At 39.0% G+C, this 66,383-nt stretch overlaps 1 pseudogene; it reads right to left on the bottom strand.

Annotated features, from left to right (window-relative positions):
• Window positions 1-32,966: 32,966 nt before the first annotated feature.
• Window positions 32,967-50,384, bottom strand: LOC102417199 (annotated as a pseudogene).
• Between the last annotated feature and the right edge of the window lie 15,999 nt (window positions 50,385-66,383).

The following is a 66,383-nucleotide window of genomic DNA, read 5'->3' as shown; positions in this document are numbered from 1 at the left end:
TTGAGCATGTTTTCATATGTCTCTTGGCTTTCTGAATGTCCTCTTTTGAAAGGTTTCTATTTAGATCCTTTGCCCATTTTTTGATTGGATTGTTTATCTTCTTTTGGTTAAGTTGTATGAGTTCCCTATAAATTTTGGAGATTAGGCCCTTATCAGATATGACGTTGGCAAATATGTTTTCCCACGCAGTGGGTTTTCTTGTTGTTTTGTTGATGGTTTCTTTTGCTGTGCAAAAGCTTTTTATTTTGATGTAGTCCCATTTGTTCATTTTCTCTTTAGTTTCAAGTGCCCTAGGAGCTGTATCAGTGAAGAAATTGCTTTGGCATATGTCTGAGATTTTGTGGCCTTTGGATTCTTCTAGAATTTTTATGGTTTCCTGTCGTACATTTAAGTCCTTTATCCATTTTGAGTTTATTCTTGTGTATGGTGTAAGTTGGTGGTCTAGTTTCATTTTCTTGCATATATCTGTCCAATTTTCCCAACACCATTTATTGAAGAGACTATCTTGGCTCCATTGTATGTTCTTGCCTCCTTTGTCAAATATTAATTGAGCATATTGGGTTGGGCTAATTTCTGGACTCTCTATTCTATTCCACTGATCTATATGTCTGTTCTTGTGCCAGTACCAGGCAGTTTTGAGAACAGTGGCTTTGTAATACAGCTTGATATCTGGCATTGAGATCCCACCTACTTTGTTCTTTCTCAGGATCGCCGCAGCTATTCGGGGTCTTTTTTTATTCCAGATGAATTTTAGGAGAGTTCGTTCTATATCTTTGAAGTAGGCCATTGGTATTTTAATGGGAAGTGCGTTGAATTTATAGATTACTTTGGGTAGTATGGACATTTTGATGATGTTGATTCTACCAATCCAAGAACATGGTATGTTCTTCCATCTCTTTATGTCTTCCTCTATCTCTTTTTTCAACGTCCTGTAGTTTTCTGAGTAGAGGTCTTTTACCTCTTTAGTTAAGTTTATTCCTAGGTATCTTAATTTTTTTGGTGCGATGGTAAATGGGATTGTTTTTATAATCTCTCTTTCTGAAAGTTCACTATTGGTGTATAGAAATGCCTCAGATTTCTTGGGGTTAATTTTGTATCCTGCTACATTGCCAAATTCATGTATTAAGTCTAGTAGTTTTTTGATGGAGTCTCTAGGGTTTCAATATGAAAACTGGGAACACTTTAGTATTTGTTGATATTTAATATCATTTGTCTGAAACATTCCTCAAGTACTTTTATTTCTATGAGTCTCAAAACCCAGCTTCAAAGATTCACCTTAGTGTGATATATTTCTCTGTATTGATCAAGTCCAAAGAATTACCCCATTTTTGAATAGGTACTCAAATTTAATTAATTTGGTGAGGCCTTGTGGTTTCTAATCTTATGTATGAATACAATTTCAGCAAGCAATGTATGAAGGACTAATGTTGACCTGATGTTTAGAAAAGGATATTAGATTTAAAAAATCATAGAATATCAACCTAATATTTCAATAAAAATTCATAATATTTCAATAAAAATAGTTTTCCAAAATAACAAAAAGTAAATTCTGGTTTTAAATTAAATTTTGTTTTTAAATTACAGTCAGAGAAACACAAATACCATATGATTTCACTCATATGTGGAATCTAAAGGACAAAATAAATGAACAAACAAAATATAATCAGATTCATAAACACAGATTATAGACTGATAGTTGCTATAGGGGAGCAAATACTCATTTAGATGAGACAGAAGGTTCTGCTCTCTCAATTGAAAGGGAACTTGCCTCAGAGCTTCTGCTTCCAAAGCAGGCATGGCCAGTGTTTGTGAGAAGAGCACGCTGAGAAGGACCAGGAGCAGGAGGAGCTGGGAATTCTTTTTGGTTTCCATCTTTGCACCTTGAAAGGGGGAGTCACATCAGTTTTTCCAACCACAGACCTCACCAGCCAGGCCATTCTTCTTCTTTTTTTAATGGGGTTACATTGGTTAATAAGATTATATATGTTTCAGGTGTACAATTTATAATACATTATCTGTGTACTAGGGCCCCAATGCATGAAATTTGCACTTGGGGTGGGTGTTCTTAGGCCCAGCCTGCACCCTCTCAAATTTCGGAAGCCTAAACAGTCAGTTGGACATCCTTAACACTGCTGAGGAGGTGGGATAGGCTCCTGCCACCGTTGCTGCACTCATAAGCCATGAGCCTGGCCTCGGGCTGAGCGGTGCTCCCCCAGTGGAAGCGCACTTACCATCAGGGTGCTGTTCCTGCATTGTGCGTCTGCCCCTGGTGGTCAGTGTGCATCATAGTGAGCGGTCGTTTGGTCAATTTGTATGTTAGCCTTTTATTACATAGGTTTGCATTGTTTGCTAGGCACTCAAAGACTAGTGTCCTTCCATCACCATATTTTTAACCCCTTTTACCCTCTTCATCTTCCCTCCAACTCAATTTGCCCTCTGGCAACCACCATCCTATTGTCTGTCTCTATGAGTTTTTGTTTTGTTTTCTTGGTTCATTTGTTGCTCTGCTTTATATGCCACACATAGGGTGTCCCAAACGATGTATACGCACACTTTAAAAAATTATGAAGTCAGTGTTCATTAAAATTCATTTCCTTTTCAAAATTGAGCTCTCAGCTGTTAAAGTGTGTATACATTTTGGGGACAGCCTGTATGAGTGAACTTATGTGGCTCTAGACTTCTGTCTGACATTTACCTTAGCCTTTTACTGTCAGGCTCTATCTATGTTGTCCAAAATGGCAATATTTCATCATTTATATGGCTGAGTAGTATTCCATTGTACATAAGTACCACTTGTTTATCCAACCATCCATCAAAAGTCATAAAAGCCCCAGGAAGTTTGGCTCAGTGGTTAGAGTATTGGCCCATAAACTGAAGGGTCCCTGGTTTGATTCTGGTCAAGCTCATGTACCTTGGTTGTAGACTTCTCTTTGGCATGGGCCCTGGTCGGGGTGCATACAGAGGCAATCAATCCATGTGTTTCTCTCACACTGATATTTCTCTCTGTCTTTCCCTCTCTCTTCCATACTCTCTAAAATCCATGGGAAAATATCCTTCAGTGAGGATTAAATTGTAAATAAATAAAAAGACATCTAGATTATTTCCATGTCTTAATCACAGTGAATAATACTTCAATAAAAAAGGGGGTAAACATATCTTTACAAATAAGTGTTTTCTTAATTTTCAGAAAGATTTCAGCATTGCTGAGTGTGTAGCAGATGTTTCTCATTGTTCTTGCAGAGTTTGGAAAGTAATTTTTATCTTATAAGAAACATTTAACAGCAGTATGATGCCTTTATAATTCAAGAGGATTTCTCTCAGTGACAAGTGTTTGAATTAGAAACCCTTTCAATTGCTGCCCACCTCTCAAAAGGCTCATAGTTGGTGCAATTATATTTTGAACATCATACACTACGGTCCTGGAAGTGACATGGGGTCCATCTGCTGATAACTGAATTGTGACATCCAGGTTTAGTATCTTTTCTAATAGTTAAAAAAACCTGATTGTTTATTCTACGTTTAGTTTTGGCATCTAATATAAAACTGGGGTAATATCTATTTAATAATATCTGCATACATGTGTATACCAAGCATATCTATCTATCTATCTATCTATCTATCTATCTATCTATCTAAATTCCTTTTGTATGTACATTTTTGGGCTTTAAATTTTAGATATTATTGAGACCTTATTTCTTTACGCCTGGATTTGAACAACCTAACTTGATTAAGAGTAAAAATTAATATCTGAAATAAAATCATTAAATCACATATCTTCAGAGAAATAATTTTGCCATAAAATGAGAAATATATTAAAAAATAAAGCTTGTGATTTTTACATCTATTCCACATATACATTGTATTTCTAAGTAGTTTTTAGATAGAAACTTAGGAGTATTTGGTGTGTTTCTTTTTCTGCCTATAAAAATTAAGGCATTTACATTTAAAATAAAGAGGAAAACACGTACTTCCTAGATTCATATAACCCACATGTAACAGAAAAATTATCACTAAAAAGCAAATTTAAAAACCTCAAAAAACAAATGTACCCACTGAACCCTTCAGTCAAAAATTTATATACAAGCAAATAACAAAAAAGAACACCACTTGAATGTATAATTTTAAAGTATTGAGTCAAAGAGCAAGCAGGGAAAGCACCTTCCAACCAAAAGATTTTGGAAACTTTATTCACATGTGAAGAGCTGAGGCATTTCTATGCTTACCAGGTGACTGGGAGTCTTTTCTTTGGCTCCACCAGTTCTCGCCCTTAGAGTTGAACTAGAACTTGGTTCTGGCTAAGTATGGGGTATTGTCTCCAGCAACTGCTTTCACTCTACCTTGACCAGCAGTCCAAATGCCCATGATTTTGTAGAGCTTATATATAGGGCTGAGCCATTACAATACTCTGAAAGAATTCGCAGCAGCTCTCCCACGGGGTGAATAGGACTGGGAGTTCTTCCTTAATTAGTATTATATCTGATTTGTGTACATTTATATTGAGTGAGTTCATGATGTAAATGATAAAGAGAAAATGTCCTGAAAATCACAGACACTCCAGAAAACTGGGATCTTAAGCCAGCCAAAGGAATGACATTTCAATTTTTCAGTTTTATTTTATTATTATTTTGTTAGCTTTTTTTCTTTTTTCTTTGTTTTCCCTTTTTTTTCTTTGTTGCTTTTTTTCTTTCTTCTTTCTTTGTTCTCCTTTTTTTTGTTTGTTCCTTTATTTCCTACTTCTGTTCACATTATTTTTTCAACCACATGAGCAACAGACACGTGAGCGGTGCGCTCTTGTCCAGGGAGCATCAGCCCCGAGAGCAGCCTGCCTCGAGCCTAAGAGCAGCAGCCTCATGTGGCCTGCCCCTGTCCAAGGAGCAGCAGCTGTGTGAGCACGAGCAGTCCGACCTGTCCGAGCAGCAACCACACGAGCAGTCCGACCTGTCCGAGGAGCAGCAGCCACATGACCAGTCTCGAGCAGTCTGACCTGTCCGAGGAGCAGCAGCCACATGACCAGTCTTCCTTCGTGTGAGGAGAGCAAGCCAGCAACTTGCACTAGTCCGAGGAGCAGCAGCTGCACAAGCACCTTGTCCTCGCCCAAGCAGCAGCAGCTGCACAAGCAGCCTGCCCAATCCGAGGAGCAGCAGCTGTGTGAGCAGCCCGCCCCCATCTGAGGAGCAGCAGTTCTGTGAGTGGCCCAGCCCCATTTGAGGAGTAGAGGCAGCCCACCAGGGTCCGAGGAACAGCAACCACAGGAGCAGACCGCCCACATCCGAGGAGCGGCAGCTCTACGCAGCACGCACTGGTCCGAGGAGCAGAGCCACAACAGCCTGCACCTGTCCAAAAAGCAGCAGCCAGTCCTAGGAGCAGTAGCCCCACAAGCAGCCCACCACATCCGAGGAACAACAGCAGAGTGCAGCCAGCCCCCATTCAAGGATCAGCAGCCACGTGAGCAGTCAGCCCCAGTTCAAGGAGTAGCAGCTGCATGTGTATCCCACCACATCCAAGGAACACCAGCCTCATGATCAGCACATCCTCTTTCTGAGTAACAGCAGCTGTGTGTGAAGCCTCCCCCCACCAGCCAAAGGAGCCACTACTGCGGTGAACAGCACCCACCACAGGAGCTCCTGCCAACTGAGAAGCAGCTGCTACAACAACTGCCAGAGGAGCAATCACAGCCTGAGGAGCCACTGTCACCCAAGGAGCAGCCCCTGAACGACTCAACATCTAGATATGTTGGTGAGATCAAACATGGGTAGACAAAGAAACACCCAAAGGAAAGAAAACGAGGGCTTGCCAGAAAAGCAGCTAAGTGAAACCAAGGCATGCAGCATGACAGAAAAGAATTCAGATTAAGGGTCCTAGATTGCATAAACCAGATGGAGGAAAAAAATCAACAACTTATGCAAGAAGCAAGAAGAAACAGATGCAAAAATCAATAAATTATGTAAGAACCAAGAAGAAATGAAGAGTAATAAAGCTGCAATAAAAAACACCATGGAAAGTTTCAACAGTAGACTAGGAGAAGCAGAGGACCAAATTAGCGAATTAGAAGACAGGGAAACAAAACACACCCAAACTGAACTGCAATTGGAGAAAAAAATTAAAATACAGGAGGAGAGCCTAAAGGAGCTATGGGACAACATGAAATGAAACAACATATGAATAATAGGGGTGCCAGGAAAACAGAAAGAGGAACAAGACTGAGAAAACCTGTTTGAAAACATAATATTAGAAAACTTCCCTGAGGTGGGGAAGAAAAAACTCACAGAAGCACAGAGAGTCCCAAACAAGGTGAGCCCGAAAAGACCCACACCAAGCACATCATAATTACCATGGCAAATGTTCAGGACAAAGAGAGAATTTTAAAGGCTGCAAGAGAGAGACGGAAAGTTACATACAAGGGATCTCAAATTAGATTATCAAATGATTTCTCCAAGGAAACACATCAGGCCAGGAAAGAATGGATGGAAATTTACAAAGTGATGCAAAGCAAAGGACTGAATCCAAGAATACTCTATCCAGCAAGGCTATCATTCAAAATTGAAGGGGAAATAAGAAGCTTCACAGACAAAAAAAGGCTAAGGGAGTTTATCACCACCAAGCCAGCAATGCAAGAAATACTAAAGGGACTGGTGTAAAAAAGAAGAAATAAAAAGCTCAGAAAGAAAACAGCCACAAAAAATAGAAATGGCTACAAACAAGTACCTTTCAATAATAACTTTAAATGTAAATGGACTAAATGCTCCAATCAAAAGACATCGAGTGGATGAATGGATAAAAAAAAACATGACCCATATATTTGCTGTCTACAAGAGACCCAACTCAGAATAAGGGGCTCACAAAGACTGAAACTGAAGGGATGGAAAATATCTTTCATGCAAGTGGAAATGAAAAAAAAGCTGGGGTAGCAATACTTATATCAGACAAAATAGACCTCAAAGTAAAGGCCAGATAAGGAAGGCCACTTCATAATACTAAAGGGATCAATACAACAAGAAGATATAACCCTGGTAAACATATATGCACCCAATGCAGGAGCACCCAAATACATAAAAAGAACTCCTGGAAGATGCCAAGGGAGAGAGTGACAACAATACAATCATAGTAGGGGACTTTAATACACCACTGACATCACTGGATAAATCCTCTAGGTAAAAAATCATCAAAGAAATAGCAATCCTAAATGACTCACTAGATCAGATGGACTTAATTGACATCTTCAGAACATTTCACCCCAAAGCCATGGAATATACATTTTTCTCAAGTGCTCATGGGACATTTTCAAAAATAGACCACATATTTGGTCACGAGCAAGTCTCCCCAAATTCAAGAAGATTGAAATCATACCAAACATCTTCTCAGATCACAATGGCATAATATTAGAAATAAACTACAATAAAAACAACCCAAAATACTGAAAACTGAATAGCATGTTACTAAATATTGGTTGGGTTACCAATTACATCAAAGAAGAAACTAAAAACATCCTGGAAACTAATGACAATGAAAACACAACAATCCAAAACCTATGGGACACAATGAAAGCAGTCCTGAGAGGGAAGTTTATAGCCCTACAGGCCTACCTCAAAAAACAAGAAAAAAAATGGTAGTAAATTATCTAAATCTACATCTCAAAGAATTAGAAAGAGAGCAACAAGGAAAGCCCAGAGTGAACAGAAGGAAGGAGATAATAAAGATCAGAGCAGAAATAAATGACATAGACAACAACAACAACAAAAAATTCATGAAATCAATGAAACCAAGAGCTGGTTCTTTGAAAGGATAAACAAGATTGATGAACCTCTAGCCAGGCTCATCAAGAAGGAGAGAGAGGACCCAAATAAACCAAATCAGAAATGATAGAGGAAAAATAACAACAGACCCCAAAGAAATACAAAAGATTTTTAAAAAATACTATGGACAACTCTTCTCCAACAAACTAGACCACCTGGAGGAAATGGACAAATTCCTAGAAAAATACAACATTCCAAAACTCAATCAGGAAGAATCTAAAAATCTCAACAGGCCAATAACTATGGAAGAAATTGAAGCAGTCATCAAAAAGCTTCCAGCAAACAAAAGCCCAGGACCAGACGGCTTCACAGGGGAGTTTTACCAAACATTTAAGGAAGAACTAAAACCTATCCTCCTCAGACTACCACAAAAAATTCAAGAGGAAGGAACACTTCCAAGTTCATTCTATGAAGCCAGCATCACCCTAATACCAAAACCAGGTAAAGACAACACAAGGAAAGAGAATTACAGGCCAATATCCCTCATGAACATAGATGCCAAAATCCTCAACAAAATCTTAGCAAATCGGATCCAGCAGTACATCAGAAAGATCATACACCAGAACCAAGTAGGATTTATCCCAGGGATGCAAGGATGGTACAATATCTGCAAATCAATAAACGTGATACATCACATGAACAAATTGAAAGAAAAAAACCACATAGTCATATCAATTGATGCAGAAAAAGCGTTTTACAAACTTCAATACCCATTTTTGATAAAAACTCTCAGCAAGGTGGGAATAGAAGGATCATACCTCAACATAATAAAAGCCATATATGACAAACCCACAGCCAACATCATACTCAATGGACAAAAACTAACACCATTTTCCCTAAGAATAGGAACAAGACAGGGATGCCCACTCTCACCACTCCTGTTTGACATAGTACTGGAAGTATTAGCCATTGCAATTAGACAAGAAGAAGAAATAAAAGGCATCCAAATTGGAAAAGAGGAAGTAAAACTGTCCTCATTTGCAGATGACATGATATTATACATAAAACATCCTAAAGACTCCATCAAAAAACTATTAGACTTGATAAATGAATTCGGCAATGTATCAAGATACAAAATTAACTCCAAGAAATCTATAGCATTTCCATACACCAATAGTGAACTTACAGAGAGACTAACAAAACAATCCCATTTACCATCACACCAAAAAAATTAAAATACCTAGGAATAAACTTAACTAAAGAGGTAAAAGACCTCTACTCAGAAAACTACAGGACGTTGAAAAAAGAGATAGAGGAAGACATAAAAAGATGGAAGAACATACCGTGTTGATGGATTGGTAGAATCAACATCATTAAAATGTCCATACTACCCAAAGCAATCTATAAATTCAACGCACTTCCCATTAAAATACCAATGGTATATTTCACAGATCCAGAACGAAAATTCATCTGGAATAATAAAAAGACCCCGAACAGCTGCAGCAATCCTGAGAAAGAAGAACAAAGTAGGTGGGATCTAATACCAGATATCAAGCAGTATTACAAAGCCAGTGTTCTCAAAACTGCCTGGTACTGGCACAAGAACAGACATATAGATCAGTGGAATAGAATAGAGAGTCCAGAAATTGACCCGAACCAATATGCTAAATTAATATTTGACAAAGGAGGCAAGAACATACAATGGAGTCAAGACAGTCTCTTCAGTAAATGGTGTTGGGAAAATTAGACAGATACATGCAAGAAAATGAAACTAGACCACCAACTTACACCATACACAAAAATAAACTCAAAATGGATAAAGGACTTAAATGTAAGATGGGAAACCATGAAAATAATAGAGGAATCCAAAGGCAACAAAATCTCAGACATATGCCGAAGCAATTTCTTCACTGATATAGCTCCTAGGGCTTTGGAAACTAAAGAGAAAATGAACAAATGGGACTACATCAAAATAAAAAGCTTCTGCACAGCAAAAGAAACCATCAACAAAACAACAAGAGAGCCCACTGCATGGATGAACATATTTGCCAATGTTATCACCAATAAGGGTTTAATCTCCAACATTTATAGGGAACTCATACAACTTAACAAAAGGAAGATAAACAATCCAATCAAAAAATGGGCAAAGGACCTAAATAGACACTTTTCAAAAGAGGACATTCAGAAAGCCAAGAGACATATGAAAACATGCTCAAAGTCACTAATCATCTGAGAAATGCAAATCAAAACAACAATGAGGTACCATCTCACACCTGTCAGAATGGCTATCATCAACAAATCAACAAACGACAAGTGCTGGAGAGGATGTAGAGAAAAAAGAACACTTGTGCACTGCTGGTGGGAATGCAGACTGGTGCAGCCACTATGGAAGACAGTATGGAGTTTCCTCAAAAAAACTAAAAATGGAACTCCCATTTGACCCTGTGATCCCACTTCTAGGAATATATCCCAAGAAACCAGAAACACCAATCAGAAAGGATATGTGCATCCCTATGTTCATAGCAGCACAATTCACCATAGCTAAGATCTGGAAACAGCCTAAGTGCCCACAGCAGATGGATGGATTAGAAAACTGTGGTACATCTACATGATGGAATACTATGCTGCTGTGAAAAAGAAGGAATTCTTACCATTTGCGACAGCATGGATGGAACTGTAGAGCATTATGCTAAGTGAAATAAGCCAGTCATTGAAAGAAAAATACCACATGATCTCACTCACTGATGGATAATTAAGACCTTTATAAAGTGATGAATAAAAATAGATACAGAGGCAGAGCAACATCAATCAGACTGTCAAACTACAGCGGGAAGGCTGGGGAGGGTTTGGGGATGGGAGGGGAGGGTAAGAGATCAACCATAGCACTTGTATGCATGCATACGAGCATAACCAATGGACACAAGACACTGGGGGGCATGGGAAGCTAAGGGAGGGTCAAGGGGAGAAAAAAGGGGGACATATATAACACTCTTTGTAATACTTTAAGCAATAAAACAATTAAAAAAATAATAAAACAAAAAAGTAAAGAGAAATAATTCCATTTTATTATCTCTGGATAAATAAAACAAAAACTACATAATGAAATCTTGTTTTCCTTAAACTAAAAAAAAACTTAAACTAAAACTGAATTTTAGAAAGGTATCATAGCACCATCTGCAGATTCAGTCTTTACTCACACATTAGTTTTCATACAATTGTTTCTTCATTCTTTCAAGAAAATGGATGCAAATAGACATTCTTTAACCAATTAAATAGGATGCTTCAAGAAAAAGAACCATAATAATACAGTTTCATATATCCTGAATACTTTAGTATTAAACTCAAGAAATAAAAATGTGAATTTTCTTTTTACTTATTTATTTTTATGTTTTTATAATATTGTGCTTTTATTAATTTGTACATTTTAGTGATTACATAACTGTTTGAAGGTGGCATGGCCTTAAGTCACTAAGGACCCTTCTTATTGTTAGTTAATTCTCTTCAGAAACTTTACAAAGGCTTCCCTCTAGGTTACTGTGAATTGACTTTCCCAGTCCCCAGTGATTCCTTTTCCCATAAAATATACTTTGCTTGTGTCTATATAGGTATCAGTTGTTAGAGAGGAATTGCTCATTGTATTATCTCTCCTGGCCGGGAAGGTATTTTCTTGAGGACTGAGGTCAGCTCTGAGCTTAGCTTCATGCCCAAGCATTGGCTGCTTCTCTCCACACTGGCTCTCATGTCCTGTTGCAGCCCCTCATACAATATCCATAGGAAATTCTCTTTCTTGCATCAGCAGACAGCCATGAACCTATCAAACTATGAACCCAGTGGCACATTACCTTGTAGGAATCATTAAAAATATTCTAAAAGTGAGTTTGGATTTCTGGTCATTTTATTTCTTTCCAGAAATGATAACTAGAAATAACAACTTCTGTGGGATTTCTCATGATGGAAATAATTCTCTAGGTCCATCCATGCTGTTGTAAATGGTAAGATTTCTTTGATTTTTATGGCTAAACTAGAGGCCCGGTACACAAAAATTTGTATACTCGGGGGTCTCCTCAGCCTGGCCTGTGCCCTCTCATAGTCTGGGACCCCTTGGGGGATGACCACCTGCTGGTTTAGGCCTGCTCCCTGGGGAATTGGGCCTAAGCTAGCAGTCAGACATCACTCTGGCAGCCAGGGAGCCCTCAGGGGATGTCCACTTGCCAGTGGGGAGCAGGCCTAAGCTGTAGTCAGACATCCTTAGCACTGCTGAGAAGGCGGGAGAGGCTCCCACCACCACCGCTGTACTGGCAGCCCTCAGCCTGGCTTGTTACTGAGCAGAGCTCCCCCTGTAGGAGTGCACTGACCACCAGGGGGCAGCTCCTGCATTGAGTGTCTGTCTTCTGGTGGTCAGTGTGTATCATAGTGACCAGTCATTCCCAGTCGTTCTTCTGTTAGGGTCAGTTTGCATATTACCCTTTTATTATATAGGATAGAGGCTGGGTGCACAGGTGGGGGCCGGCTGGTTTGCCCTGAAGGGTGTCTCAGATCAGGGTGGAGGTCCTGCTGGGGTGCCTGGCCAGCCTGGGTGAGGGGCTGATGGCTGTTTAAAATCTAGTCACACCCCCTTCAGGTTGGGGGTCCCTACTGGGGTACCTAGACAGTCTGGGTGAGGGGCTGAGGGCCGTTTTCAGGCTAGCCAAGCCCATCGGCAACGGAAGCTCCCAGCCTCTCCTTTATTTCTTTTTATTATTATTATTATTCTGGGATATATTTGCCTTCTATATTTGAAGCTTTGTTGCCTTCAGTGGAGCTCAGAGCCATCTCAGGGCCGGCTGGAAATCGTCTTCCTCCACCACTGGAGCAACCATGCCTTTGGCTCGTTTCAGCTCCTTGGCTGCCAGCTGCCATTTTGGTTGGGTTAATTTGCATATATTCACTCTGATTGGCTGATGGGCATGGCTTAAGGTGTAGCGAAGATACAGTCAATTTGCATGTTTGTTTTTTATTAGATTAGATAATGTTCCATTGTGTAGATCTACCACAGGATTTTTATCTACTCCTCTACTTATGGACACTTGGCTCCTTCATGGCTCCCCTCTCCCTGCCTCTGAGCCATCATTTCTTAGCTGCAGGGTTGCATCTGCTTGCAGTCTGTGCTTTCCTCACTTCGCATTGTCCAGGTTATTCCCGGGGGCCAACTTTAGATGTTCCAATATGTGGGTCTCAGGCATGCATTAGTGTTGACACGGGTTTTTTTTTGTTGAATTATAGTTGGTTAACTTGTTGAAATTTCAGGGAGAGTGGACAAAGAACGCTCTTCCACTGCCACCCCTCTGATGTCCTTGGATGATGTTAATGGCCTAAATACCATCTTTTTTTTCAGGTTCCTTCTCACATGACACCAACTGCTACATGATTACTAGGTAGTGGTTCTTAAAGATCAATCATGCACCCTCCAAATTCCCTATATGGGCATGTTGTATTCAGAGAATGTTATGGAATCTCAAGATATATTCTGGGAATATTTCTGAAAAAGCCCTTTTGCTTTCATTAAATTTTCAAAAAAAAATTTATAGAATATGTAAAGTGAGCCAGATTGCCAAATCATCTTACTCATAACTGAATTCTTCTTATCATTAAAATATTTTTCCTAGTTCATTTATTTTCCATGTCATCTTTTCAACTATTTGTTTCTTAAAAACTTTTCCCATATCTCCAATACTCCTTAATTTTCCTTACTCTTACCTATTTCTCTGTGAAAATGGATGCCATCAAAAGAGGAATTCCGTATATCCTTTCTGATTGGTGTTTCTAGTTTCTTGAGATATATTCCTAGAAGTGGGATCACTGGGGCAAATGGGAGTGACATTTTTAGTTTTTTGAGTAAACTCCATACTGTTCTCCACTGTGGCTGCACCAGTCTGCATTCCCACCTGTAGTCCATGAGGGTACCTTTTTCTCCACATCCTCGCCAGCACTTGTTATTTGTTGATGAGAACCATTCTGACAGGTATGAGATGGTACAGCATTGTTGTTTTGATTTTCATCTCTGGAGGATTAGTAAATTTGAGCAAGTTTGGAGAGCATTATGCTAAGCGAAATAAGCCAGTCAGAGAAAGATAAATATCATATGATCTCACTCATCTGTGCAATATAATGAACAATATCAACTGATGAACAAAAACAGATGCAGAGACATAGAAGCATTAATCAGACCATCGAACCTCAGAAGGAAGGCGGTGGGGGGGGGGTAGATTAAGGGGGTGAGATCAATCAAAGGACTTGTATGCATTCATATAAGCCTAACCAATGGACACAGACATCAGAGTGGATGAAGACATGAGTAGAGGGTGCAGGGGCAATGAGGGGATAAGAACACATATGTAATACTTTAATCAATAAAGAAAAAATAAAATTAAATTAAAATAACATAAAAAGAGGAATTCCATCAGCTTCTACCCATTCCTAAGTCCATCCAAACCTTTGGCCCAGACACTCTACCTCTTACTTTGGTTGAAGAGTCCTTGCGCCATGCAAATGTCAACCCATATCCCTGGTTATCCTTCATTTCCTCTTATTTGTCAATGATATCACTAAAGCAAATCTTTATTAACAGCATCAACTCTCTCCCTTCCTCTCTGTAAAAAATCAATAAAATATATTTAAAAAAAATAAAAAAAATAAAAACAAACTACTGTACATCTCATTTCCCCACCTGATACCCACTTTCGTTCTTTGCTTTCCAAGGTAGGAAAATACTTAAAGGGATTTGTTCATATCATAGTGTAGATTGCTCTTCCCCATTCTCTTAGAGATAGAAACATCAAAGATGAGAATCATTCATTGGCTGCCTCATGCTAAGGGCACACTGAGAATCTAGTCCGCAACCTGGGCATGTGCCCTGAAGAAAAAGAAATATAACCGTGATCTCCTGGTTCATTTGTCAAAGCTCAGGCATTTATGCATGCCATCCGAGCCCTTGTAATTTATTCATTCTCTCCACTTCAGTCAAATTGGCCTCTGCTTTGTGCCTCAAACTATGAGGTAAGCCCTAACCTAGGGGCTTTCCATTTGGAAATTCTTCAGTCTAGAATAATCTTTTCATAGACTTTCTCAGCAAATTGCCTCTTATGAGGTCTTTACTAGGAACTCATCTAAAGTTTCAAATATTTTTTTTAGCAGGTAATATCCTCTTTCCCTGCATTAATGTGTCTTCTTAGCACTTATCACTTTCTGACACACTGTGTACTTTCCTTAACTAATTTGTTTATTATATGCTTCCCTCAATAGAATTTAAGCTCCAAACGGGCAGGCAGTTGTGTATTTGTTTCACAGTTATATCATCAGATGGTAGGACTGTGATGAGCACATAGAAGGTTCTTCACTAACACTCATTTCAGAAATCAATTCGTGAATATTATTTTACACAGCAGCGATATATAAACCTGTAATGATGCCATCTTTTCTGAGAAACTTTCCTTATTTTGTGTGTGTGTGTTTTTCAGAACTTTTCACTTTCCTGTTTTTTCTCCTATTTATTAGCTTCTTCTTTGATCAATTTTACATTTTCTCATCAACATGCCACATTATTAATGTTGGATGTCTCAGTGCTGTGAGTTGAATTGTGTCAGCACCCCAGCCCTAGTTTATATGCGGTAGTCCTAACCCCATTACTTCAGATAGTAACCTTATTTGGAGATGTGGTTAGAGCCATAACCAAGTTAAAGTGAGGTCATTAGTATGAGCACTAATCCAATATGTTTCATGTCCTTTTACAAAAGGAAAGTTTGGAGACACACACACACAGAGACAAACACACACATACAAACAGGGACAACACTGTGCTAAGCTGAAGAAGAAATTGAGGTTATGCTTTTACAAGCCCCAGAGTTGCCAGCAAAGTGTCAGAGTCAGTGGGAGGCATTGATCCATCTCTCCCTCCCAGTCCTCAGAAGGAAGCAACCCTGCAGACCCCCTGAGCTCAGACTTCTGCCTCTAGATCTGTGAGACAATATATTTCTGTTGTTTTACCTCTGAGACTGCAGTATATTGTTATGGCCGCCCAAGTAAATGAGCACACCCAGGGAGCAGGTGTTGAGATTCTACTTTAGCTACATTTCATCCTTTAGTGATCCCATGACTTTGCCGTTAAGTCTCATTTATATACTGAAGTCTACCAACTGCTTACCTCCAGCCAGCATCACCTCAGAAATTCCCACATATATCTCCAACTCCATTCAGCCTCAGCTTTAAAATGTCCAAATCTGAGCTAACTGTGCTCTGGAACCTCCTTCCTCCCTTCTTTTCCCTCTCACTTATCTGCAATGGCTCCCTTCAAGTTTTTCAGCTGATCTACCATGGAAACCTGCTGGACTTTTTTCGTTCATATCCTTAATCTATCAGCAAAATCGTAGACATATTCATGTTCCCCTTCTCATCATGTACAATCTGTGCCCCGGTAGCCACCACCATCTTTCACCTGGTTTATAGCAGGAGCCTTCTTCTTTGTTTTCCTGCTTCCCCTTTAGACCAGTGGTTCTTAACCTTCCTAATGCGCGGCCCTTTAATACAGTTCCTCATGTTGTGGTGACGCCCAACCATAAAATTTTTGTTGTTGCTACTTCATAACTATAATTTTGCTACTGTTATGAATCGTAAGGTAAATATCTGATATGCAGGATGTATTTTCATTGTTACAAATTGAAAATAATTAAAGTATAGTTATTAATCACAAAAACAATATGTAATTATATATGTGTTTTCCAATGGCCTTAGGCAACCCCTGTGAAAGGGTGGTTCGACCCCCAAAGGGGTCGCAATGCACAGATTGAGAACTGCTGCTTTAGACCTTCATTCTATGTGCAATATAGCAGCCAGAATGATCCTATCCCAATCTAGTTTAGATATTATAACACCATTGTCCCAAACTCTGCATCATCTTTTCATCTTAGTCCTCAAGTCCTCCTGGGGGTCTGTGAGACCCCTCAGGGTCCAGAACATGGTAACATCTCTGAGCTCATCCTCAGCTCTGCCCTCATCCAGTGCACACTGCTGGGGCCACACTGGCTTCCTTGCTGTCCAGATGCACCAGGGCTGTTCCCTTGCTGGAACTAGCTGTGCCTTCTGCCCAAACACTCAACTCTCTGGTTTCTACACTGCACATCAGAGTCATTCAATAAATATTTCTTGAAAGAATAGAGAATAAATTGAAAAGATATCTTAATAAAATAAAATTAATATTCTCTAGATTCACTTCAAATTGCACTATTATCCTGCTGCCATTTGATCTAGAAGCTTCTTTTGTGTACATAACATGAGGAGTTCTTTCTGATTTCATAGCAGTGCTTTGCATAGAAAAGTCATTCATAAAATATTTATTAATTTGTGATATCAGATATGAACAAAAGATGAAATCAGTCAAATTCACTTCAACTTGTACTTCTAGACTGGTGATTATTGGTGATTACTAGTGATTACTAGAAATTACTGGTCAATCTAGATTAGTCTCTTCTTACTAGGTGTACCAGTTAATAATGGTGGATTTTGTAATCAAAGAAAACACGATAATTTCAAGAGAAACATCAAAAGTGCTTTATTCAAAGTAGTGTCCATAGCTAGCTATACATTTCCCCATCTTTCAGGTAATTTGTGGATACCGTCCCAATAGAACTTTTCTTGTTTTGAGGCAAACCATTCAGAAACCCAATTTTCCACTTCATCATATGTTTTGAAGTACTGCTCAGAAAGTGCATGTGCCATTGATTGAAACAAGTGGTAATCTGAAGGAGCAAGGCCTGGTGAATACAGCGGGTGGGTTAATATTTCCCAGGCTAGATCTTTTAATGTGTCTTTAACTGGTTTTGAAGTGTGTGATGGTGCATCATCATGAAGCAAATTTACTTTGCTGTGTTTTCTGGTACATTCTGGTCCTTCCGTGATATGTGTGGTTCAAGTTGGTTATTTGTTGTCAGTAGCGATCAGTATTAATGATTTCACCTGATTGTAGAAGGTCGTAATACATTACACCTTCCTGATCCCACCAAACACAGAGCATTGTCTTCTTTCCAAAGTGATTTGGCCTTGCAGTCGATGTTGATGGTTGACCTGGATCAACCCATGATTTTGTGCGTTTGGGATTCTCAAAATAAATCCACTTTTCAGCACCAGTCACAATTCGATGCACAAAAGACTCTTGTGACCTGGAAGCAACATTATACTGATGACTTTTTGGTTTTCCCTTTGTCTTTTGTTCAGTTGATGTGGCACCCATTTTCCTTCCTTTAAAATCTTCCCCATTGCTTGTAAATGATCGGAAATTGTTTGCTGAGCAATGTTCAATCTTTCTGCAAGTTGTTTTTGAGTTTGACATGCATCTTCCTCCAATAATGCTTGTAATAGTTGGTCTTCATACTTTTTCAGTTGACCTGCGCATTCTTTGTCTTTCACATTGAAATCATCACATTTAAAGCATTTAAACCCGAGTTCACAAGTATATTGAGATAAAGCATGTTCACCATAAGCTTCCCAAAATATAAGATAACTTTCAGCAGCACTTTTATTAAAATAAAGTAATGAATTATAACTTCTTGCAAATGCTCTTTTTTTGGCATGAAATTCAAAATTTTTAAGTGTAAAAATATCTATGATGGTAACATCTTTTGCAAATTTGACATTTGAGGTTTTGAAGCTTATTGTCAATAAAGCAAAATAGCATACTCATCAAATCGCATATATATCAACATATGTGTACCTCCATCTAGTGAAGAAAATCTGCATTATTAACCACCAGTATATAGCCATGTGCTCTAATTGTAGCAATTCCGACCGAGTGAAGAAGCTTTTTGCTGTGTTAATATTGATTCTTTAAGAATGGTTTGGATCTTTCTGATTCCCATTTTCTCAATATGTTTTGGGTAAGAATATAAAACCTGTAGCCTCAAATAAAAATAAACCAAATAAAAAAATACCATATTTTTATTTTTCCCATTGATTTTTAGAGAGAAAGGGAGGTATTGAGGAATTTGGAGAGAGAGATTGAGGGAAAGAGAGAGAGAGAGAGAGAGAGAGAGAGAAAGCACTACATGTGGTGGTTGCCTCCCCTATCTGCCCCTTACTGGGGCCTGGAGTTGAACCTGCAACTCTGGAACCTGTCCTTGACCTGGAATTGAACCAGAGACCCTTCAGTGCATGGGCCATTACTCTAATCACTGAGAAACATGAACTAGGGATCTCTGAAACATTTTGGGATTAATTTGGCACAGAATTCTATCTGCTGAACAGTTAAATTTTCCCACACTGATTATCAGCTGTCCTTTCTGAATAGTTAAGGAAGCTCTATAAATAAACATAATTTTTTCTCAGTGACTACACTTTTAAAAATCCTCATATACTTTGAATTAGTCTAGAACAGTGATGGCAAACCTATGACACGCGTGTCAGAGGTGACACGTGAACTCATTTTTTTGGTTGATTTTTCTTTGTTAAATGGCATTTAAATATATAAAATATATATCAAAAGTATAAATCTTTGTTTTACTATGGTTGCAAATATCAAAAAATTTCTATATGTGACATGGCACCAGAGTTAAGTTAGGGTTTTTCAAAATGCTGACACGCCAACCTCAAAAGGTTCGCCATCACTGGCCTAGAACTTTTATCATTAAACACTAGAAGCCTGGTGCACAAAATTTGTGTGCTGTGGGGGAGTCCGTCGGCACAGCTCCCCCCTCCCCTTCTCACAGTCAGGGAGCCCTCAGGGAATGTCCTATTGATGGCTTAGACAGGAAGTGGGCCTTAGCTGCAGTCTGGCCTCCCTCTGCAGTGAGCAACCTGGCTGATCAGGGGAAGGTGCCACCCCCATCACCCCGCTGCTGCTGCCACTGTGGGCACACAGCCACCAAGGTGTTTTCATCAACATGAATTCTAGTCCCTTCACCACAAAAAAATGACAAATTTCTTTAGGCATTTTCAAGATGTCTGTTTTTTAGCATATGACCTTTCTTTTTCTTTCTTTCTTTCTTTCTTTCTTTCTTTCTTTCTTTCTTTCTTTCTTTCTTTCTTTCTTTCTTTCTTTCTTTCTTTCTTTCTTTCTTCTTTTTTTCCTTCCTTCCTTCCTTCCTTCCTTCCTTCCTTCCTTCCTTCCTTCCTTCCTTCCTTCCTTCCTTCCTTCCTTTCTCTCTCTCTCTCTCTCTCTCTCTCTCTCTCTCTCTCTCTCTCTCTCTTTCTTCCTCACCTGAAGACATGTTTCCATTGATTTTCAGAGAGCATGGAAGAGAGAGGGAAAGGCAGAGAGAAACATCAATGTGAGAAGAAGAAAACTTTGATTGGTTGCCTCCTGCATGAGCCCTGACCTGGGCCCCGGCCAGGGAGGAGCCTGCAACCTAAGCACATGCCATTGACCATAATCGAACCTGGACCCTGCGTCAGTAGGCCGAGGCTCTATCCACTGAGCCAAACCAGCTAGGGCAGGATATGACATTTCTTAGTCCCTCCAGCAGCGGACCTTCATTTTTTCCTCCAGGAGTGAGGTAAAAAAACCCTAGATCACCTTTTTGGATTCCTATTATGCAAGTTATCAAGGTCACTGAGAGTGGCGTATTGGGAGCTTATCCAAAGAGTGGTCAGAAAAGGCGTTTCCTCTGCAGCTCACGCACAGAGGCAGGACTGCCGGCAAGGGCCTGCTCTCAGCAGTGGCGGCTGTGAGCGGGTCCTCTCCCCTATCCCCTCACCCCTTCCTCCTATCCCCTCTCCTCTCCGGGCCTATGCTCGGCCAGGACGACTGTGGATGGGCTTGCCAGGCTGCAAGCGGGCCTGCCCTGTCCTCTCCGGGCCTGCCCTTGGCCATGGCGGCTTGGGAGGGCCCCCCATCTCTGTCTCTGTCTCCACTCAGGGCCTCACCTGCGCACACAACCTCTTCCTGACCAGTCGTGACTGTACAGCTTCCTGGCTAATTTGCATATTACATATATATATATATATATATATATATATATGATGTTTTGATAGAAATTATACACAGCATATGAATTCCAAGAGTTTCCTTAGTTAAAGACAAACAAGAATTCACAGATATTATCTGCAATGTAAGCATAATGGTCATATATTAGAATAAAATAAATCACAACATGCACAACATAGCATTTTATTTGTTTTATTTTATTTGAAGATGTTTTCTTGAATTACTTGCATAGAAATCAAACTACAATTACTTCATCTGATCATTTTTCTTCTATAATTCTGAAAAAGAAAGAATAGGTAAACATATAAACATTTTCATTGGCAGCATCTTGATTTCATTTTCTTATCCACTCCTTTGATGAACATCTCTTTCTCTTTGCCCCTTGTCCACAGCCTGTGACAGGAGAGCATGTGGTGGGATATCAGGAGCGCATCTTCCAAAGGACTGATGGGCAGAAAGGCCCTGGGATGGGAAGGGGCCCTCTGACCAGTCACTAATTCCCCATTTGTAATTTTCACCAATGGCTGACCCACAAGATTTCTTGTGAAAAAGAACTTGTCCAAAACTACATATTAAACAAAAAGAATGGAAGCTGTAATCTCCTAGATAATCTTTCAATTTACATAAGACTCAGTGATTAGTCCTCTTCCATGTTTTAGTGTCTGCTGTGCTATATTATGTAATGGAGGGCCTTCTTTTTATAAATAGTTTTACAAAAAGCCACATGGGATTAAGATTTTTGTGACAAAGGGACATATTGCTCTGAACTATCCATTTATGACCATGAATGGGCATGTGCCACACCCCTGACCATGCATCTCCCTTAGAAGTGAAGGGTAATCAGTGGACACAAGTCACCAATTGTGCAGGTGTCTTCTCAGACACCCTGCCCACTACTGAGGACTCTCATGAAAACCAGGACTGAAGTTAAACAAAGAATTATACTCATTCTGAGGTTGGGTCTCCTTTAATCTCCTTGACTCCTTCAGGGTTGTAGTCTATTCTACCTTAATGTGTTATAAATAAAGTGTTATTTTAATACAGCTACTCCCATTCCTTTTATATATTATTTTTGGCTGCTTTCATATTATAATAGCAAATTTGAATATTTTTAGCAGAAACCATATAGACCACAAAACCAAAAATATTTCCCTTGGAGCCATTTGAGACAAATTTGATAATCTCTGATATAGCGATAACATAAAATTTTACTAAGCCAAGTATCACAAACATATTTTATGAATTATGTAACATTGATGTACTCAGAAGAGAAATATCATGTGTATATGTAAAAGCAATTGTGATAACAAGTTTATCACTAAAAAAAAGAGAATAAACCTATTTGTGTTTTCTCTATTCAAAGAATCTTTTATAGTGACTACTATTGCTATCATAATACCTTCACACTTTATAGGTAAAAGAAGCTGAACTTCACTTTTGCTGTCTGAAGTTGCTATGTTTCAAAGAAGACAATTCAACCCAGAGTGCCTTAGTATTTTCAGAATAATAAGCCTTGCTATAAATTGGTGCCATTTCTCTGTACTTATCTATAATAATAAAAGTATCACATGCTAATTAGACCGGACAGGTGAACGACCTACCGGTTGTCCTGCCAGATATCCTTTGGATGAAGCCTAGTTGGTGGGGGCTGAGGCAGAGGAGGTTAGGGGTAATCAGGGAGGCAGAGGCTGTTAGGGACATTCAGGCAGGCAGGCAAGTGGTTAGGGGCGATCAGGCAGGCAGGTGGGCGAACGTTTAGGAACAAGTGGTCCTGGACTATGAGGATGATGTCCAACTGCCGGTTTAGGGCCAATCCCGCAGGAATGGGACCTAAACCAGCAGTCAGACATTTTCTCTCTGAGGGGTTCCGGATTGTGAGAGGGTACAGGCCAGGCTGAGGGACCCCCTTCCCCCGTGCACAATTTTGTGCATCAGACCTCTAGTGTATAATAATCTATAATAATAAAAGCTTAATATTCTAATTAGCCTTAACAGCTAAACGACCTTCCAGATGAAGGGCCGAGGGAAGCTGCCATGGCTGCAAGGGCGAAAGCAGGCTGCCCAGGCAAGCCGTCCAGACTGAGAGGGGCGAGCCCCTTGCAATAATTTTGTGAATTGCGCCTCTAGTACTAAATAAGATGTTAGCAGTTGATCATCGGATGAATTCTTAGAGCAATAGGAGCAGCCTGGCTTGACCTCCACAGGAAAGCCAGTTCTCACTATGTGGTGTGGATCACTCTCCTCCATTTTATGTCTGGACTGAGGGTAGGAATATGTCTGAGTGAACTAGAAAATAAAAAACGGTTTAGTCATGTGATTTCCCCCCTATATGTAATCAGAACCCAGCAAGAATCATTTGAAGCCATTTACTGGTCCACAGTTCACTACATGTCAGAGTGTCATTCTTACCTGAGGTCTCACTGTGAACAGATCTAAGATATTTCTTACCAAGCGACCCTGACCTACTGAAATAGCTGGACAATGGCTGGATGACTATGATAAGAATGCACAGATATACTCACCTCTGAAATCTTGTCATCGGCTTTGTTCTAAAGAGTTTCTTTGAATCATGTTTCTGACTTTTTAGGTTCTCCCCCCGTTCTCCAGATCAAGAAGAGAAAATTTTGCTTGTGAAGGCTCTTAGATGAGAAAACATCTAAAGGAATGATGATGTGTAACCTATGCTATTGTCTGTGCTCTGTGAACTTCTCTGGTGGCTAAATAATTATCTAGATATTAGTTATTAACTATTATTTGTTTTTTAACCTTAAGAGAGCTTAAATTATCCTTACAGAATTACAATCTAGTGGACAAAGAGAGTCATTTTGTCTGTTCTCACCCAAGCAGAATTGTTCTAACACTCAACATCTACACTATAATAATTGGAATAAAAACACAGAGCAACCCACTTCCTATTTATTGCTCTGCAATGTCTGCACACCTCAGACAGACTTGTGCTTTACAGAATCTCAGAAGACAAAAAAACTCAGAGTTCATTGGTAAAATAAGGGAGTTAAAATGCTCATACAGGGAGTTCCATGTGATACCAAATTGATAGTTGACTGGGCTTTCCATGGTTAAAAACCAGCACTTTTGATAAAACTTGCTTCCAGATTCAGAGTAGATGCCTATAGTGTTATTTTTTTTACCCCTCGAGACACAATAGATCCAAGTGGGGAGGCTTATGAAATACCCTGGTTTAGAACAAATATCTATAGAGGCCCTAATTTCCTGGTGGTGGGTTTTGGGTAGGGCCCAAATACTATATTTTTAAAATTCTTCAGGGTTGTCTAGTGGCAACTAAGGTTGAGAATTACTGCTTCAGAGTATAGATAGTGAGATAGAGAGATAGGTAAGGCTCCATGTGTAGCTTGTATTTTGAATGTCATTTATAATTTCTGAGTTATTCAAGTTTTCTGTTTCTTTACCCGTCTTGTTCCAAGCACTCTCTTCAAGTACCCCCTCACAGCCTGCCGTCTTAGATATTTGGAATACTCATGAGTGAATTCTCCATCTGAGTGGCGTTTATGTGCTCCCTGGTCTTCTGAGATGTCATTGCTAAGAAAATTGAGGGAAAGCAAACAAAGGGTTTTATAAGAAAAGTTAAATATATGCCAAAATTCCTAAGTTTCTTGGTGTCAGATAAAAAAGAATTATAACACCCCACTCATTTTCTGTCACAATTATACTAAAACAAAAATACCCCTAAACCTAAAATTAGAAAAAGAGGAATAATACAACACATTAGACATTTTCTGTGATGTTTAATATATATATATATATATATATATATATATATATATATATATATATATATATATATAATTTGCAGTTGTGTTCTGCCACTGGGAGAAAATATTCTCTAAAAATTAATGCTTCTTTAGAAGCTTTGCCATATGAATGGTGCCACCTCTATATTCAGCTATTGACTGTTTAGAAAAAAAGGATCTTCCAATGCTTGGCTTGAGCAGGAAAGTTAAAAACAAGTACCATGATTTAAGTTAAAATATGCTTTACATTATACTCTGCCTCATTTAGTTTTTATTTTGTCGAATTCAATTTGATTGTAGATTTACAAATATTTGGTACCAAGGTAATATAAGTGTGTGAGAAGCCAGTGAGCATTTCATGACTCCACAGTCTTATTTCCTAAGGCATAGGCCTGGTGTATGCAAGCAAATTAAAGATTATCAAGAGTTATCAAATCGAAAAAAAATTAAATGAATCATTTATAAAAAAGAAACTACCTTGATTTTAGCAAAAACTTTATTACATTTTTTGCTATTTCTTCTCCAAACTATTTTACATTCAAAATCTCTTAGCATAGAAAAGACCTTAGCATCCAACAACCAAGTTTTCTGTCCTTTGACCTGGCCAGTGATCAGGGCTGATCGGGGCCTTCTGGTTGCTGGCTGAGGCCTTCCTTCAGGCTGCCCACCGGGGCCTCCCTTCCCCAGATGCTGGCTGCTGACTGGGACCTTCCTTTGTTTTGTGCCCCCCCTGTTCGTCAGAGCACATCATAGCAAGAGTATTCCTGGTCCCCCTGTGGAACTTCCTAGGGGACACTTTGCTTATTAGCTATATATATATATATGACTACTCTGTTCAATTTGATCAGAGCATTAAGCCATGTACACTTCCTTGGTAATATCTTCCCTTTGAGAAGTTAAATTTTACAGGAAGAAAGATTTTATACACAATAGAAATTTTTAAAATATTATAACATTCAATATGAAAACTGGGAGCACTTTAGTATTTGTTGATATTTAATATCAATTGTCTGAAACATTCCTCAAGTACTTTTATTTCTATAAGTCTCAAAACCCAGCTTCAAAGATTCCCCTTAGTGTGATATATTTATCTGTATTGATCAAGTCCAAAGAATCAGCCCATTTTTGAATGACTACTCAAATTTAATTAATTTGATGGGGCCTTGTGGTTTCTAATCTTATGTATGAATACAATTTCAGTAAGCGATGTATAAAGGACTAATCATGTTGACCTGATGTTTAAAAAAGGATATTAGATTAAGAAATCATAGAATATCAACCTAATATTTCAATAAAAATTCATAATTTAAAAATTTGAGTTTTTTAAAATAACAAAAAGTAATTTTGGTTTTAAATTGAATTTTGTTTTTAAATTACGGTCAGAGAAACACAAATACCATATGATTTCACTTATATGTGGAATCTAAAGGACAAAATAAATGAACAAACAAAATATAATCAGATACATAAACACAGAGAACAGACCGATAATTGCTATAGGGGAGCATATTCTCATTTAGATCAAGACAGAAGGTTCAACAGTGTCAATCGAAAGGGAACTTACCTCAGAGCTTCTGCTTCCAGAGGAGGCAAGGCCAGTGTTTGTGAGAAGAGCACGCTGAGAAGGATCAGGAGCACAAGAAGCTGGGAATTCTTTTTGGTTTCCATCTCTGCACCTGCAAAAGGACAGAGTCACATCAGTTTTCCAACCATAGACCACACCAGCCAGGACCTTCTTCATCTTTTTTTTTAATGGGGTTACATTGGTTAATAAGATTATATATGTCTCAGGTGTGTTATTGTAGAATACATTATATGTAGAGGCCAGTTTACAAAATTTCTGCACTTGGGGCTGGTCCCTTAATCCAGCCGTTGCCCACTCGCAGTTTGGGAGCAAAAGCAGTCAGTAAGACATCCTTAGCGCAGCTGCGGAGGTGGAAAAGTCTCCCGTCACCACCACTGCACTCGCCACCCATGACCCTGACTCCTGGCTGAGCAGTGCTACCTTGTGGGAGCACACTGACCACAAGGGAACAGCTCATGAATTGAGAGTCTGCTGCCTAATGGTCAGTGCGCATCATAGCAAGCTGTCATTCTGTCGTTTGGTCGATTTGCCATTAGCCATTTATTATATAGAATTGCATTGTTTGCTAGGCACTCAAAGACTAGTCTCCTTCCATCACCATATTTTTAACCCCTTTACCCTCTTCTTCCCTCCAACTCCATTTCCCCTCTGACAACCAGCATCCTATTGTCTGCCTCCATGAGTTTTTGTTTTGTTTTGTTTTGTTTGTTCATTTGTTGTTCTGCTTTATATGCCACACATAAGATGCCTCAAAAAATGTATACACACACTTTAAAAAATTATAAAGGCAGTGCTTATTAAAATTCTTTTCATTTTCAAAATTGAGCTCTCAGCTGTTAAAGTGTGTATACATTTTGGGGACAGCCTGTATGAGTGAACTTATGTGGCTCTAGACTTCTGTCTGACATTTCCCTTAGCCTTTTACTGTCAGGCTCTATCTATGTTGTCCCAAATGGCAATATTTCATCATTTATATGGCTGAGTAGTATTCCATTGTACATAAGTACCACTTCTTTATCTAAACATCCATCAAAAGTCACAAAGGCCCAGGAAGTTTGGCTCAGTGGATAGAGCATCAGCGCTCAGACTGAAGGGTCCCTGGTTTGATTCTGGTCAAGGGCATGTACCTCAGTTGTAGGCTCCTCCCTGGATGGGCCCTGGTCGGGGTGCATGCAAGAGGCAACCAATCGATATGTTTCTCTCACATTGATATATCTCTCTGTCTTTCCCTCTCTCTTCCATACTCTCTAAAATCAATGGAAAATATCCTTCGGTGAAGATTAAATTGTAAATAAATAAAAAGACATCTAGGTTGTTTCTATGTCTTGAGCACAGTGAATAATGCTTCAAGAAAAAAGGGGGTAAACATATCTTTACAAATAAGTGTTTTCCTAATTTTCAGCAAGATTCCCAGCATTGCTGAGTGTGTTGCAGATGTTTCTCATTATTCTTGCAGAGTTTAGAAAGTAATTTTTATCTTATAAGAAAAGTTACCAGAAATATGATGCCTTTATAATCAGGAGGATTTCTCTCAGTGACAAGTGCTTGAATTAGAATTCCTTTCAACTGCTGCCCACATCTCACCAAGCGCATAGTTGGCCCAATTATATATTGAACATCATACACTTACAGTCCTGGAAGTGACATGGGGACCATCTACTGATAACTGAATTGTGACATCCAGGTTTAGTATCTATTCTAATATTTTTTTAAAAACGCTGCTTGTTTATCCTATATTAAGTTTTGGCATCTGACCAATATAAAACTTGGGTATCATCTATTTAGTAATATATATATATATATATATATATATATATATATATATATATATGTGTGTGTGTGTGTGTGTGTGTATTGCTATGCATATCTATGTATATGTATATCTAAATTTCTTTTTTATGTACATTTTTTGGCTTTGAATTTTAGATATTATTGAAACCTTATTCCTTTAATGCCTGGATTTGAACAACTTAACTTGATTAAGAGTAAAAATGAATATCTAAAATAAAATCATTAAATAACATATCTTCAGTGAAATAATTTTGCCAAAAAATGAATAATATATTAAATATATTAAATACTAACTTGTGCTTTTTACATCTATTCCACATATACATTGTATTTCTAAGTAGATTTTAGATAGTATTAGGTGTGTTTCTTTTTCTGCCTATAAAAATTTAGGCATTTAAATTTAAAGTAAACAGGAAAATACATAATAGGTGTACTGGCTAATAATGCAGATTTTTCAATAGATGGAGTTACACATATGTTGATGTATATGCGATTTGATATGTATGCTATTTTGTTGTATTGACAACAAGCTTCAAAACTTCATATGTCAGATTTTCTGAAGATGTTAACATCATAGATATTATTACACTTAAAAATGTCCAATTTCATGCCAAAATAAAGAGCATTTGCAGGAAGTTTTAATTTATTACTTTATTTTGAAGAAAAGTGCTGCTGAAAGTTATTGTATATTTCCGGAAGCCTATCGTGAACATGCTCCATCTCTAGATACCTGTGAATGGTGGTTTAAATGCTTTAAATGTGATGATTTCAATGTGAAAGACAAAGAACGTCCAGGTAAACCGAAAATGTTTGAAGACCAACAATTACAAACATTATTGGATGAAGATGTGTGTCAAACTCAGAAACAACTTGCAGAAAGATTAAATGTTGTTTAGCAGAAAATTTCGGATCATTTACAAGCAATGCGAAAGATTTTAAAGGAAGGAAAATGGGTGCCACAGCAACCAAAGACATAGAGAATCTGGAGAACCTGGCTACAGAACCTGGCTGGAGATCCTAGACAGAACTTGGCTGGAGATCCTGGCTAGAGATCCTGGCTAGGCTGCTGATCAACTGAAGGCTGTCTCCGTGTCATTCCTTCTTCGCCAACTCCATCCACACCTTTGGGGACCCCTGGACCTGCTGGGGTTGGACCCCAACAGAAAACCAAAAGGTAATCAGTAAAATGTTGCTTCAATGGCACGAAAGAAAGTCTTTTGTGCATCGAATTGTTACAGACGATGAAAAGTGGATTTTTTTTGAGAATCCCAGATGCACAAAATCATGGGTTGATCCAGGTCAAACATCAACATCGACTGCAAGGCCAAATCTCTTTGGAAAGAAGACAATGATCTGTGTTTGGTGGGATCAGGAAGGTGTAGTGTATTATGAGCCTCTAAGGTGAATCTGTTAAAACTGATCGCTACTGACAACAAATAATCAACTTGAACCACATTTTGAACGTGAAATGACCAGAATGGGCCAGAAGACACGGCAAAGTAATTTTGCTTCATGATGATGCACCATCACACACTTCAAACCCAGTTAAAGACACGTTACAAGATCTTGCGTGGGAAGTATTAACCCACCTACTGTATTCATCAGACCTTGCTCCTTCAGATTACCACTTATTCCAATTGATGGTACACGCACTTTCTGAGCAGTACTTCAAAACATATGAAGAAGTGGAAAATGGGTCTCTGAATGGTTTGCCTCAAAACAAGAAAAGTTCTATTGGGATGGTATCCACAAAAAACTGGAAAGATGGGGAAATGTGTAGATAGCAATGGACATTACTTTGAATAAAGCACTTTTGATGTTTCTCTTGAAATTATTGTGATTTCTTTGATTACAAATTCCACATGATTAACCATTACACCTAGTACTTCCTAGGTATATATAACTGACATGTAACAGAAAAATTATCACTAAAAAGCAAATTTAAAACTTGAAAAACAAATGTTCCCACTGAACCCTTCAGTCAAAAATTTATATGCAAGCAAATAACAAAAAAGTACCCTACTTGAATGCATAATTTTAAAAAGTATTGAGTCAAAGAGCAAGCAGGGAAGGCATCTTTCAACCAAAAGAATTCAGAAACTTCATTCACATGTGAAGATCTGAGGCATTTCTATGCTTACCAGGTGACTGGGAGTCTTTTCCTTGGCTCCACCAGTTCTCGCCCTTAGAGTTAAATTAGAACTTGGTTCTGGCTAAGTTTTGGGTATTATTCCCAGCAGCTGCTTTCACTCTATCTTGACCAGCAGTCCAAATGCCCATCATTTTGTAGGGTTTATATGTAGGGCTGAGCCAGCACAAAACTCTGAAAAAGGTCACAGCAGCTCTCCTACGGGGTGAATAGGACTGGGAGTTCTTACTTAATTGTCATTATATCTGATTTATATAAATTTATAGTGAGTGAGTTCATGATGTAAAAGATAAAGAGGAAATGTCCTGTTCTTTAGATAAAAAGAGTACTGAGTTTAATGTTAAATATTTTAATCTTAGCAGCAAAGATAGAAGTGAATGATTAATGTTGTAGCCAGAACCATTGAATTTACTTTAGAAATTAAAAAAAATTTATGTGCAGGAATACATTAGAAATGCAACAAATATGTTTGTTATGCAATAAATGTATAATTCTCTTTTATTACAAAGGATCAATTCTTTTAAGCTTTTTTATTTTTATGCTATTTTTGTAGAGCCTGATTTATGTAACCTTTTTAAAGCTCTATGCTAGTACATATATATATTTTTATTCTTCTTATTTATTTATTTATATAGAAAGATGAAGCAACAGAGAGAGAAGTATTGATGTGAGAGAGACACAAGGATTGGCTGTCTCCCACACTTGCCCAGACCAACCCATGAATAGAGCCCTCATCGGAGGTGTGTGCTCATGACCAGAATGGAATCTGCAACTCTGCAGTCCTTGGGCCTATGCTCTAACCACTGAGACAAACCGGGTAGAATGTTGAAATCGATACTAATTTTAAAAACATAGAGAAGTAATTCTCCATCATTCAATATAACAAAGAGCTAATATGCAAATGATGATCGTGCCCTCACTCCCTCGAGCCCTTGTGCGCTTGAATCTGGGCCAGGGTACCTGAGTCCAGCCGAGGAACCTGAGGCCACACCTCCTACCCCAGAGCTGGAGATGCCTGGGGACCTGAGTCCACTCCCCTCCCCAGCGCTGGGGGCTGGGAACCTGATCCAGGCCCCCCTCCCCCCGCCCCCCCCCCCCCCCCGCCTTGGTGCCGGGGCTGGGAACCCGAGGCTGGGCCGGGAGAGCTGAGGCTGCACTCCCACCTGGCAGGGCTTGATCTGGGACATGAGGCTACACCCCCACCCCACCCAGTGGGGCTACATGGGGAACTGAGGCTGCGCCCACCACCCTGCAGGAATTGACAGGAGTGGGGCTGACTGGGCCTGGGTCTCGTGCGATTTCGAGGTGCGCACAGGTGGGTGGGGACTTGATTCTAGGTCTAAGGCGCTCATGACTCTGACAGGAGGGAGATTTTCCTATACATTTTACTAATTTTCTTTCATCTCTGATACTTCTATTATAGAGAAAGGGCAAATCGCAATATTCAAATGTTTCCTCTAAACAATTCCCTTTTAATGTGCACAAATTTTGTGCACTGGTCCACTAGTTTTATTACAATTCCTTTATGTTGAAATTAATCCCGTATAAAAGTTTTAGAAAGGCTCCAGGCTAGGGTTACATGCACACTGTAGTAGAAGGGGGAAGTACCACTGCTGTGTCACATTTCTATAGAATGTCATCCTTCGCAATGCACTTTCTCACACATAATCTCAAATAATTAAAAAAAATAAGTTATCAGACCTTTCTCCCCTAGGAATTCAACTTTTCTTTATTTTCACAAGTCACACTCATCCTTTTCATAAATCTTTGCACTGTGCGGCATTACTGTGTTTCTCCCCCATTCTCCAGCACAAACCCACACCCACACCAGCTTTTGAACGTCTGCAACCCAGTCACTTGCAGGTGGTTGCAAAGAACTAGTTGGAAAGCATGGAGAGAATAAAATGCTTTTATACCCACTTTATTTCTAGTTATGGTATCCATTTGCTGGGTTCACAGCAGACTGATCCAGTAACAGATTATCCTTCTATGCCTAATCATATTTTATAATACATTTATAAGAAAATTTAAATAATTTAAATTTAAAAATGGCTGAAAATTTGTTTTCCCAATGACAGCTCTGTCTTAATCCTAGGTTGCTGTGGCTTAATTCCAGGACATCTTCATTTTACCTGACTATTACAAAGAAGTGGTTGAAATGATTCTCGTGTTGAAATGTTTATCTTTACCCCTTTATCACCCAGTTCTCAGTGCAGCAATTTTATTTAAGACCATCCACAGCAAAGTAAGTTGGTTAAGAGTCACAGAAAAACTGATGCTGCATGACAGGCAAAAAAAAGGAAAATAGACACAAATCTGACTATTATTTCATCTAAGGGAGCACTTAGCATTCACAAAGAGTAAATATAGTGGATTTTTCCAGTGGCAAATCTAATATTTCCCATTTTAGTAATAAAACACAAAAATAAAGAGAAATAATTCCATTTTATTGTCTCTGGATAAATAAAACAACTAAATAATGAAATCATGTTTCCTTTAAACTAAACCAAACTAAACTTAAACTAAAAATCAAACTGAATTTTACAAAGGTATCATAGCACCATCTCCAGATTCACTCTTTATTCACACATTAGTTTTCATACAATTGTTTCTTCATTTCTTTCAAGGAAATGGATGCAAATAGAGATCCTTTAACCAAATAAAGTAGGATGCTTCAAATAAAGAACCATAAAAATACATAGTTGCATATATCTTGAATATTTTAGTATTAAACTCATGAAATACAAATGTGAATTTTCTTTTTACTTATTTATTTTTTGAATAAAATATTGTGCTTTTATTAGTTTGTACATTTGAGCGATTACATAACTGTTTGAAGGTGGCATGGCCTTCAGTTACTAAGGACCCTTCTTATTGTTAGTTAATTCCATAGTGGATTCTAGTGCCCAGTCTGCTTTGCATGAGCAGGCATGAACACAAGAACATGAGGAAATTCAGCATTTACATCAGATTTAGAGAGAGGAGCCCATTATTCCCATGGGAAGAGGCCAAGAAGAAGTCTGGCCATCTTCTCCTCAGAAACATTATCAAAGGCTTCCCTCTGGGTTACTGTGAATTGACTTTCCCAGTCCCCAGTGATTCCTTTTCCCATAAAACATACTTTGGTTGTGTCTATATAGGTATCAGTTGTTAGAGAGGAATTGCTCTTTTTATTATCTCTCCTGGCTGGGAAGGTATATTCCTGAGGACTGAGGTCAGCTCTGAGCTTAGCTTCATGCCCAAGCATTGGCTGCTCCTCTCCACACTGGCTCTCATGTCCTGTTGCAGCCCCTCATACAATATCCATAGGAAATCTTCTTTCTTTTGTGTCAGCATATAGCCACAAACTTGGTCAAACCATGAGCCCAGCGGCACATTACCTTGTAGGAATCATTAAAAATATTCTAAAAGTGAGTTTGGATATCTGGTCATTTTATTTCTTTCCAGAAATGATAACCAGTAATATTAACTTCTGTGGGATTTCTCATGATAGAAATAATTTTCTAGGTCCATCCATGTTGTAAATAGTAAGATTTCTTCGATTTTTTTTTGTGGTTTTTTTTTTTTGGCTAAATAATGTTCCACTGTGTAGATATACCACAGGTTTTTATCCTCTCATCTACTCATGGACACTTGGCTCCTTCACTGCTTGCCCTGCTGAGTTGACCCCACCCACAGCTCTCTGTTCCTCCTGATCAAAGGAAGTGCCTGCTACAGCCAGTCTCTCCCCTCTCCCTGCCTCTGAGCCATCATTTCTTAGCTGCAGGGTTGCATCTGCTTGCAGTCTGTGCTTTCCTCACTTCTCATTGTCCAGGTTATTCCCGGGGGCCAACTTTAGATGTTCCAATATGTGGGTCTCTCAGGCGTGCATACGTGTTGACAAGGGATTTTTTGTTGTTGTTGAATTATAGTTGGTTAACTTGTTGAAATTTCAGGGAGAGGGGACAAGGAACGCTCTTCCACTGCCACCCCTCTGATGTCCTTGGATGATGTTAATGGCCTACATACCATCTTTCTTTTGCAGGTTCCTTCTCACATGACACCAACTGCTACATGATTACTAGGTAGTGATTCTTAAAAATCAATTATGCACCCTCCAAAATTCCCTATGTGGACATGTTGTATTCGTAGAATGTTCTGGAATCACAAGATATATTCTGGGAATATTTCTGAAAAAGCCCTTTTGCTTTCATTAAACTTTCAAATAAAATGTTCACAGAATATGTAAAGTGAGCCAGATTGCCAAATCATCTTACTCATCACTGAATTTTTCATATCAGTAAAATACTTTTTCTAGTTCATTTCTTTTCAAGTCATCTTATCAACTATTGGTGTTTTAAAAACTTTTCCCATATCTCCAATACTCCTCAGTTTTCCTTACTCTTACCTATTTCACTGTGAAAATGGATGCCATCTAAAGAGGAATTCCATACATCCTTTCTGATTGGTGTTTCTAGTTTCTTGAGATATATTCCTAGAAGTGGGATCACTGGGTCAAATGGGAGTAACATTTTTAGTTTTTTGAGTAAACTCCACACTGTTCTCCACTGTGGCCGCACCAGTCTGCATTCTCACCAGTAGTGCAAGAGTGTTCCTTTTTCTCTGCATCCTCGCCAGCACTTGTTATTTATTGATTTGTTGATGAGAGCCATTCTGACAGGTGTGAGATGGTACAGCATTGTCTTTTTGATTTGCATCTCTGGAAGATGAGTGAATTTGAGCAAGTTTGGAGAGCATTCTGGTAAGGGACATAAGCCCGTCAGAGAAAGATAAATATCACATGATCTCACTCATTTGTGCAATATAATGAACAATATCAACTGATGAACAAAAACATGCAGAGACGGAGAAGCATTAATCAGACCATGGAACCTCAGAAGGAAGGCAGGGGAGGGTAGAAATGAGGGAGAGAGATCAACCAAAGCACTTGTATGCATGCATATAAGTCTAACCAATGGACAGAGACACCGGGGGGTGGGAGGTGGGGTAAAGGCATGAGTGGGGAGTATGGGTGGCAATGAGGTGATAAGGACACATATATAATACCTTAATCAATAAAGAGAAAATAAAATAAAAAAGAGGAATTCCATCAGCTTCTACTCATTCATAAGTCCATCCAAACACCTTTGGCCCAAACACTCTTCCTCTTACTTTGGTTGAAGAGTGCTTGCATCATTTAAATGTCAAGCCATCTCCCTGGTTATCCTCCATTTCCTCTTATTTCTCAGGGATATCTCTCAAGCAAATCTTCCTTTATTTACAGCAGTGATTCCCAAAGTGAGCGCTACCACCCCCTGGTGGGCGCTGCGGCGATCCAGGGGGGCGGTGATGGCCACAGGTGCATTTGTTTTAACTTTTTTTGTATTACCTTTCTATTCTGAGTTCAATAAATAGTTTCATAATTTCAAATTTCAATGTTTCTAATTTACACCTTTCTTTACTATATTTTACGAAAAAAGGTAGAAACATTAATAGATATATCTTTCTGTTTAATTGCTATTAAAATTTTTAAAAAATTAATTTCTAGGGGGCGCTGAATAATATTTTTTCTGGAAAGGGGGCAGTAGGCCAAATAAGTTTGGGAACCACTGATTTACAGCATCACCAGATTTTCCTTTTTGGATCTTTCCTGCCAGCATGCAAACATGTTTTTGATATTTCTCCCATATAAAAACAAACTACTTTATATCCCTTTTCTCCACCTGAAGCCCCCTCCCTTTCTTTGCTTTCCAAGGTAGGAAAATACTTAAAGGGATTGTTCATATCAGAGTGTCGATTGCTCTTCCCATTCTTTTAGGCCCATTCCAAAGCAACTCTCACCCACATCATTCAACCAGTTCTATTATTCTGAAAGTCAATGATCAAAATCTTTTCTGTTAATTCCCTCCTATCTCATTCAAAATAAAAGGCAATGATTTGCTCTGACCTATGATGATCCTGTGCCCTAGCTCTTTCTAATATCTCTTATATTATGTACATTCTTTAATTATTAAAAATATTTTTATTGATTTCAGAGAGGAAAAATGGGGGAGAGAGAGATAGAAACATCAAAGATGAGAATCATTCATTGGCTGCCTCATGCAGAGGGCACATTGAGAATCTAGTCTGCAACCTGGGCATGTGCCCTGAAGAGAAATACAACTATGACCTCCTGGTTCATTTGTCAAAGCTTAGACATTTATGCATGCCATCCAAGCCCTTGTAATTTAATCATTCTCTCCACTTCAGTCAAATTGGCCTCTGATATGTGCGTCAAACTAAGGGCTTTCCATCTGGAAATTCTTCAGTCGAGAATAATCTTTTCATAGATTTTCTCAGTAATTCACTTCTTATGAGGTCTTTGCTAGGAAACTCATCGAAATTTTAAAATATTTTTGAGCAGGTAATATCCTCTTTCCCAGCATTAATGTCTCTTCTTTTTTCCCCCTTTTTTGAATAAGATATTACAAATGTGTCTTTATCCCCCCAATGTCCGCTCAGCCCCCAATCCTGCCCTCACCCTCACCCCCTGTTGTCCACATGCATCACTTAAGCTTATATGCATGCATACAAGTCCTTTGGTTGATCTTTCTCCCTCACCCCCACCCTCACCTACCTTCCCTCTGAGTTTTGAGCATCTGATCGTTGCTTCTCTGTCTCTACATCTGTTTTTGTTCATTGGTTTATGTTGTTCATTATAATCCACAAATGAGTGAGAGCATGTGATATTTATCCTTCTCTGACTGACTTATTTCACTTAGCATAATGCTCTCCCGCTCCATCCATGCTGTTGCAAATGGTAGCAGTTCCTTCCTTTTTACAGCAGCGTAGTATTCCATTGTGTAGATGTGCCAAAGTTTTTTAATCCATTCATCTACTGATGGGCACTTAGGCTGATTCCAAATCTTAGCTATTGTAAATTGTGCTATGAACATAGGGATGCAAATATCCTTTCTGATTGGTGTTTCTGGTTTCTTGGGATATATTCCTAGAAGTGGAATCACAGGGTCAAATGGAAGTTCCATTTTTAGTTCTTTGAGGAAACTCCATACTGTTCTCCACAATGGCTACACCAGTTTGCATTCCCACCAGCAGTGAACAAAGGTTCATTTTTCTCCGCATCCTCACCAGCATTTATCATTTGTTGATTTGTTGATGATAGCCATTCTGACAGGTGTGAGATGGTACCTCATTGTCATTTTGATTTGCATCTCTCGGATGATTAGTGACTTTGAGCATGTTTTTATATGTCTCTCAGCCTTATGTATGGCCTCTTTCAAATAGTGTCTATTTAGGTCAGTTGCCCATTTTTTGATTGGGTTGTTTATCTTCCTTTTGTTAAGTCGTATGAGTTCCCTATAAATGTTGGAGATTAAAGCTTTATTGGAGATATCATTGGCAAATATGTTCGCCCATGCAGTGGGTTTTCTTGTTGTTTTGTTGATGGTTTCTTTTGCTGTGCAGAAGCTTTTTATTCGCAGATGACATGATACTATACTTAGAAAACCTTAAAGACTCCACCAAAAATTATTAAACCTAATAAATGAATTTGGCAACGTAGCAGGATAAAAAGTAACGCCAAGAAATCTATGGCATTTTTATATGCCAATAGTGAACTTACAGAAAGAGAAATTAAAAAAAAAATCCCATTTACCAATGCACCAAAAAATTAAGATACCTAGGAATAAACTTAACCAAGGAGGTAAAAGACCTCTACTGAGAAAACTACAGGACATTGAAAAAAGAGATAGAGGACACATAAACAGATGGAAGAACATACCGTATTCATGGATTGGTAGAATCAACATCATCAAAATGTCCACACTAACCAAAGCAATCTATAGATTCAATGCACTCCCCACTAAAATACCAACAGCATATTTCACAGATCTAGAAAGAACTCTCCAAAAATTTATCTGGAATAAAACCCGAATAGCTGCTGCAATCCTGAGAAAGAAGAACAAAGTAGGAGGGATCTCAATGCCTGATATCAAGCTGTATTACAAAGCCACTCTTCTCAAAACTGCCTGGTACTGGCACAAGAACAGACATATAGATCAATGGAATAGAATAGAGAACCCAGAAATCGACCCAAACCACTATGCTCAATTAATATTTGACAAAGGAGGCAAGAACATACAATGGAGTCAAGACAGTCTCTTAAAAAAAATGGTACTGGGAAATTTGGTCAGACACATGAAAAAAAAATGAAACTAGACCACCAACTTACACCATACACAAAAATAAACTCAAAATGGATAAAGGACTTAAACGTAAGATGGGAAACCATAAGAATATTAGAGGAATCCACAGGCAGCAAAATCTCAGATATACGCCGAAGAAATTTCTTCACTGACACAGCTCCTAGGGCAATGGAAACTAAAGGGAAAATAAACAAATGGGACTATATCAAAATTAATGTTTCTTCTTAGCACTTATCATTTTCTGACACAATATATATTTTCCTTAACTAGTTTGTTTATTATATACTTCCCTCAATAGAATTTAAGCTCCAAATGGGCCAGAAGTTTTGTAGGTTTTTTCACTGTTATATCATCAGATGATAGAACAGTGATGAGCACATAGAAGGTTCTTCACTAACACTCATTTCAGAAATCAATTCGTGAATATTATTTTACACAGCAGCTATATATAAACTTGTAATGATGCCATCTTTTCTGAGAAACTTTCCTTATTTTGTGTTGTGTTTTTCAGAACTTTTCACTTCCTATTTTTCTCCTGTTTCATTACCTTCTTCTTTAATCGATTTTACATTTTCTCGTCAACATGCCACATTACTAATGTTGGATGTCTCAGTACTGTGAGTTGAATTGTGTCACCACTCTACCCCTAGTTTATATGGGGTAGTTCTAACCCCATTACATCAGATAGTAACCTTATTTTGAGATGTGGTTAGAGCCATAACCAAGTTAAATTGAGGTCATTAGCATGAGCACTAATCCAATATGTTTCAAGTCCTACAAAAGGGAAGTTTGGAGACACACACACAGAGAGACAAACACACACATACAAACAGGGACAACACTGTGCTAAGCTGAAGAAGAAATTGAGGTTACGCTTTTACAAGCCCCAGAGTTGCCAGCAAAGTGTCAGAGTCAGGGCGAGGCATGGATGTTATTCTCCCTCCCAGTCCTCAGAAGGAAGCAACCCTGCAGACCCCCTGAGCTCAGACTTCTGCCTCTAGATCTGTGAGACAATATATTTCTGTTGTTTAACCCCTGAGTCTGCAGAAATTGTTATGGCCGCCCAAGTAAATGAGCACACCCAGGGAGCAGGTGTTGAGATTTTACTTTAGCTACATTTCATCCTTTAGTGATCTCATGACTTTGCCGTTAAGTCTCATTTATATACTGAAGTCTACCAACTGCTTACCTCCAGCCAGCATCACCTCAGAAATTCCCACATATATCTCCAACTCCATTCAGCCTCAGCTTTAAAATGTCCAAATCTGAGCTAACTGTGCTCTGGAACCTCCTTCCTCCCTTCTTTTCCCTCTCACTTATCTGCAATGGCTCCCTTCAAGTTTTTCAGCTGATCTACCATGGAAACCTGCTGGACTTTTTTCGTTCATATATTTCATCTATAAGGAAAATCTTTGACATATTCACGTTCCACTTGACACCATGTGCAGTCTGTGCCCCGGTAGCCACCACCATCTTTCACCTGGTTTACAGCAGGAGCCACCTTCTTTGTCTACCTGCTTCCTCCCTTTAGACCCTTCCCTCAATTTGCAATATAGAAGCCAGAATCATTCAACCACAATGTAGTTCAGATATTATAACACCATTGTCCCAAACTCTGCATCATCTTCGCATCTCAGTCCTCAAGTCCTCCTGGAGGTCCATGAGACCCATCAAGGTCCAGAACATGGTAACATCTCTGAGCTCATCCTCAACTCTGCCCTCATCTAGTGCACAGTGCTAGGGCCACACTGGCTTCCTTGCTGTCCTGATGCACCAGGACTGTTCCCTCGCTGGAACCAGCTGTGCCCTCTGGCCAAACACTCAACTCTCTGGTTTCTACACTGCACATCAGAGTCATTCAATAAATATTTCTTGAAAAAATAGGGAATAAATGGAAAAGATTTCTTAATAAAATACAATTAATATTCTTTAGATTCACTTCAAATTGCAATATTATCTTGCTACCATTTGATCTTAGAGGCTCCTTTTGTGTACATAACACTGGGATTTTTTCTGTTTTCTTAGCAGTGCTTTGCATAGAAAAGTCATTCTTCAAATATTTAGTCATTTTTGATATCAGATATGAACAAAAGATGAAATTAGTCAATTCACTTCAACTTGTACTTCTAGACTAGTAGAACTGGTGATTACTAGAAATTACTGGTCAATCTAGATTAGTCTCTCCTTATTAGGTGTACCAGTTAATAATGGCGAATTTTGTAATAAAAGAAAACATGATAATTTCAAGAGAAACATCAAAAGTGCTTTATTGAAAGTAATGTCCATCGCTAGCTACACATTTCCCCCATCTTTCAGGTAATTTGTGGATACCGTCCCAATAGAACTTTTCTTGTTTTGAGGCAAACCATTCAGAGACCCAATTTTCCACTTCTTCATATGTTTTGAAGTACTGCTCAGAAAGTGCGTGTGCCATTGATTGAAACAAGTGGTAATCTGAAGGAGCAAGGTCTGGTGAATACAGCGGGTGGGTTAATACTTTCCAGGCAAGATCTTTTAATGTGTCTTTAACTGGGTTTGAAGTGTGTGATGGTGCATCATCCTAAAGCAAATTTACTTTGCCGAGCCTTCTGGCATGTTCTGATTCTTTCATGATCAAAGCATGGTTCAAATTGATTATTTGTTGTCAGTAGCGATTAGTATTAACGGTTTCACCTGGTTGTAGAAGCTCATAATACACCACACCTTCTTGATCCACCAAACACAGAGCATTGTCTTCTTCCCAAAGCAATTTGGCCTTGTAGTCGATGTTGATGGTTGACCTGGATCAACCCATGATTTTGTGCATCTGGGATTCTCAGAAAAAATCCACTTTTCATCGCCAGTCACAATTTGATGCAAAAAACACTTTCTTTCATGTCGTTGAAGCAACATTTTACTGATGACTTTTTGGTTTTCCATTTGTCTTTTGTTCAGTTGATGTGGCACCCATTTTCCTTCCTTTAAAATCTTTTCCATTGCGTGTAAATGATCGGAAATTGTTTGCTGAGCAACGTTTAATCTTTCTGCAAGTTGTTTTTTAGCTTGACATGCATCTTCATCCAATAATGCTTGTAATTGTTGGTCTTCATACATTTTCGGTTTACCTGGATGTTCTTTGTGTTTCACATCGAAATCATCACATTTAAAACATTTAAACCAGTATTCACAAGTATTTTGAGATGGAATATGTTTACCACAAGCCTCTCGAAGTATATAATAAATTTCAACATCACTTTTCTTCAAAATAAAGTAAAGAATTAAAACTTCCAGCAATGCTCTTTTTTATCTTGGCATGAAATTTATCATTTTTAAGTGTAGAAATATCTATGATGTTAATACCTTCAGAAAATTTGACAAAAAGTTTGTCCCAAAATTCACGCAAGAAGTAATTTTGATTGAAAACACAGGTTTATAATGAAAAATTGTAATTTGTTTATTGATTCATAAAGTATACAGTATAGGGTTATGTATGGAATAGCACTTCAGGTAAATGGCCTCCACGGCTTTGCTGGCATACAGGCACTCTTTTGTTGAAAATTTCCATGACCGTTTTGCATAAATGTGGCTGAATTTCGATGAGGCTCATTTTCATCTTGATGGCTTGGTTAATCAACAAAAATGTCGCATTTGGGATCAGAAAATCCACAAGTGATTGTTGAGAAACAAATGCATCCACAACGTGTCACTGTTTGGTGTGGATTTGGGTCTGGAGGCATCATTGGACCATTCTTCTTTGAAAATGCGGCTGCTCAGGCAATAACAGTTAATGGTGCTTGCTATCGCGACATGATAATCCAGTTTTTTTGTGCCAGCAAAGCTGTGGAGGCCATTTACCCAAAATGCTATTCCATACATAACCCTATACTGTATGCTTTATGAATCAATAAGAAATTTACAATTTTAATTATAAACCTGTGTTTTCTATCAAAATTACTTCTTGCATGAATTTTGGGACACCTTTACAAGGTTTTGAAGCTTGTCAATACAAAATAGCATACATATCAAATCGCATATATATCAACCTATGTGTAACTCCATTTATTGAAAAAATCTGCATTATTAACGAGTACACTCAGTATACAGCCATGTTTTCAAATTTATCAGTTCAGAGTGAAGAAGCTTTGTGCTGTGATGATAATGATTCTTCAATAAAGGTTTGGGTCTTCCTGATTCTCATTTTCTCTATCATTTCATTATGTTTTGGGTAAGAATATACGACCCATAGCCTCAAATAAAAATAAACCAAATAAACACCATATTTTTCCCATTGATTCTTAGAGAGAAAGTATTGAGGGATGTGGGAGAGAGAGACAGATAGATGTGGGAGAGAGAGACAGATAGAGAGAGGAGAGAGAGAGAGAGAGAGAGAGACTGAAGCTTGGAATTGAACCTGCAACCCAGGAACTTGTCCTTGACCTGGAATTGAACCGGAGACCCTTCAGTGCATGGGCCATTACTCTAATCACTGAGAAAGGGATCACTAAGACATTTTGAGATTAATTTGTCACAGAATTCTATCTGCTGAACAGTTAAATTTGGACACACTGATTATCAGCTGTACTATCCGAATAGTTAAGGAAGCTCTATACAGAAACAGATCAATTTTTCTCAGTGACTACACTTCCAAAAATCCTCATATACTTGGAAATAGCCTGGAACTTTTATCATTAAATATGTTTTGGTAGAAATTGTACACAGCATATGAATTCCAAGGTTTTCCTTAGTTAAAGACAAATTTAAGAATTCACAAATATCTGCAATGTAAGCATAATGGTTATATATTAGACTAGCATAAATTACAACATGCACAACATAGCATTTTATTTTATTTTATTTTATGATGTTTTCTTGAATTACTTGCATAGAAATCAAACTACAGTTAGTTCATCTAATCATTTTTCTTCTATAATTCTGAAAAAGAAAGAATTGGTATATAAGCATATAAATATTTACATTGACAGCATGTTAATTTCATTCTTTTATCCACTCAATTGGTAAACATCTATTTGTCCTAGCACCTTGTCCACAGCCGGTGACAGGAGAGCATGTGGTGGGATATCAGGAGCGCATCTTCCAAAGGACTGATGGGCAGAAAGGCGCTGGGATGGGAAGGGGCCCTGTACACTAATTCCAGTCACTAATTCCCTATTTGTAATTTTCACCAATGGCTGACCCACAAGATTTCTTCTGAAAAAGAACTTGTCCAAAACTACATATTAAACAAAAAGAATGGAAGCTGTAATCTCCTAGATAATCTTTCAATTTACATAAGACTCAGTGATTAGTCCTCTTCCATGTTTTAGTGTCTGCTGTGCTATGTTATGTAATGGAGGGCCTTCTTCTTATAAACAGTTTTACAAAAAGCCACATGGGATTAAGATTTTGTGACAAAGGGACACATTGCTCTGAACTATCCATCTATGACCTTGAGTGGGCATGTGCCACCCCCTTGACCATGCATGTCCCTTAGAAGTGAAGGGTAATCAGTGGACACAAGTCACCAATTGTGCAGGTGTCTTCCCAGACACCCTGCCTACTACTGAGGACGCTCATGAAAACCAGGACTGAAGTTGGACAATGAATTATACTCATTCTGAGGCTGGGTCTCCTTTAATCTTCTCAACCCTTTCAGGGTTTTAGTCTACCCTACCTTAAAGTCTTATAAATAAAGTTTTATTTTAACAAAGCTACTCCCATTCCTTTTACATATTATTTTTGGCTGCTTTCATATTATAATAGCAAATTTGAATATTTTTAGCAGAAACCATATAGACCACAAAACCAAAAATATTTCCCTTGGAGCCATTTGAGACTAATTTGATAATCTCTGATATGGTGATAACATAAAATTTTACTAAGCCAAGTATCATCACAAATATATTTTATGAATTATATAACATTGATGTTCTCGGAAGAGAAATATGATGTGTATATATAAAAGCATTTGTGATAACAAGTTTATCACTAAACAGAGAGAAAAAATTGTTTGTGTCTTCTCTGTTCAAAAAATCTTTTATAGTGACTACTATTGCAATCATAGTACCTTCACACTTTATAGGTAAAAGAAGCTGAACTTCATTTTTGCTGTCAGAAATTGGTATGTTTCAAGGAGGACAATTCAACCCAGAGTACCTTGGGATTTTCACAATAACAAGCCTTGCTATAAATTGGTGCCATTTCCATGTACTTATCTATAATAATAAAAGTGTAATATGCTAATTAGACTGGACAGGGAAATGACCTTCTGGAAGTCCTTCCTGATGTCCTTCCAGATGAAGCTGTGGTGGTGGGTGCTGAGGCATAGGCAGTTAGGGGCAATAAGGTAGACAGGCGAGTAGTTAGGAGCAATCAGGCAGGCAGGCAGAATGGTTAGGGGTGATCAGGTAGGCAGGCAGAGGCAGTTTGGGGCAACCAGGAAGCTAGCCAGAGGGGTTAGGGGCGCTCAGGCAGGCAGGCAGGCAGGCAGGCGAGCAAGCAGTTAGGAACCAGTGGTCCTAGATTGTGAGTCAGACATCCCCTGAGGGGTCCCGAATTGCAAAAGCGTGTAGACCAGGCTGAGGAACCCCCACCCCTCTTGCCCAATGCATGATTTCATGCACCAGGCCTCCAGTCTATAACAATAAAAGCATAATATGTTGATTGGACTGGACAGCCAAACAACCTTCCAGATGTCCTTCCGGATGAAGCTGTCACTGCCAGGCTGAGGCAAGCCACCGAGGCAAGCCGCTGTGACTGTGAGGGCCGAGCCCCTTGCACAAATTTCATGCTTCGAGCCTCTAGTACTAAATAAGATGCTAGCAGTTGATCATCAGATGAATTCTTAAAGCAATATGAGCAGCCTGGCTTGACCTCAATACTAAAGCCAGTTCTCACTATGTGGTGTGGATCACTCTTCTCCATTTTATGACTGGACAGAGGGTAGGGTAGGTATATGTCTGAGTAAACTAGCAAATAAAAAACGGTTTAGTCATGTGGTTTTTCTCCTGTCTGTATTCAGAAACCTGCAAGAATCATTTGAAGCCATTTACTGGTCCACAGTTCACTACATGTCAGAGTGTCATTCTTACATGAGGTCTCACTGTGGACAGATCTAAGATATTTCTTACCCAGCGACTCTTAACTACGAAAATAGCTGGATGATGCCTGGATGACTATGATAAGAATGCACAGATATACTCACCACTAAAAACTTATCATCGGCTTTGTTCCAAAGTTTCTTTGAATCATTGAGGTTTTGCCCCAGCTCTGCAGACCAAGAAGAGAAAATTGTGTTTGTGAAGGGTCTTAGATGAGAAAACCTCTAAAGGAATGATGATGTGTAACCTATGCCATTGTCTGTGCTCTGTGAAGTTCTCTGGGGGATAAATAATTATCTATGATGTTAGTTATTAACTATTATTAGCTTTTTAACTTTAAAGGAGCTTAACTTATCCTTACATAATCTAGTGGACAAAGACAGTCATTTTGTCTGTTCTCACCCAAGCAGAATTGTTCTAACACTCACCATCTACACTATAATAATCAGCATAAAAGAGTGAGCAACCCACTTCCTGTTTATTGTGCTCCAATATCCACACACCTCAGACAGACATAGGCCTTAAAGAATCTCAGAAGACAAAATAACTCAGAGCTAATTGGTAAGATAAGAGAGTTAAAATGCTCATATTTGGATTTCCATGTGATACCAAATTGCTAGTTGACAGGGCTTTCCATGGTTAAAAACCAGCTCTTTTTAATTTTTTTCATCTTCAAAACAACTTTTTTTTAATATTTATTGATTATGGTATTACATATGTGTTTTTATCTCCCCATTGCCCCCCCCCCAACAGCCTCCATTCATTCCCTCACCCCCCTGTTGTCTGTGTCCATTTGGTTGGCTTATATGCATGCATACAAGTCCTTTGGTTGATCTCTCCCTTTTACCTCCACCCTCCCTTGCCTTCCCTCTGAGGTTTGACGGTCTGATCGATGCTTCTTGCTTCCAGATTCAAAGATGCCTGTATTGTTATTTTTTCCCCCTTGGATACACAGTAGAGCCAACTGGGAAGGCATATGAAGTACCCTGGTCTAGACCATATCTATAGAGGCCCTAATTTCCTGGTGGTGGGCTTTGGGTAGGGCCCAAATACCATATTTTAAAAATTCTTCAGGGTTGTCTAGTGGCAGCTAAGGCTGAGAATTACTGCTTCAGAGTATAGATAGTGAGGTAGAGAGATAGGTAAGGCTCCAAATGTAGCTTTTATTTTGAAAGTCACTTACAATTTCTGAATATAGCAAGGTATCTGTTTCTTTACCTGGTTCTCTCAAGCACTCCCTTCAGGTATTCCTTCACAGCCGGCTGTTTTAGAAGTCTGGATAACTCCTCAGTCAATATTGTATCTGTGTGGCGTTTATTTGGTCCCTGGTCTTCGGAGATGTCATTGCTAAGAAAATTGAGGGAAAGCAAACAATGTTGTTTTATTAAAAAAAATGATATATATGCCAAAATTCCTAGATTTCTTGGTGTCAGCTAAAACGGAATTCCAATAACCCACTCATTTTCTGTCACAATTATACTAAAACAAACATACCCCTAAACCTAAAATTGGGAAAAGAGGAATAATCCAACACATTAGACATTTTCTATGATGTTGAAGACACAATCTGTATTAATTGAGCAAATGCTTTGTTATATATATATATATATATATATATATATATATATATATATATGGAATTATTTGCAGTTGTGTTCTTCCACTGGGAGAAAATATTCTTTAAAAATAAATGCTTCTTTAGAAGCTTTGCCACATGAATGATGCCACCTCTATATTCAGCTATTGGCTGTTTTTTAAAAAAGCATCTTCCAATGCTTGGCTTGAGCAGGAAAGTTAAAAACAAGTACCATGGTTTAAGTTAAAATATGCTTTACTTTATACTCTGCCTCATTTTGTTTTTACTATGTCGACTTCAACTGGATTGTAGATTTACAAATATGTGCTACCAAGATAATATAAGTGTGTGAGAAGCCAGTGAGCATTTCATGACTCCACAGTCTTATTTCCTTATGCATAGGCCGGGTGTGTCCAAGCAAATTAAAGATGACCAAGCATTATCAAATTGCAAAATAGGAAATGAATCATTTACATTGAAAATATAATTTTCAAATTAATCATAATGTGTTCCATAAGAAAAATAAATTCTCTTTACCTCTCTCGTTTTTCAATAAGGGACTCCGGGTACTCTTTGGGAGAATAATGATCCAAGAGACTACTGGTGGAAACTCCATCAGCATGTCTGACATTCCAAAAAAAAAAGGAAGACAGAATAACCATTGTTATAGAAATTATTTTTAAATGTTATTTTGTCTAAATGAGTAAGAAAGAAATTAATCAGCTCATTTTGAAAGCCTTTCATGTAAACTCAAATCCAAAATGAGATTCCCTAACAACCTAATCAAAGATATTTTCTTATCATTTATATCAAAATATATTCTATATTTGCAACCCAAAATTTTGCAAAATAAAAAAAATACCTTTTTGGAATTATATGTCAGTGTTAAATAATACTCCCTGACAAAATCTATAAAACTAATTCTCTGAGACACATTGGTGGAAAAAATATATTTAAATTAGTTTCTATTTCATGATTTATTCTGCTACTTAGAATCAAAACATATACAAAAAAGAAACTACCTTGATTTCAGCAAAAACTTCATTACACTTTTTGCTATTTCTTCCCCCAACTATTTTGCATGCAAAATCTCTAAGTATAGAGAGGAACCTAGCATCCAACAACCAAGTTTTCTGTCCTTATGAGGAAGCTTCTATTCTTTGCCTTCAGTAGAGAGCGACTGTGTCTATACTTCAGTGCTGCTCTTGACCCATTGCTCTGTGAATGAACGGTGTTTCTCATTAGACATCTTTCTTTGCACAGACATGTCACTTCCTCTAACATGGAGTTCTAAAGGTGAAAGTTTTCCTAGAATTGGTGCAATCTCTGATGTTGATATTTTGTGTAACAGAATGCAAGTGAGTGGTAAGTTCATCTTGGCTTCTTCTATGTTACAGCCTCTGCATGAAAATCATGCACAGGGGCACAAGCTGCCATAAATGAGGTGGATGAAACCATGACACATGGAAACGTGTTTCGTTGGAGAAAAAGCTTCATGGAAACACAAAAATAAAAATAAAAAATAAATTTCAAAAGTACATTTTCTTAAATACTACTCCTTAAAAATGAACTCACCTGCCATTTTTGACTAACGCAATTTGCAACCAGTCAGGGTCTCCTTTTACTAAAACTTGATCAAGTCAATTTTTCCCTTCAAATGGTATTCTGTCACCAAGTATAATAAATCTCTTTCTCAGGAAAAACACTTATATTTTTACAATCATTTTAAATGAGACACACAAAACCTTGGGAAATGTCACCCATTTAAAAAAGATGGGTAGAATAATTGACAATAGCTCCTATTGTTTATGACAGTGTTAGGAGTAAAATTTTGTTTAGCTCGGGAAATGATACCATACAACTTTTATCCATGAACTAGAGGCCCAGTGCATGAAATTGTGCACTGGTAGGGTCCCTAGGCCTGGCCAGAGATCAGGGCCTAGCGGGGCCTCCTGGCTTCCAGCTGGGGCCTTCCATTTGGATGCCCACCAGGGCCTCCCTTCCCCAGCTGCTTGCTGTTGGCCGGGGCTTTACTTTTTTCCATGCCCCCCTGGGTGGTCAGTGCACATCATAGCAAGTGAAGTCCAGATCTCCCGGTCAAACTCCCAAGGGGACACTTTGCATATTAGTCTTATATATATATAGATAAGACTAATCTGATCAATTTGATCAGAGCATTAAGCCATGTACACTTCCTTGGTAATATCTTCCCTTTGAGAAGTTAAATTTTATAGGAAGAAATATTTTATACACGATAGAAATTCTGAAAATATTTTAACATTCAATATGAAAACTAAGAGCACTTTAGTATTTGTTGATATTTAATATCAATTGTCTGAAACATTCCTCAAGTACTTTTATTTCTGTAAATCTCAAAACCCAGCTTCAAAGATTCCCCTTAGTATGATATATTTATCTGTATTGATCAAGTCCAAAGAATCAGCCCATTTTTGAATGACTACTCAAATTTATTTAAGTTAGTGGGGACTTGAGGTTTCTAATCTTATGTATGAATACAACTTCAGTAGGCAATGTATGAAGGACTAATCATGTTGACCTGATGTTTAAAAAAGGATATTAGATTAAAAATCATAAAATATCAACCTAATATTTGATTAAAATTCACAATTTAAAAAACTGAGTTTTCCAAAACAACAAAAAGTAAATTCCTGTTTTAAATTAATTTTTTAAAAAATTACAGTCAGAGAAACACAAATACCACATGACTTCACTTGTATGAGGAATCTAGAGGATAAAATAAATTAACAAACAAAATATAATCAGATTCATAAACACAAAGAACAGACTGATAGTTGCTATAGGGGAGAAAATTCTGATTTAGATGAGACGGAAGGTTCTGCTCTCTCAATGAAAGGGAACTTACCTCAGAGCTTCTGCTTCCAAAGCAGGCACGGCCAGTGTTTGTGAGAGGAGCACGCTGAGAAGGATCAGGAGCACGAGGACCTGGGAATTCTTTTTGGTTTCCATCTCTGCACCTTGAAAGGGGGAGAGTCACATCAGATTTTCCAACCACAGATCTCACCAGCCAGGCCATTCTTCTTTTCTTCAAAGGGGTTACATTGGTTAATAAGATTAAATGTGTTTCTGGTGTACAATTGTATAACACATTATCTGTACACTAGAGGCCCAGTGCATGAAATTTGTACACTTCGGTGGGGCCTGGGGGTTCCTCAGCCCACCCTGCTCCCTCTCACAGTTCAGGAGCCTAAGCAGTTGGACATCCTTAGTGCTGCCATGGCTGCAGGAGAGGCTCTGGTCACCACCATGAGCTGGGCTTCCTACTGAGCGGTGCTCCCACTGTGGGAACGCACTGACCACCAGGGGGCAGCTCCTGCATTGAGCGTCTGCCCTTGGTGGTCAGTGCATGTCATAGTGAGCTTTCGTTCAGTTGATTTGCATGTTAGCCTTTTATTATATGGGAATGCATTGTTTGCTAGGCACTCAAAGACTAGTCTAATTCCATTACCATATCTTTAACCCCTTTTACCTCCTTCATCTCCCTCCAACTCCATTTCCCCTCTGGTAACCACCATCATATTGTCTGCTTCCATGAGTTTTTGTTTTGTTTCGTTTGTTCATTTTTTGCTCTGCTTTATATGCCACACATAGGGTTTCCAAAAAATGTATACACATACTTTAAAAAATTATGAAGGCAGTGTTCATTAAAATTCATTTCATTTTCAAAATTGAGCTCTCAGCTGTTAAAGTGTGTATACATTTTGGGGACAGCCTGTATGAGTGAACTTATGTGGCTCTAGACTGCTGTCTGACATTTCCCTTAGCCTTTTACTGTCAGGCTCTATCCATGTTGTCCCAAATGGCAATATTTCATCATTTATATGGCTGAGTAGTATTCCATTGTACATAAGTACCACTTCTTTATCTAAACATCCATCAAAAGTCACAAAGGCCCAGGAAGTTTGGCTCAGTGGATAGAATATTGGCCCATAAACTGAAGGGTCCCTGGTTTGATTCTGGTCAAGGCCATGTACCTTGGTTGCAGGCTCCTCTCTGGCCGTGGCCCTGGTCATTGTGTGTGCTGAGGCAACCAATCAATTTATTTCTCTCACATCGATGTTTCTCTGTCTTTCCCTCTCTCATTCATACTCTCTAAAATCAATGGAAAAATATTCTTGGGTGAGGATTAAAAAATAAAGAAAAGAAAAAAGAAAAGAAAAGGAAGAAAGAAAGAAAGAGAGAGAGAGAGAGAGAGAGAGAGAGAGAGAGAGAGAGAGAGAGAGAGAAAGAAAGAAAGAAAGAAAGAAAGAAAGAAAGAAAGAAAGAAAGAAAGAAGGAAGGAGAGAAAGACATCTAGGTGTTTCCATGTCTTGACCACAGTGAATAATACTTCAATAAAAAAAAAAAAGGGGGATAAACATATCTTTCCAAATAAGTGTTTTCCTAATTTTCAGAATGATTCCCAGCATTGCTGAGTGTGTAGCAGATGTTTCTCATTGTTCTTGCAGAGTTTGGAAAGTAATTTTTATCTTATAAGAAAAGTTACCAGCAATATGATTCCTTTATAATCAGGAGGATTTCTCTCAGTGACAGGTGCTTGAATTAGAATCCCTTCCAAATGCTGCCCACCTCTCACCAGGCACATAATTGGTCCAATTATATATTGAACATCATACACTTACAGTCCTGGAAGTGACATGGGGACCATCTACTGATAACTGAGTTGTGACATCCAGGTTTAGTATCTTTTCTAATAGTTAAAAAAACCTAATTGTTTATTCTACATTTAGTTTTGGCATCTGACTAATATAAAACTGGGGTACCATCTATTTAATAATGTCTGTATATATATATATATATATATATATATATATAAATTTCTTTTGTATATACAATTTTGATTTTAAATTTTAGATATCATTGAAACCATATTCCTTTAATGCCTGGAATTGAACAACTTAACTTGATTAAGAGTAAAAATGAATATCTAAAATAAAATCATTAAATCACATATCTTCAGTGAAATAGTTTTGCCATAAAATGAAAAATGTATTTTAAACAAAGCTTGTGATTTTACATCTATCCCACATATACATTGTATTTCTAAGTAGTTTTTAGATAGAAAGTTAGGAGTATTAGGTGTGTTCTTTTTCTGCCTATACAATTTAAGGAATTTAATTTTAAAGTAAAGAGGAAAATACATACTTCCTAGGTTCATATAACTTACATGTAACAGAAAAATTATCACTAAAAAACAAACCTCAAAAACAAGTGTACCCACTGAACCCTTCAGATAAAAATTTATAGGCAAGCAAATAACAAAAAAGAACCCTACTTGAATGCATAATTTTAAAAAGCAGTATTGAGTCAAAGAGCAAGAAGGGAAAGCATCTTTCAATCAAAAGAATTTGGAAACTTCATTCATATGTGAGGAGACGCAGTATTTCTATGCTTACCAGGTGACTGGGAGTCTTTTCTCTGGCTTCACCAGTTCTGACGCTTAGAGTTGAACTAGAACTTGGTTCTTGTTAAAGGTTGGGTGTTATTCTCAGCAGCTGCCTTCACTCTACCTTGACCAGCAGTCCAAATGCCCATCATTTTGTAGGGTTTATATGTAGGGCTGAGCCATCACAAAACTCTGAAAGAGGTCACAGCAGCTCTCCTACAGGGTGAATAGGACTGGGAGTTCTTACTTAATTGTCATTATATCTGATTTATATAAATCTATAGTGAGTGAGTTCAGGATGCAAAGATCAAGCGGAAATGTCCTGTTCTTTAGATAAAAAGAGTACTGAGTTTAATGTGAAATATTTTAATCTTTATTTAACAGCAAAGATATAAGTGAATGATTAATGTTGTAGTCAGAACCATTGAGTTTACTTCAGAAAATAAAAAATTTACTCACAGGAGTACATTAGAAATGCAACAAGTATGTTATGCTTATAAATGTATAATTCTCTTTTATTACAAAAGATAATTCTTCTAAAGCTATTTTTATTTTTGTAGATCCTGATTTATGTAACCTTTTTTCATATCTAGACATATATATTTTTTATTCTTATTTATTCATTTACTTATTTATATAGAAAGAGGAAGGAAGAGGGAGAGGAAGAGAGAGAGAGAGAAGTATTGATGTGAGAGAGACACAAGGATTGGCTGTCTCCCTCACTTGCGCAGACTGACCCATAAACAGAGCCCTCAAAGGAGATATGTGCCCTTGACTAGAATGGAATCTGCAACCCTGCAGTCCTTGGGCCTATGCTCTAACCACTGAGACAACCCGGCTACAGTGTTGACATCTGTACTAATTTTAAAAACATATGTACTAATTTTAAAAACATAGAGAAATTATTCTCCATCATTTAATTATAATTCCTTGATGTTGGTATTAATCCCGGTGTAAAAGTTTCAGAAAGGCCCCAGGCAAGGGCAACATGCACACTGTACTAGAAGGTGGTAGTACCCCTGCTGTGTAATGCACTTTCTCAGACATAATCTCAAATGATTAAAAACTAAGTTACCAGACTTTTCACCTCTAGAAATGCAACAATCTTCTTTGTCAAAAGTCACACTCATCCTTTTTATAAATCTTTGCACTGAGCAGCATTGCCGTGTTTCTCCCCCATTTTCCAGCACAAACCCACACTCATGGCACTTGAAGGTGGTTGCCAAGAGCCAGTTGGAAAGCATGGGTAGAGTACTGTGCTTTGATACAAACTTAATTTCTAGTGATGGTATCCATTTGCTTTGTCCAAAGCAGACTGGTCCAATAAGAGAATATCCTTCTATGCCTAATCATATTTTATAATACATTTATAAGAAAAATTAAATAATTTAAATTTAAAAATGGCTGAAAATTTGTTTTCCCAATGACAGCTCTGTCTTAAGCCTGGGTTGCTGTGGCTTAATTCCAAGAATCTTCATTTTACCTGATTATTACAAAGAAGAGGTTGAAATGATTCTCATGTTAAAATGTTTATCTTTACCTCTTTATCACCCAGGTCTCAGTGCAGCAATTTTATTAAAGACCATCCACAGCAAAGTGAGTTGGTTAAGAGTCACAGAAAAACTGATGCTGTGTGACAAGCAAAAAAAAAAAAAAAAAAACCTAAATGAAAATAGACAGAAATCTGACTATTATTTCATCTAAGGGAGCACTTAGCATTCATAAAGAGTAAACATAGTGGGTTTTCCCAGTGGTAAGTCTAATATTTCCCCTTTTAGTAATAAAACACAAAAGTAAAGAGAAATAAATCCATTTTATTATATCTGGATAAATAAAACAGCAATTTAAGAATGAAATCATGTTTCCCTTAAACTAAACTAAACTAAATCAAACTTAACTAAATTGAAACTAAAAATCAAACTGAATTTTACAAAGGTATCATAGCACCATCTGCAGATTCAGTCTTTATTCACACATTAGTTTTCATACAATTGTTTCTTCATTCTTTCAAGGAAATGGATGCAAATAGAGGTCCTTTAACCAAATAAAGTAGGATGCTTCAAAAAAAGAACCATAAAAATACATAGTTGCATATATCCTGATTACTTTAGTATTAAACTCATGAAATACAAATGTGGATTTTTTAACTTATTTATTTTTATGCTTTTAAAATATTGTGCTTTTATTAGTTTGTACATTTGAGCGATTACATAACTGTTTGAAGGTGGCAGGACCTTCAGTTACTAAGGACCCTTCTTATTGTTAGTTAATTCCATAGCGGATTCTAGTGCCCAGTCTGCTTTGCATGAGCAGGCATGAACACAAGAACATCAGGAAATTCAGCATTTATATCAGATTTAGAGAGAGAAGCCCATTATTTCCATGGGAAGAGGCCAAGAAGAAATCTGGCCATCTTCTCCTCAGAAACATTATCAAAGGCTTCCCTCTGAGTTACTGTGAATTGACTTTCCCAGTCCCCAGTGATTCCTTTTCCCATAAAATATACTTTGCTTGTGTCTATCTAGGTATCAGTTGTTAGAGAGTAATTGCTCTTTTTTTTAAATTAAATCTTTATTGTTCAGATTATTACATTGGTTCCTCTTTTTTCCCACCATAACTCCCCTCCACCCAGTTCCTACCCCACCCTCTGCCCTCACTCCTCACCCCCTGTCCTCATCCATAGGTGCATGATTATTGTCCAATCTCTTCCCGCATCCCCCAAACACCTCCTCCCGCCTCCCCCCCCCCAAGAATAGTCGGTCCATTCCCTTTCTATGTCCCTGATTCTATTATAATCACCAGTTCATACTGTTCATCAGATTATTTATTCACTTGATTTTTAGATTCACTTGTTGATAGATGTGTATTTGTTGTTCATAATTTGTATCTTTACCTTTTTCTTCTTCTTCCTCTTCTTAAAGGATACCTATCAGCATTTCATATAATACTGGTTTGGTGGTGATGAACTCCTTTAGCTTTTCCTTATCTGTGAAGCTCTTTATCTGACCTTCACTTCTGAATGATAACTTTGCTGGATGAACTAATCTTGGTTATAGGTTCTTGCTGTTCATCACTTTGAATATTTCTTGCCACTCCCTTCTGGCCTGCAAAGTTTCTGTTGAAAAATCAGCTGACAGTCGTATGGGTACTCCCTTGTAGGTAACTGAGTTTCTTTCTCTTGCTGCTTTTAGGATAAACTCTTTGTCTTTTGCTCTTGGCATTTTAATTATGATGTGTCTTGGTGTGGTCCTCTTTGGATTCCTTTTGTTTGGGGTTCTATGCGCTTCCTGGACTTGTAAGTCTATTTCTTTCACCAGGTAGGGGAAGTTTTCTGTCATTATTTCTTCAAATAGGTTTTCAATATCTTGCTCTCTCTCTTCTTTTGGCAACCCTATAATTCGGATGTTGGTACGCTTGAAGCTGTCCCAGAGGCTCCTTACAATCTTCATATTTTTGGATTATTTTTTCATTTTGCTTTTCTTGTTGGGTGTTTTTTGCTTCTTCGTATTTTAAATCTTTGACTTGATTCTGGCGATCCTCTGGTCTGCTGTTGGGAGTCTGTATAATATTCTTTATTTCAGTCAGTGTATGCTTGATTTCTAGTTGGTTCTTTATCACAACATCGAGGGTCTCATTAGATTTCTTGAGGATCTCACTATATTTATCAGCGGCTTCTAGACAGTTCTTTGAAGACCTTAAAAGTGTGCTTTTGAACTCTATATCCAGCAGTTTCCTTTCCTCCATTTCTTTTGTTTGTGTCCTGTTTCTTTGTCTTGGCATTTTTTATGCTTCCCTGTGTTGATAAAGTGGTTTTCTGTGCTGAGTGTCCTCTAGGACCCAGTGGTTCAGCCTCCCCAATTACCTGAGGAGGACACTCTTGGTGCACCCCCTTGTGGGCTTTGTGTACAGTCTTGTTGTAGTTAAGCCTTGATTGTTGTAGTTATCACTGGGAGGAATTGACCTCCAGGCCAATTGGCTGTGAGAATCAGCTGTGTCTGCAGTGGGAGAAATTCTGTGCTGGAGACAACCCTCTGGGGCAAGACTTGCTTCAATGGGGCTTTGGTGCTCACTGAGTCTGCCCCCTGAGTGTGTCCTTTATGTTTCCAGGGAGCTGCAAACTGGATGGTCCCACTCTGATCTCTGGGCTTCCTGGCTCCTGGATCTCTAGGAAAGTGCTAATCTAGCCTTTGCCGGGGGCTATCCAGCAAAAGACTCCCTGAAGGGCTTGGGCAGGGCGGGTCCCATGGGATCAACAGTGCGGGGCTAGCAGTTATGGCTGCTCTCAGACTTGCCCTCAGACACTCTGCTTCTCAGTGTCTGGGTAATTGCTGCAAGCTCCTCGGAGAGAAAGCTGCCCTCGGGTTCCGACCGATGCCAGACAGTCCCACTTCTCTCGTATGAGTCTGGTTCCCTAGAGACTCGCCCGGAACTGGAGCTCAGAGCCTGAGACTCCCTCCCAATTGAAAACAACATCCACGCCCTCAGCCACCAGCCTGCTCCACATGTACCTCCGCACCTCAGTATTTTACTTCTGCACTGCGCCTCCTCTGAGTCTCGGTATGCTTTTCTCTTTCCTTCTAGTTGTAGAATTTCCACTCAGCCAGCCTTCCTGTGGTGCTGGATGATGTCTGTTCCATCTTTTAGTTGTATTTTTGAAGTGGTTGTTTAAGGCAGCAAACTCCGGTTTTTACCTATGCCGCCATCTTGGTTTTCTCCTGCACTTTTTATTAACTCTCCTGTCCGGGAAGTTATATTCTTGAGAACTGAGGTCAGCTCTGAGCTTAGCTTCATCCCCAAGCATTGGCTGCTCCTCTCCACACTGGCTCTCATGTCCTGTTGCAGCCCCTCATACAATATCAATAGGAAATTCTCTTTCTCTTGCAACAGCAGCCACCCATGCACCTGGTCAATCATGAGCCCAGTGGCACATTACCTTGTAGGAATAATTCAAAATATTCTTGAAGTGATTCTGGATTTCTGGGCATTTTATTTCTTTCCAGAAATGATAACTAGAAATAACAACTTCTGTAGGATTTCTCATGATGGAAGCAATTCTCTAGGTCCATCCATGCTGTTGTAAATGGTAAGATTTCTTTGTTGTTGTTTTTTTGACTGAATAATGTTCCATTGTGTATATATACCACAGGTTTTTTATCCACTCATCTACTCATGGGCACTTGGCTCCTTCACTGCTTGCCCTGCTGAATTGACCCCACCCACAGCTCTCTGTTCCTCCTGATCAAAGGAAGTGCCTGCTAAAGCCAGCTCTCTCCCCTCTCCCTGCCTCTGAGCCATCATTTCTTAGCTGCAGGGTTGCATCTGCTTGCAGTCTGTGCTTTTCTCACTTTTCATCGTCCTGGTTATTCCTGGGGGCCAACTTAAGATGTTCCAATATGTGAATCTCTCAGGCGTGCATCAGTGTTGACAAGGGATTTTTTGTTGTTGTTGAATTATAGTTGGTTAACTTGTTGAAATTTCAGGGAGAGGGGACAAGGAACGCTCTTCCACTGCCACCCCTCTGATGTCCTTGGATGATGTTAATGGCCTACCTACCATCATTCTTTTGCAGGTTCCTTCTCATATGACACCAACTGCTACATGATTACTAGGTAGTGATTCTTAAAGATCAATCATGTGAAATCTTTGACATATTCGCATTCCACTTCTCCCCACGTACAGTCTGTGCCCCCATAGGCACCACCAGCTTTCACCTGGTTTACAGCAGGAGCTTCTTCTTTTTCTCTCTCCCTTAATACCCTTCACTCTATGCTCAATATAGCAGCCAGAATGATCCTATCCCAATGTAGTTCAGATATTATAACACCCACTGTCCCAAACTCTGCATCATCTTCTCATCTCAGTCCTCAAGTCCTCCTGGGGGTCTGTGAGACCCCTCAGGGTCCAGAACATGGTAACATCTCTGAGGTCATCCTCAACTCTGCCCTCATCCAGTGCACACTGCTGGGACCACACTGGCTTCCTTGCTGTCCAGATACACCAGGACTGTTCCCTCGCTGGAACCAGCTGTGCCTTCTGCCTAAACACTCAACTATCTGGTTTCTATACTGCACATCAGAGTCACTCAAAAGAATGGGGAATAATTTGAAAAGATTTCTTAATAAATAATATCATTATGCTTTAGATCCACTTTCAAATTGTACTATTATCCTGCTACCATTTGATCTTAGAAGCTCCTTATGTGTACATAACACCAGGCTATTTTTCTGTTTTCAAAGCAGTGCTTTGCATAGAAAAGTCATTCTTCAAATATTTAGTGATTTGTGAAATCACATATGAACAAAAGATGAAATGAGTCTAATTCGCTTCAACTTGTACATCTCGACTAGTAGAACTGGTGATTACTGGTGATGACTAGTGTTTACTAGCAATTACTGGTCAATCTAGACTAGTTTCTCCTTATACAGCCATGTGCTCAAATTTAGCAATTCAGAGTGAAGAAGCTTTGTGCTGTGATGATATTGATACTTCGATAATGGTTTGGGTCTTTATGATTCCCATTTTCTGTATCATTTCTTTATGTTTTGGTTAAGAATATAAGACCCATAGCCTCAAATAAAAATAATCCAAATACACACCATATTTTTTCCATTGATTTTTTGAGGGACAGAAAGTATTGAGGGATGTGGGAGAGAGGGGGGGGGGAGAGAGAGAAAGAGAGAGAGAGAGAGAGAAAGAGATATTTGTTGCCTCCCCTACCCGCCCCTGACTGAGGCCTGGAATTGAACCTGTAACCCAGGAACCTGGCCTTGACCTGCCATTGTACAGGAGACCCTTCAGTGCATGGCCTTTACTGTAATTACTGGGAAACATCAGCCAGGGACCTCTGAAACATTTTGGGATTAATTTGGCACAAAATTCTATCTACTAAACAGTTAAATTTGCACACACTGATTATCAGCTGTACTATCTGAATAGTTAAGGAAACTCTCTAAAGAAACAGATCAATTGTTCTCAGTGACTACACCTCCAAAAATCCTCATATACTTGGAATTAACTTAGAACTTTTATCGTGAAATATGTTTTGACAGAAATTGTACATAGCATATGAATTCCAAGATTTTCCTTAGTTAAAGACAAACTTATAGATTCACAAATATTATCTGTAATGTGAGCATAATGGATATATATTAGAATGTTAGAATAAAATAAATTACAACATGCACAACAGCATTTTATTTGGCTTCATTTTATTTGAAGATGTTTTCTTGAATTGCTTGCATAGAAATCAAACTACAATTACTTCATCTAATCATTTTTCTTCTATCATTCTGAAAAAGAAAGAATTGGTATACAAGCATATGAATACTTTCATTGACAGCATGTTAATTTCATTGCTTTATCCACTCAATCGATAAACATCCACTAGTATTTGTCCTAGTACCTTGTCCACAGCCTGTGACAGGAGAGCATGTGGTGGGATATCAGGAGAGCATCTTCCAATGGACTGAAGGGCAGAAAGGCCCTGGGATGGGAAGGGGCCCTCTGACCAGTCAATAGTTACCCATTTGCAATTTTCACAAATGGCTGACCCACAAGATTTCTTGTGGAAAAGAGTTTGTCCAAAACTACATATTAAGCCAAAAGAATGGAAGATGTAATCTCATAACTAATCTTACAATTTACAAAAGACACAGCGATTAGAACTCTTCTGTTTTAGTGTCTGCTGTGCTGTATAATGTAATTGAGAGGTCTTCTTCTTATAAACAGTTTTACGAAAAGCTACACGGTATTATTTTTTTTATAAACAAAGGGAAACATTGCTCTGAACTACCCACTTATGACCATGAGTGGGCATGTGCCACACCCCTGACCATGCATGTCCCTTAGAAGTGAAGGGTAATCAGTGGACACAAGTCACCAATTGTGCAGGTGTCTCCACAGACGCCGTGCCCACTACTGAGGACTCTCATGAAAACAAGGACTGAAGTTAAACAATGAATTACACTCATTATGAGGTTGGGTCTTCTTTAATCTCCTTGACCGCTTCAGGGTTGTAGACTATTCTAACTTAATGTCCTATAAATAAAGCTTTATTGTAGCACAGATACACCCATTCCTTTTATTCTTGGCTGCTTTCATATTACAATAGCATATTTGAGTATTTCTAGCAGAAACCATATAGACCAAAAACCCAAAAATATTTCCCTTAGAGCAATTTGAGACAAATTTGATAATCTCTGATGCGGTGATAACATAAAATTTTACTAAGCCAAGTATCACAAACAGATTTTATGAATTATGTAACATTGATGTACTCGGAAAAGAAATATGATATGTATATATTAAAGCAATTGTGATAATAAGTTTATCTCTAAACAGAGAAAAAAATTATTTGTGTTTTCTCTATTCAAAAAATCTTTTACAGTCTCTACTATTGCAATCATAATACCTTCACACTTTATAGGTAAAAGAAGCTGAACTTCATTTTTGCTTTCTAAAGTTGCTATGTTTCAAGGAAGATAATTGAACGCAGAGTGCCTATTTTCACAATTTAAGCCTTGCTATAAATTGGTGCGATTTCCCTGTACTTATCTAAAAAAATAAAAGCATACTATGCTAATTAGACTGGACCGCTCAACGACCTTCCGGACGTCCTTCCGATCAACCCTCAGAATGAAGCCAGGCCTGCCAGGGTTGGGGCATGTTGACACAGCTGCGAGGTGCAAGGAAAGTTGCTGAGGCAAGCCACCACGGTTGCCAGGGCTGAGCCCCTTGCACGAATTCTGTGCATCGAGCCTCTGGTACTAAATAAGATGCTAACAGTTGATCATCAGATGAATTCTTAAAGCAATATGAGCAGCCTGGCTTGACCTCCATACTAAAGCCAGTTCTCATTATGTGGTGTGGATCACTCTCCTCCATTTTATGACTGGACAGAGGGTAGGGTAGGTATATGTCTGAGTGAACTAGAAGATAAACTGTTTAGTCATGTGGTTTTCCTCCTGTCTGTATTCAGAAACCTGCAAGAATCATTTGAAGCGATTTACTGGTCCACAGTTCACTACATGTCAGAGTGTCATTCTTACCTGAGGTCTCACTGTGAACAGATCTAAGATATTTCTTACCCAGCGACTCTTACCTACTGAAATAGCTCGATGATGGCTGGATGACTATGATAAGAATGCACAGATATACTCACCACTAAAAACTTATCATCGGCTTTGTTCCAAAGTTTCTTTGAATCAATTAGGTGTTTCCACAGGTCTGCAGATCAAGAAGAGAACATTTTGCTTGTGAGGGGTCTTAGATGAGAAAACATCTAAAGGAATGATGATGTGTAACCTATGCCATTGTCTGTGCTCTGTGAAGTTCTCTAGGCCCAATAATTATCTAGGATGTTAGTTATTAACTATGTTATTTTGTAATTTTAAAGGAGATTAATTTATCCTTATAGAATTATAATCTAGTGGACAAAGAGTCATTTTGTCTGTTCTCACCCAAGCAGAAATGTTCTAACACTCACCATCTACACTATAATAATCAGAATAGAAAGAGAGAGCGATACAATTCCTAAATATTGTACTACAATGTCTACACAGCTCACACAGACTTGAGCTTTACTGAGTCTCAGAAGACAAAATAACTCAGGGCTAATTGGTAATATAAGGGAGTTGAAATGCTCATACAGGGAGTTCCATGTGATACCAAATTGCTAGTTGACTGGGCTTTCCATGGTTAAAAACCAGCACTTTTGATAAAACTTGCTTCCAGATTCAGAGTAGATGCCTGTATTGTTTTTTTGTTTTACCCCTGGAGACACAACAGAGCCAAGTGGGAAGGCTTACGAAATATCCTTGTTTAGAACAAATATCTATTGAGGCCCTAATTTCCTGGTGATGGGCTTTGGGTAGGGCCCAAATAGTATATTTTTAAATTTCTTCAGGGTTGTCTAGTGGCAACTAAGGTTGAGAATTACTGTTTCAGAGTATAGATAGTGAGATAGGTAAGGCTCCATATGTAGTTTGTATTTTGAAAGTCACTTACAATTTCTGAATATAGCAAGGTGTCTGTTTCTTTACCTGTTGCCCCCAAGAATTCTATTCAAGTGGTTTTTTAAAGCAACCATTTGTCGAAATCTTGAATAATGATCAGTGAATATTGCATCAGCGTGGCGTCTTATTGGTCCCTGGTCTCCTGAGATGTCAGTGCTAAGAAAATTGAGGGAAAGCAAACAAAGAGTTTTATTAAAAAATAATATCTATGCCAATATTCCTAGGTTTCTTGGTATCAGCTAAAAAGAAATTCCAAAACCCCACGCATTTTCTGTCACAATTATACTAAATCAAATATACCCCTAAACCTAAAATTGGTAAAAGAGGAATAATCCAACCCATTAGACATTTTCTGTGATGTTGAAGGCACAATCTGTATTAATTGAGCAAATGCTTTGCTCAATTATATGCATATATATATGGAATTATTTGCAGTTGTGTTCTGCCACTGGGAGAAAATATTTTTTAAAAATAAATTCTTCTTTAGAAGCTTTGCCACATGAATGGTGCCACCTCTATACTCAGCTACTGGCTGTTTAAATAAAAAATCTTTCAATTCTTGGTTTGAGCAGGAAAGCTAAAAACAAGTACCATGGTTTAAGTTAAAATATGCTTTACTTTATACTATGCCTCATTTTGTTTTTACTATGTTGACTTCAACTGGATTGTAGATTTACAAATATGTGCTACCAAGATAATATAAGTGTGTGAGAAGCCAGTGAGCATTTCATGACTCCACAGTCTTATTTCCTCATGCATAGGCAGGGTGTGTCCAAACAAATTAAAGATGACCAAGAGTTATCAAATTGCAAAAAAGTAAATGAATCATTTACAAAAAAGAAACTACCTTGATTTTCCAAAACCTTTATTACACCTTTTGCTATTTCTTCTCCAAACTATTTTGCATTCAAAATCTCTTAGCATAGAAAAGACCTTAGTGTGTAACAACCAAGTTTTCTGTCCTTAGGAGGAAGCTTCTATTCTTTGCCTTCAGTAGAGAGCTACTGCGTCTGTTCTTAAAAGGTGCTCTTGGCCCATTTTCTGTGAATGAACAGCGTTTCTCATTAAACATCTTTTCTTTGCACAGGCATGACACTTCCTCTAACCTGGAGTTCTAAAGGTGAAAGTTTTCCTAGAATTGGTGCAATCTCTGATGTTGATAGTTTGTACAACAGAATGGAAGTGAGTGGTTAGTTATTCTCGACTTCTTCCACGTTATAGCCTCTGCATGAAAGTCATGCACAGGGGTACAATCTGCCATAAATGAGGCTGGATGAAGCCATGACACATGGAAACGTGTTTCGCTGGAGAAAAAGCTTCATGGAAATACAAAAATAAAAATAAAAAATAAATTTGAAAAGTACATTTTCTTAAATACTACTCCTTAAAAATGAACTCACCTGCCATTTTTGGCTAATGCAATTTGCAACCAGTCAGGGTCTCCTTTTACTGAAACTTGACCAAGTAAATTTTTCCCTTCAAATGATATTATGTCACCAAGTATAATAAATCTCTTTCTCAGGAAATCACACTTATATTTTTACAATCATTTTAAATGAGACATACGAAATCTTGGGCAATATCACCCATTTTAAAAAGGGTAGAATTATTGACAATGACTTCTATTGTTTATGACAGTATAAGTAGTAAAATATTGTTTAGTCCAGTAATTGATACCATACAACTTTTATCCATGAACTAGAGGCCTGGTCCACAAAATCATGCACAGATAGGATCCCTAGGCCTGTCCAGCGATCAGGACCTATAGAGGTCTTCTGCCTGCCAGCTGGGGCTCCCCTTCCCCAGCTGCTTGCTGCTGGCAGGTGCCTTTTCTTCATTCTGTGCCCGCTCTGCTGGTCAGCACACATCATAGTGAGCGAACTCCCGGTCTCCCAGTAGAACTCCCGAAGGGACACTTAGCATATATATATACTAATAAAAGGCAAACATGCAAATTGACCATACCTTCGCTACGCCCAAAGCCACACACACCAGCCAATCAGAGTGACTATATACAAATTAACCCAACCAAGATGGCAGCCGGCAGCCACGGAGCTGGAGCAAGCAGGAGGCTTGGTTGCCCCAATGATGGAGGAAGCCAAGCTTTCTGCCTGCGGTGGTTACTATGAGCTCCACTCAAAGCAACAAAGTTTCAATTATAGAAGGTAAATAAACCCCAGATACCTGCTTTCAGCCGGCCGTGGCCACGGAGTTGGAGCGAACAGGAGGCATGGGTTGCCCCTGGCGATGAAGGAAGCCAAACTTCCCTCCCGCTCGCCCTGGCCAGCTCTGAGCTCCTCTCAAGGCTACAAAGTTTCAATTATAGAAGGTAAATAAATCCCAGAATTTAAAAAGAAAAAAAGAAGAGGCTGGGAGCTTCTGTTTCTAGGGGAGGTTTGGCCAGCCTGAATACAGCCCTCAGCCCCTCACCCAGACTGGCCAGGCACCCCAGTGGGAACCCCCCCACACAAAAGGGGGTGTGGACAGCCTGCAAACAGCCATCAGCCCCTCACCCAGGTTGGCCAGGCACCCCAGTGAGGACCCCCAACCTGAAGGGGGTGTGACCATCTGCAAACAGCCATCAGCCCCTCACCCAGGCTGGCCAGGCACCCCAGTGGGGACCCCCACCCTGATCCGGGACACCCTGCAGGGCAAACCAGCCATGCACCAGGCCTCTATCCTACATAATAAAAGGGTAATATGAAAAATGACCCTAAAAGCAGAACAGCTGGGAATGACTGGTCACTATGACACACACTGACCACCAGGGGGCAGATGGTCAATGCAGGAGCTGTCCCTGGTGGTCAGCGCGCTCCCACAAGTGGAGCTCTGCTCAGACACAAGCCAGGCTGATGGCTGCCAGCACAGCAGTGGTGGTGGGAGCCTCAGCAGCACTAAGGATGTCTGACTGCAGCTTAGGTCTGCTCTCTGCTGGCAAGTGGACATCCCCTGAGGGCTGCTGGGCTGCCAGAGGGATATCTGACTGCTAGCTTGGGCCCAATCCCCCAGGAACGGGTCTAAGACAGCTGGTGGACATCCTCTGAGGGGTCCCAGACTGCAAGAGGGCATAGGCTGGGCTGAGGGACCCCCCCCCTCGAGTGCACAAATTTTAGTGCATTGGGCCTCTAATATATATGTATATGACTACTCTGTTCAATTTGACTATATCATTAAGCCATGTACACTTCCTTGGTAATATCTTCCCTTTGAGAAGTTAAATTTCACATGAAGAAAGATTTTATACACAACAAGAGGCACAGTGCACGAAATTCATGCATGGAGGCAGGTGTCCCTTAGCGAGGCCTACACCCTCTCCAATATGGGAACCCTAGGGGGATGTCTGACTGCTGGATTAGGCCCGATCCTGCAAGGGACTGTCGGTCATCCCTCTCACAATCCGGCTCTGCTGGCACCTAACTGCTCTGCTGCCTGCCAGGCAGATCTCCCCCTAATCACACCTCTGCCAACCTGATTATCACCTAATTGCTTCCCTGGCAGCCTGATCGCTCCCAACTGCTCTCCCCTGCTGGCCTGATTGTGCCCCCAACTTCCCACCCCTGCCAGCCTGATGGGCCCCAACTGCCCTCCCCTGCAGACCTCATTGTCCACAACTGCCCTTCCCTGCCAATCTGGTAACCCTAACTACCCTCCGCTGCTGGCCTGTTCACTCCCAACAGCCCTTCCATGCAGGCCTGGTCACCCCCAACTGCCCTCCCCTACCAGCCCAATTGCCCCTAACTGCCCTTCCCTGCTCTCCTGTTCACCCCCAACTGTCCTGCCCTACCGGCCCGATCACCCCCAACTGCCCACCCCTGTGGAGCTGATTGTCCCAAACTGCACTCCCTTGACGGCCTGATCATCCCCAGCTGCCCTCCCCTGTAGACCTGGTCGTCCCCAACTGTCCTCCCTTGTTTGTGTGATCATGCCCCCAACTGTGCTCTCCTCTGGAGGTCATCACCCATAAATGCGCTCTCCTGTGAGACTGGGCGCTCCCCATAGACCTTCTCCGTGGGGATGGGCCCCCCCTAAAGCTCTCCCCTCTGGGGATGTGTCTCCTCTCAAGCTCTCTCCTCTGCGGCCGTGCACACCCCAAACTGCTCTTCCCTGGACCGTGGACACCCTCAAGTGCTCTC

This window comes from Myotis lucifugus, unplaced genomic scaffold (genome assembly GCF_000147115.1).
Source record: "Myotis lucifugus unplaced genomic scaffold, Myoluc2.0 scaffold_125, whole genome shotgun sequence".
Taxonomy (NCBI): Eukaryota; Metazoa; Chordata; class Mammalia; order Chiroptera; family Vespertilionidae; genus Myotis; species Myotis lucifugus.
This window is presented reverse-complemented; position numbering and strand designations above follow the sequence as displayed.